Below are 71,419 nucleotides of genomic sequence, written 5' to 3'. Positions count from 1 at the left end.
GATTAACAAGCGTGTCGTGCTGGCACGGCACTAGTGCCTGAAACCAGGCCCAGGCACGACACTAAGGCTCCTTAACCGTGCCGTGCCGGCACGGTAGGCCCGGGCAGCCCGTAGTGCCAGGGCCGGCCCGAGCACTACACCAGAAATCACAAAATGCAGTTACCATAAGCTTATGCATTCACAAAATACATAGTTAAACATACTAAAATAGCTAATATTGAGCTGTTTGGTGCAACAGCTGCCTCGTTAAAAACCTATCTAGGTAAAAACTCACCCTTGTGAGAAAACCCTAGATAGGAAAAAAGAGTACAACCCACAACTCATTTAGTGTTCTTACATATCACAGACATTGTTTACAGTGTATAGTTTAGTTACTGGCACATCAACTGAAATAATATCAAACTAGCTAAATAAGATCAGTTTTCGACATGTGGTTGTGGATCAGTAGGTGTCTGAGATTGAGATGCATGAGAGGACCCTGGAGTGTCAACTAGAACTTGTTCATCATCAAGATATAGATCAGAGAATGAGTCTTCGAGTTCTTTGTTCTCAATAGTGTGTTGGGTCCTTGCATTCCCTTCCTCCCAGTCCTTAATGCAGGTCAGCATCTCGACCAACTCCGAGGTCAGTCGACGCTCCTCGATAATCCTGCCAGTCAGACTGAAAGCACTTTCTAATGAAATTGTAGAGACATGCAGAGTTAGTACATCCTTAGCCAACATAGAAAGAGATGGTAGATCAGCTTGTGATCATGCCACCTTGTCAATAGATTAAAGTCATAATCGTACTTCTGGACAGTATCACTATCTAAATATGTTGATAACTCAAAACCAGCCCAAGAGATGCACAATTGCTTGCTGCTTGCAGCAAAGCACTAGCTGAAGTGTGTCTAGATAGAGAAGCAGATGGAGTGGGGTTGGAAGAAGAACTTGTTCCACCAATTGGGGTTGAAAACAAATCATCATCATCATCACAGACCTATCAACATCAGCATTGTACTCCCACAATCTAGCACTACCATCAGGATTAAACTGGAGCAGGGACTGGGCAAAGGCATTTCTGCCATGCTTCAGTTTGCATGCATTTCTATGCCGATTAAGATGACCAGTGCCATGCTTCAGTTTGCCATGCATTTCTGCCATGCTTCTGTTTAGGGTTCGCACATAGATCACAAACATAGATCACAAGAACAGATCAAGCACTTACCAAAGCCGGATCACCAGATCGGTTCCTCACGGGTACAGTCACAGAGCAAGAAGACAGTATAGTAGATTAGGGTTCGGGGTTCGAGCACAGATCACAAGAATAAGCACCGGATTAAGAAGTCTCGAACTCGTCGGAGACGTCGACTAGAGGAAGAACGAACACTGAAAGCTTACCGTAACGACGCAACCAAATCCGTGACTGAACAACCAGGCAACCATCCAAGCAGCCACCAGGTGAGGCAGTGAGGGGAAGCTAGAGCTCAGAGGTGGAGGACTCTACCGGAGGACGGAGGCTCGAACCCGGAGGCGAGGCAGCGGTGGAGTCGAACGGCGGTGGAGACGAATCGGCGAATCGCCCGGTCGCCCCCAAATTGCAGACGGAGAGGAGAGCGAGAGATAACGGGCGACGGGAGCGACAGAGCGAGTGAGACTGACAAGGCGGGGCCCGAAGGGGGGAGGGGGCGATGTGTTTTAGGTTATTAGCGGAGCGGGTTAACCGTGCCTGGGGGCTAATCGGGCCGTGCCCGTGCCGGCCCAGCGTGCCCTGTGTTCGGCCTAGGCACGACACTACCCATCGGGCCATGCCAGCATGAGCCCGGCTCCAGCCGTGCCGTGCCATGCTCCGGGCCGGCCCGATTAGCCCGACACTATTGGCCATCTATAAGTGGACCTGAATCTTCCATGTCTATTCCAAGGTTTAAGTAATGGGTTTAACCCAAACACGTCTTTTGTTTTGTTCGGTTGGATCGGATGGTATGGTATTAAGAGAGATTAAATCTCTTTATATTTAATTTTGATTAGCAAAACAAATAATCTTGTTTGATTCTCTTTAATCGGTCTTAGTAGGTTGTCATCATATAGACGGGTGATACACCGGTACTCATTTGATTGGAACTATTCATGATCATCAATACATGATCGGTGACAAGGTCACAATGTACTCGCCCCTAATTGCCGCCCTGTCTGGCAATCAGTTTCCCCCATTCAGATCGAGGCATCTGTGGGGTTTCTGAGTTTCCACTTCGGCTGATCTGATTGTGGCAAAAACTCCTCCGTGGTACCTATCTTTGGGTGATGCAGCTAAGTTAAAACAGACGACGCCAGGTAGATGCATGGAGCTGTATGCCTGCCAGAGCACAAGGCGCCTCTGGGCTGGCATGCCAGATTTAACCACGGCAAAGCAGGAAGCCAGACACGAGTTTGTTGATTAACCGCCACACCGTTGCCTTCTTGAGGCCCTGGTTTAAAAACCGAGCCCCTCCGCCTCTCCTCTCTCTCCAAGCCCAGCTGCCGTCCTGAGCCTCCGTTTGCGGTGCGACAGCTCCTCCAGGACCGGCCCCCGCGCGCGTGCCGTACGTGCCAGGGACGACGCCGGGCGGCCGATGGAGTTCACGTCGTCCTACTTCCACGCCTTCGGCAACCCCGACCTCGCGGCGGTGGTCTCCGGCGACGGCGGCAGCGCGCAGGCCCACCGGCCGCGCCGCTCCACCGACGGCGCGAAGGCGGAGGACGGCAGGAGCCCCACCACCACAACGGCGAGGCGCGCGCCGTCCATGTTCTGCGTCCCCGACACGGAGGCGGAGGAGCCCAACGGCTTCCTGGACGAGTGCACCCTCTGCCGCAAGGCGCTCTGCGGCGACATCTTCATGTACAGGTCGGTGGCTTGTGACCTTGTGTTGCGTGCATGCCTATGCGTATATTATATTGATTGGTTGCGCCGATGGAGAGGATTAATTATTAACTAACACTGCGTGCGTGCGTACGCCACTTGCCGCCTCGGTCGGATGGAGCAGAGGGGACACGCCATTCTGCAGCGACGATTGCAGGAGGGAGCAGATCGACATGGACCGCATAAGGCACCGGAGGAAGAAGCAGCAGGCCCTCATAGCGCAGCAGCAGCAGCAGCAGCAGGCGGCGGCAGCGGCGGCGATGGCGCAGAGGGACCGACGTACCCAGCGGCAGCTTCAGCCACAGCACTAGACGGAGCTCACGGAAGCTTCATATACACCGGTTCCGGGCTCGTCCCAAGTCCCAACGTACCCAGCAGGGATGGCGGATGGATTCTTGCACGTTCCTAGTACTAGGCAAGGATTCTCCTCGCAAGGACCAAGTAGCCACGACCTTTCTTTGCGTTTGTATCGTCCGACGCGAAACAACGTAGTGAGCGGAGGTTTTCCGAGGCTATTGCAATGACTAAATGAGCAATGCAAGCCTTACTCGTTTTTTGTTTTGATTATTCCTGATTAAAACTGGGGCCGTCGGAGACGCTATGGGCCAGTTTGGCAACCCAGTTTCTCTAAGTGATTTTTATTTTTCAAAAAAATAATAGTTCATTTTTTCTTGAGAAAATGGAAACCGTTTGAAAAAATAAAGTTACCAAACAAGCTTTAAATGAGCTCTTTTCTATATCAAGTATGACTCTTAGGGCCAGTTTGGCAACCCAATTTCTCTAAGGCTCTGTTTGTTTCGTTAGAATTCAATTTCATTTTAATAATTATAATTTAGATAAAACTAATTAAGTTCATATATTTATATATTATCCTAAATCATACAAGAGAGATAGTTATATATTACATTTATGTTATAGCGAAGCAAGTAAAAGAGTGTGCTATAAGTTGTACATCGGAAAAATAGCATGTAAATCTATAGAACCAATTTTCATCTCACCCATGAATTTAAGATAGGCTTATATGATAACTTTGGAAAGTGGTGGAATGTCACATTCTAAAAAATAGCATATTCCATTAGTAAGATTCTAATTCATCAAAATGAAAGGAAACAAACGGGACCTACGTGTTTTTTATTTTTTCAAGAGAAATTAGTTCATTTTTTCTTGATAAAATGAAAATCCTTTGTAAAAATGGAATTATCAAACTAACTCTAAATGAGCTCTTTTCTATATCAAGTATATGCTTTTTGTGCTTTTATTTGAATGTTTGCATGTGACTTTTCCTCAAAACGCCCGCAAAAGATCTGCCACCGCATTATCAAAACAAAATATAGGATAGATGATCCATTTTACAAAAAGAAAATCAGTAAAAAGAACAAAATACAACTAGAGGGTAAAACCACCACTCATCACTATGAGACTAACAACTTAGGTATTATTCATTTGTCCAAAAATAAAAAGCTAATCCATTTGATCAAAACTTATACAAATTAGATACGCATCGTGATCAGGGTGGGAACCAAACGCGCCCTTAGGGAGTTTTATACTACAGTTATCAACACCGCCCCATCAACTTTTATATTGTTAACTATATCGATGGACTTTATCCTAAGAGTATCTTCAACAAGATGTCTCAAACTAGTCTCCACAAATTAAAATATTACACCGTTTAAAGTGTTTAGAGCATTAAAAATGATTTGAGCTCCAACAGTTAAGTTCTAAATCATGTATTTTAGGAAGTATATTATATTATTAGCAAAGAAAATGTTGAGAACGATGTAGAAAAAAGGATAAGAGCACTAATCTATGGTGTAGTATATTTGGGTTACTTTATGATGTGTTCTATATTTTCTGATAAAAATGTAAAATATGACACTGTTGGAGCTAGTTTTTATGAGTTTATCTTTATATTTTAAGATAGGGCACTAATTTAAGACACTATTAGAGATGATTTAATGAAACTCTACGAAACTCTCTCTATCACTTTCTTCATAATTAAATTCTTAAGTCATCAATGGGCTAGTTTGAAAACTCAAATCCTCTTCCAAATTAGAGAAAAATTGAGTCTGCAAACTAGCCCTAAGTTTCCTAACATGTCACAGTGTTAAATGAAAGGCCTACGAACCGACACATAAAGCTACACGATTAACAAAAACCAATGAGCCCGTTCATTATGGTTGTAGCTATAGTGAAAGGAGACAATGGTGTAAAAGACTAATAGCATGCACAATTGTCGTGCTAGAAAAGATAGAATCATCCTAGCCGTTGTCATCGTCTATCTTTCTCAAGGGTGTTCCAGAAACCCAAGACACCGCCGTCGTTTTTCTCACGTGTAGTTCTAGCGCACTAGTATCATGGTGTTTCATCCCCGTACGTATGTATATTGCGAAGACGTTGCTTCTATTGTTTTGATTAGCAATGAACATGAGGAGCACATATAAGTGTGTTACTGTTATGCAAATATGTATGAACAATTCCACTATATCGTCACACCCTTCTTCTAATGTGATACATGTCTAGTGATGACAATCTTTGATCCTCTACTCTTATATTATCTTGGTTGAACATACACTACCGGAATTCGACTCTTTGCCGAGTGTCAAATGATTTGCCGAGTGTTTTTTCGAGCACTCGGCAAAGAAGCTATTTGCCGAGTGCCAAACAAAAAAACCCTCGGTAAAAAAATACTCGGCAAAGAAACTCTTTGCCAAGTGGTTTATTTTTAACACTCGGCAAAGAGTCTTTGCCGAGTATTTTATTTTTGACACTCGGCTTTGCCGAGTGTTCTATTTTGGACATTAGGCAAATAAAATTTAAAAATCACATTTTAAAGCAGTAAATTAATTAAAATGAAAACGTTTTCAACTACAAATTTGTATAACTCATCAAGATGTACAATTTATTTTTTGATCATCTCTTCATATGACAAAATAAAAGTATTTTTGTTTATAATATCTATATCTCTCTCGTAGTTTATGAAACTACAAGAGAGATATACAAGATTTTTTTAGTAATGTTAGAACCATCATGTGAGATGAACAAATAACCAAACAACCAAAATAAAATATGTAGATCTTGAGAAGTTATAGAATTTTGTAGTTGACAACATTTTCATTTGAAGTCAATTTGTCAACGAAAAGTACGTCTGATTTTAAAAAATCTAAAATTTGAATTTTGAAAATGATGTCAAATGGGAAAACCACCAACAGAAAAGTTGTAGGTCTTGAAAAGTTATGAAACTTTGTAGTTAACAATGTTTTGGTTTGAAATCATCTTATCATGCGAAACTATGTTTGAATTTTAAGATTTGAAATCTTTATGCTACCTCGGATGGAAAAACCACCAAAATAAAAGTTGCAGGCTTTTAAATGCAATGAAACTTTGTAATTGACAATTTTTAAATTTGAAATCATCTCATCATTGAAAAATTCGTGTGAAGCTTTCAAATTTGAAATTCAAATTTTGTAAACGGACTTGGATATATAAACTATCAAAATAGAACTTGTAGATCTTGAAAAGTTATGCAACTTTATAGTTGGTCACATTTTCAAATGAATTCATAAGTACCTCAAATAATCAAATTACTCTTGTTTTGTTATAGTACATGAGGAATGAAACGTAATATAGACATAGTTGATGTAGTAGTATAGGGGTAGAGAAGGGTATGCGTGAGAGAGAGGTTGCGAGTTCAAATCTATTCACAAAACATGTAAATTTGATTCAAAATAATAGTGAAAATGATAGGGAGATGAGTATGGTAATGGGTAGTGGTTGGAGAGTTGTTCCCATAATTGAAAAAATGTTTTGCTGTTTTTTAGGTTTTTTGTGATTTTTAATTTGCCTAGTACTTTTCTTTGCCGAGTGTTTTTTGACACTCGGTAAAGCCTTTGTCGAGTGTCCAAAAAAGTACTCGACAAATAACCCTTTGCCGATAAAATATTTGCCAAGTATTCTTTGACGAGTGTAACACTCGGCAAAGGCTTTGCCGAGTGTAAAATGACCTTAACGCGAGTCTGGTAGTGATAGTAGATATGCTAGTGCACATTTCCCTATATTGGTACCAATGTCGTTCATGCATATGTGTAGTTTTAAATCTAGGTGGTTTGCATATAGGCCATATACCTATGTGATTAGATCTAGTTTTGTTTTGGTTATAGTGTGGATCGGAATAGATGAGTTACTTGTCAGTATAGTCACATATCTTATTTACACCTATCTTCTGGAATCACCATTGAGACATAAGATCAATTTGTTTTCCTTTCTAACCACTCGCACAACTTGCCTCTAAGGTTGTCTCCAGCAGCTTACCCATCTTATCTCCCATCATATCTCCTATTCAAACTTACTCAATGAATAGTGCAATCTATAGTGTAAAATGATGTTTTGCGTGACTATGCATTATCTGCTGGAGACATTCTAACAGCTAGTATCACAATCGAAGCTAACAACATGTGTACCTTTTAGGATGGGGAAGACAACAAATATAAGTTTGGTGTACTCTTATCGTTGTACCTCACGTGATTGTCAATATTATTGATGGTGAAAATAGAGACATGTCCAATGTCTCATAATCATCTTGATTTGATCAATTTGATTAAATTTTTCTAGATAATTCATTTCAAGAGATTTTAGGGCGCTGTCATGAGACTCAAGGGGGCAACTACCCCCTTGACCCTTCGCTTGTCGTTTGCATACACCACATAGATTATTTGGACAATATCTTCTCAGGTCATGCAGTAGTATTCGGTTCTCTGTCTAACTTGGTTTTTGCAAGAAATATTGTGAATGATATGGCCCAAATGTAACTACCACGAACATGAATTTAGTGATGGAGATCATCATGATAAAAGGCCATACTATATTATATTTAAAATGATTATCTATGATATTTTATTTTCTTAAGATACTATTATATTTGTCCATGTATTAAATATCCTAGAATAATCTCCCTTACAAAATAAGAGTTAACTTTGATGCCCTTCCAAATGTTGCACCTATAAAAATTATAACCATCATTTGGTACACCTACCAAAAATAGAGTAATGGCACACAACAAACAAGTGTCACAAATGATGTGATTACTGAACATTGTTAGTCTATGTTATTATATTTATTGTGGTAATGTCAAAGCTTACTAGAATTTAGTGAACATGAATCATGTGTACTATATGCCATTGCATGCAACTTAGGCTAAATTTGTGACCGTTAGACCACCTGACTATCATCGTCGAACCATCTCCTAGGGTTCAACAAGACACAATAGTGACTAATGTACAACTGCGCAGAACTAGCCATTTGAATACTTCATTAGGCATACGATCCAACATCCACTAGAACCTCTTTGGTCGCTACACAAAACTGATTAGACCCATCTACTTTGGTACGATGAGGCGACTGTTCATAGGGTGCAATGACCCTATACCCAAAACCTTAGCTAAAACAGTGCCACTGTATAGCCCAACACACCCCTACAACTCTAGGGTCACATCGCACAAACTGTTGGACCTAGCGCATTTGTACAATGGGGTATTATTCGCAGGGTTTGATGATCAAGTGCTCTCGAGCTATCTATGTGGAGGCATTTGACCGATCCACTATCATTTGATGACCTTAAGACATAGGGTCTAACGCCCCAAAAACCCTTCAAACTTGTCCAAATTCAAAACTTTTGAATTTGGGTTTTGATCCTTACTAGTTTTGAGCCTCTCCTTAGCCGCCTAGAGCTAAATACAATTAGTGTGCAGCATATTAAACTCATTACACTTATCTGTGTCAAGCTAATAGTTTGTACACTGAATCGACACTTAAAACTAGTAACAAAATCCATAAGTAGGGCACTTGAACTATACATTACATAAGCCATTCTTCGCCATTGTAACCTTACTCAAATTTGTCTATGCAAAACATATATTAGTTACTTGTCATTAATCATCAAAACTTCTGAGAGTCTAGATGCTTTCATGGAACAATTTGGCCCCTCGTTGTCATGTTGATCATTTTGGCGAGTAGGACGGGTGGATATATGTCGTTGGAGTTGGTACGTGAGGACCTACATTTACTTCCATAATTTGTATGTTACTTAGTTAATAATGATAGTGCATAGCGTAATCATTTTTTTTTTTGAAAACTAGCTGCAGTCCTTCCCCGGCTTAACCAAGCACAAATTGACCGCCTTTTTGATTCGACAGGTTTCTTTCAGCTAAAGTAGAGCGACTGATGCTAATTTTGCTACGTAGTTTAGGTGGTAAATGGCATTGCAATGTATGTATCTCGTGATCTCGTCCGATGAGCAGCCGAAACGAACACTGCCGCTCGTACTGTCGTTCACGTACAGGTCAACGAATCAAAAACCCATCATCCAAGCATGCAAAAGCGTTCGCACCAGAAAAGAGAATCCTCGGAGAAGTGTGCAAGAGAAGTGACACCCCAAGCAGTGGATGATCAAGGGACTCGTGGGGTCAAGGTCTTCTCAGCAGCGTTTCGAGAATTCAGGCCACCGTGCAAAAGCATTCAGTGGCTTCGATGCGAGTAGCTCAACTACCCGGGAAAATGCCCCTCTCCACTGACTCCAACTCTCCAAGCCTGAAGACTTTGCGGTCCTTGTCGCACCGAACGCCGGCGAATCTGTGCTGTGCTATGCTGTGCTGTGCATCTCTTCTCGCTCAAGCGTTGTGCGGTCGTGCCGCCAGATGTCGTCCCGAAAAATTCTCGAGCAAGTTGATGAATCTCCATTGATACGGCAGGCACGCCAAAAAAATTTTTTAAAAAAATGGGGTGGGGGCAGGGCTCCAACTCCAAGCTGAAAGCAGGAGAACGCATTCATGTACCTGTTGAGCGATCGAGCTCTTCAATTCTTCGGCAGGTTCTGGAGATTCGCAGGCCAAAGAGAATCCGAGGCTTCATTTTTTTTATGATTGCATCGAAAGGCTGCTGTGATCCCACGGACACGACCACACCACACCGAGCCCGTATGGCTCGTACATTGCTGTAATTGACGAGAAGATTCACCGCCCCCGTACAGGTACAGATCTCCCTGGCAAGTGGGGCTAACTGCTAGACCGTGACCGTTCTGCCGAGATTAGCTGGAGCGCAGCAAGTGGACGAATCGCGAGCGTGGGACCCGCGGATCCGCACCCCCAGCGCGCCGGCCTCCAGGCTCGCTCAACGCATGCTGACAGGTGGGCCCATGGTGACCTCCAGGAGGTTCCTTCGTCCTGGTCCTGGCTGCTGTTGCGTTGCGCCCGTCATTTATTAAACGGCTGGAGCTCCTTGCCTACCCACCAAGCATCATCGCGCGCGGCATTTGACGCGGACGCGCGAGAGAGGAAGCAAGCGCCGGTGGCAGCATAATCGCAGGAGGGGGGCGAAAGGGATCGGAGCACGGCGATTTGCGGCCGCAGCCTACTCACACACAGGCGAGAGAAGGAAGAGAAGCCCCCCGATCGTCTCCATCAGCTCGCCGGCAGTGCACTGCAGCGCGGGCCGCGCGCGTGTGGAGCCGGATCCGGATTGCTCGCTCGCAAGCCGGTGGCGGTGGTCGGGGCCTCGGGGGGAAGATCCGATCCATGGGAGCAGCGGGGCCGGCCGGCGTGCATTTCTTGGACGCGTGCTTCCTCTGCCGGAAGCCGCTCGCCGGGAACCGCGACATCTTCATGTACAGGTAGGTAACGGCACTACACCGCTATCCATTTTCTTCCTTCCCCTGTTATTTCCGGAACGGCGCCCTCACCAGCCACGCATGATGCGCGCGTGCGTGCCGTCGAACAGGGGCGACACGGCGTTCTGCAGCGACGAGTGCAGGAGCGCGCAGATGGCGGCGGACGAGGCGGCGGAGAAGAGGAGGAAGGCCAGGGCGGTGACACGTGGGGCCATGTTCGCAAGGGAAGCGGAAGGCCCACAGGAGAGCGGCAAGGTCCGGGCCGGGTCGTCCATCCTGGCCCTGTAACCGTCGGGACTCGGGAGTCTGTCTTTTTCTGTACCAGGCTACCTGACGAGACGCGCCAGCCACCGGACATCATTGTTAGTTAGTCTACAAGGAAACAGTAAACAATCGACTGATCGACGTGGAGGCGTTCTGTATTGCTTTAATAAATGCTGATCCGTCTCTATCTGTACGTATGGTTATTATCGCGTGTAAGAAAGCTTGGAGCCGGTATCGTATGATCATTTGGTGCAACCGGACAGAGCGGGGGTCAGGTGGCTAGCTGGATCAGACACCGCACACTGTGATGATCACATGAATACACGAGTGCTCATTTATTTATAGGTTGATTCGACGGCTCGGCCACCATCCTGTTAATTTAAATTCCATTAGGCTCGTCCGCTCGTGCAAACAAAGTACGTGGACCAATGCAATCTGGTCACAGGTGAACTGGTTACTATTAACAAAGGGGGCATCATCTATCTCTTCGCGTGAACCAACGTTTTCAAAGGCACAAACAGATACGTACGTGTGGGCACAGAGACGGTCACGTGCCTGGAGAAAACGGAGCAGGGCCCAGTGTTTTACGTTCTTGCTTCTTGCATCGCATCATCAGCTGGTGGTTTCGCCTCAGCGGACAGTTGATTAACCCTTAACCGGAGAAGAGGAGACGTGCGACCTGCCGTCTGCCGATGGAGCCATGCTGGTTGAGCCTGGTCGGTGTCGCTGTGCGCCTGTGCCGGTGCACTGGCTCCAGCTGCAAGGTGGCAGCGGCAGTGGCAGAAACGATAGCAAGCAGGTGCAATCAGTGGCCGACCGAGCTGGGCCACCCGTCAGTCCGTCACAATCAATTTCGTTTGCCGTTGTTGCCTGCTGGCTGGGTCGGGATGTGTACTGCTGTGCCCAACACGCATGCTCTCGGGTCGTGTACTACTGTAGCACACGCAGAGAGGGAGGAAAAAAAACGGGACGCGGTATACGACACTCCGAATTGTTGAATCCAGATCAGAAATCAGGAGGTTTTGATCCATCAAGTCAGTTTGTGCATATCTCCGCAGGTCGCCTGATATGTCGACCATCAAAGAAATTCGGAGTCAGCATGCGAAAACACGGCCGCGAAAAAAAACACACGATATAGGCGCACAGTCTAAAGAGGTACAATGGTTTTTTTGTGACCTAATTTCAGCTTCATGGTCAAAGCCGAGCAGATCCTGCACCATCATGTAAATGGGCTGGGTGGACCACATATATTAGCCCATTTATAACATGACATCAATTGGTGAGGATATAGGCCTTATTTGGATCTCATGTTGGGTTTATATGCTCTGATACTTTTTTTGGGCCGGGTAATGCTGGCTTTCACGAATTTCTCTTTTAGCATAAGCTTTGGACAACCTGATTTTGTTTTTTCTTAAACTTGTAAATGGCATATCCATCTTCGTGGATGACAAGGGAACAAATTAGCAATGCAAAAATAGCCACATGGAAAGTCATCTGAGCACTTTCTTCTAAGAATTAAACAGTACACCATTGTTTTTAGCTATTTTCTTTGTCATGTTGAGCAGAAGAAATGTCTTACTCAGTGATAAAATATCATCTTTTTTTTTGTTTGTTCTCAAATATGCAATAATTCCACGCGCAACAACTATAATACATATAGTGAGACATTAGTATTAGTAATAAAAAAATAAACCAATAAATAAACGAGAGCATATCAGAATAGCAAAAATAGCATGTCTTTTGATAGCAATTTGAGCAGATAGCAGTCTCTGGCTTTCCAATTGTTCACCTCGTTCGTTTTCCGTCGTCGACTTTTTTAGAGCTTGTTGGATTAGGAGTGGATTGAGATAATTGGAATCCCTCTCAATCCATCCCAAGTCCTTAGGGGGATTTTTGCCAGTGGCGTCTTGTTGAGTAGTTTTATGCTATGGATAGCAGCCCTAGCTTATACATGTCATAGTACATGGTTAAATTTCGTCAGCTTCGTGGGGTTGGGTAGGCTGCAGAAAAGCGGATTCGTGAAGGCAGATGACGATAAACTTGGTAGGGCTTTAATACCATATAAAAGTATATATAGAAACACTTATGCCTTGTTCGGTTACATATGATGAAATCCCACCGTGTATGGATTTAATTCGGATCTGAATTTGATGAATCCATACCTCACATCCAATCCTATAATATGATTAAATTCATCATCTAATCCATGTATCTCTCAAAGCTAGTTATTCTTTTGATCAATGGATTCTAATATAAACTTATGCAATATCTTTATGTATTTGTTTCATACCTAATGAGCTATGGATAGAATCTATGTCTTCCATAGTTTAAACAAATTTCCAAACCTTTAAATTATATTACACGATGGGTTTAACCGAATAAAAAATTTAAGTAGTCATGAATTATTTTGTGACATTGGTTTAATTCCAATTCATACTAATTCAGAGCTGGATTGGTGTAAAGGAACAAAGGCTTATAAGAGTCATTGACAAATCAGACTCGGGTCTGCGTGTGTTTTCTGTTGATCTTAAACAAAGGTGAGATCGTCTCCTAGATATTTAAGCCCCTTTGTTACACCAGTCGCTGCAGGCGGCAGCGTTGCTATTCAGATGGGTACGACGATGATAAAAATCGGCCGCTCATGCCACCCACTTAAGCTAACCTTATCTTATCGTAAAACCAGTGCCTTTAGCCTAGATGCCCTTTCACGCTTTGCCAGTCGGCAGTCCGAATCGTCTCGGATTTAAAGTTGGTCCCATTTTCAATCCATCATATACAGCTGGGACACCGACACCAACACATGCTACTTGCTAGCAATTCTAGCTACACTTCAAAATTCAAACACCTGCAGCAGCTAGCCCAGTTCAAACATGTTATATACGTATGACATAACCTTCCAGGCCAATTCTATCACCCGGTTAGATCTGGATATTTCTTTTCCATTTTTTCTTTAATATTACCCTTCATGTAGAGCCCGTGAAGCCCATCAGCGTGCTGATTGATTGATGCCTGTAGGCCTGTAGGAAACCACGTCCGAAGTTCCCGTTCCGAGCTCGTGCCATACTTCCATTCCAAAGCTGTTTTTCTTCTTCTGATAATACGCAAGCCTGCTACGTGGTAACGAAAGCCGTGCGGTCGAGATCAGCGTACTCCTAGCAGCCTAACGTGCGCGCACGCAGGCTGCTCCGTCCCATCGCGTAGATCTTTGTGGATATATACGATGATGTCGATGCTCGTGGTCCAAGCCCAGGAGAAAGCAAAATTAAAGGCGCCGTTGTTAACATGAGGTACCATCTGAATTGGAGAAAGCAAATTAAAGGCGTTGTTAACATGAGAGGTAGGGAGGTACCGTCTGAATTGGATTCCGAAGGTAATGGAATGGCTGCGCCTGCGCCGCTTGTGCGTCTCACACTCCCACACCCGCCTTTGGATGGTTCAGCCCCTTTTGTTATTTTAAAGACTTAAAGAGCGAGTCTTCGATACTGACGGTTCCGGGCAAGGGGGCGTTCATCTTTTTTTTTCTTAAACAAGAGCCTGAAGTGATCGTCATTTGCACCATGGTCCTTGTCCTTGCGATTTCGGACGCCACCCTTTTGTTATTGCTCTTGTCGAAACGGAGGGGTTTGAATAAACTAGAGTTAATAGGTAGCTACTAAAATTAATCCGAAGACTTTTAAACAATCTAGCTAATAGTTCAGATTTTATTTAATTTTAGCAAATTAGCTAATAATCAGCTAGCTATTCAATAACTAGCTAATTTTAATAGAAATTTGTTAGTTAACTAACTATTAACTCTACTACGTTCAAACACCACTGAATTATGTTTCTTGAAGGAGGAGAGACGTCGCCCGAAATTTCCCGTTCCAAGTATGAGGGAACGAGAAAAGGTGGTCATTATTTGGGCGATGATTAGCCCGAGCTCGTCTCTCTATTGGAGGCGGGAGGTTGAGACGTTAATAGCCTCGTGCTTGTACAGTACAGCCACCACGAAGACCGTCCCGGCCAGCGGACTGAAAGTTCGCCGTGGCTATGACGGCTTTGAGCAAAAGCAGGCAGGAAAGCCGAGGCCCACGGAACATGCGGTTTCAGGGCTGAAAAGAAAAGCGGCGTCCCCAAACCACCCAACCCAACCGCATCGTCTCGACAGATCACCCCACACACGAGCGAGCACTCCCGCCCCCGCGAGACCCACGCCGCGCACACGCACGTCGTCCCAGCAGTGCGCTTGCCGCTGCGGTCGTACCCGCCGCGGCCTACCCTGCCGTCTGGCCGTCAGTTGCATCGCACGCACAGGCAGCATTACCGGCACCGCCGGGGCTGCATCCATGTGCGGACCGCGAGTAGTGGGGGCGCGCTTTGTCTCGCCACTACCGATCGATCGCTCGCTCGATCCCAACACCCACCACGCAGGCAGGGCCGCGGCCCGCGGCCCGCGGCGTCGCGGGAGGAGGTCGGGTCGCCTAACCCGGAACAAGGCGGGTTCCATTTCCATTCCTTGCCGCCGTTTCGTTTCCCCAGCAAACTATTCCTCGGAGAGCTCGGGCAAGCGCCACGCGGCGGCGTTTACGGAGCAGACCACCATCGGTTCCGGTAGCTTGCCAATGCCACCAGCACACACAGCGCGCGCGATCGCTGTTTTCCGTCGTCACGGAAACGGCAACTGCCGCGCGCACGCGGCGTGCGCGCCTGCCTGCCGAGCCGCCGTCGCTTTGGGAGCGCATTCGCGCGGGGCGTGCGGTTTGGAGAGCCCCGGCCGCGCCGACCACGCGCGGCGGACGTACGAACGGATCTAAAGAACGGCCGCGAGGAAGTCTCGGCGCGGGCTCGCATGCCAACCGCCGCCGCCTCGCATGCCTGTCAGTGGAACAGCACATGCGGGCTGTGGGCGACTGACAGGTAGCCGGAGGAAACCGAAAGTATCTGTACCCCGCGGCGAAGTGCGCGCGAGGTGTGGTGCCGCGGGACGCCATGTGTCCCCTTGCTCGCAACCCTTTTTCAATTTTCTGCATACCATGGAAGTCCAACCGAGAAAGCCAGTACGCCATTGGGATTGGGATTAGCATGATAGGAGGTAGGAGTACGCTAGCAACGTTACAGAAAGTATGAAAGGGTTGCGGGGCAGAGAACCATGGCATTGGCAGGGCCTTATGTTCAGAACTTGTTCGGATAAAAATAGGTTATAAAGGATTGAAGATAATTAAATTCTTCGCTAGTTAAAATTAAATTAAAAAGGATTTTAATCTACTTCAATTCTTTCCGAACCTCTTACTAATGAACATGGCTATATATACAGTTGGACGATAAGGTAGTGTTTTTCGTAGTTGGATGAAAAATCGAAAGTTTAAGCCCATAGACACTATTGGGGGGAAACACTTTTTACAACAACTTTGAAAGGATTATAAGTCACTTCAGCCCGAAAGTTTTACACTGGTTATAGATGGTTGGCTGAAACAAGTACTGAAAGAGAGCATTGTGAGTGCCAAATTAAGCCCTGCAACGGTGAAGGGCTATTTAAAACCAAAAGGAATCCCAGCTTTTTTTAGCTTCAACCACTACAATCGATCCACTGACCTGCACCTGCTGTGAGCCCCGTGTGTACTCTTTCCTGCTGTTATTCCGAACACCACAAAGGTCACCGATAAACCGCATCTAGGTCCAGGCGCTCGACGCTCTATAAAAGGGCAACCAAACCAACCCCTTCAACACACTTCTCACGCCGCCTGCCCAGAGCCTCTGCATCAGCCAACAACAGCGCCACCACGGGACTCGCGCATCTTCAGGCAGCGCAAACACATGGCGAGGATACTCGTCGAAGCGCCCGCAGGCTCGGGCTCGCCGGAGGACTCCATCAACTCGGACATGATCCTCATCCTCGCCGGCCTGCTCTGCGCGCTGGTCTGCGTCCTCGGCCTGGGCCTCGTCGCCCGCTGCGCGTGCTCGTGGCGCTGGGCCACCGAGTCCGGCCGGGCGCAGCCGGGCGCCGCCAAAGCCGCGAACAGGGGCGTCAAGAAGGAGGTGCTGCGCTCGCTCCCGACCGTCACGTACGTCTCCGACAGCGGCAAGGCGGAGGGAGGGGCCGACGAGTGCGCCATCTGCCTCGCCGAGTTCGAGGGAGGCCAGGCCGTGCGCGTGCTGCCGCAGTGCGGCCACGCGTTCCACGCCGCCTGCGTCGACACGTGGCTGCGCGCGCACTCCTCCTGCCCGTCCTGCCGCCGGGTGCTGGCCGTCGACCTGCCCCCCGCCGAGCGGTGCCGCCGCTGCGGCGCGCGCCCCGGTGCCGGTGCCGGCATCAGCGCGCTCTGGAAGGCGCCCACGCGCTGCAGCGCCGAGGGGCCGACGTTCTTGGCGTAGTGCCGTGCGCACTCGATACAGGAATTGAACCGACGCGCAGTCTCAGTGATGAACTTGTGTTTTTTTTTAGCCTGGTAGGTTTCACCTTTTTTAGGTGTGTGTAGTGATTAGCTCAACGGTGTTCTGGACAAGCATCAAGATGTGTGTACCTGATTGGTGTATACAAATTGTCCCTGTAATTTATCTGTACATATGCAAATGCAATGATCGAAAGCTTGGAGTTGGTTGCAATATATCGGGAGAGTCTACAAGCATAATTCAGTGACGAAGTTGTGGGTTAACTTGTTACCGAAGAGTATTGTTATTCGAGTCTCCATTCGTAGCACTAAATTAACCGTTAATTGAGCTGCAGACAAGAGCACTCGTTTGAATTTCAGTTATTTTGGTCTACGTCGAAAGAAACGACAGTACAGAATCTGTATTTGAGGACAATAAACCCTGGCCATCAAGATAGTTAAACAATTTCTCTTGTAATTAACAATTTTTTTTTATTTGAAATCATTTCGGCTTCCAAAAATACATCTAAATTTATCAAATTTAAAATTCAAATTTTACAAACGATCTCGCATGAAAAAAGTGTTAAAATAAAAGTTGTAGAACTTCAAAAGTTATTCAACTTTGTAGTTAACAACTTTTTTATTTGAATTCATTTACTGTCTCAAACGCAGCTGCTTTTTATACACACTGATCCTACTTTGTGCGAGACTGCGAGAGCCAACAGCCGTGAATCGTGGACGATAGGGTTCATATTGTATTCATCGACGCGCGTCTCGGAAAATTCTAGAGCCTAGCTAGCTATCTGGTGGCATTTAAAAACGACATCTTCTTGAATGTTCCTGCGCGCTCCAATATCCCGTCGGAGGTCGGACGACGCTTCCTCGCGGACGGGTAAAGCGTGCCATCCCCATCCTGATAACGAAGTCGGCTGTGGAAAGGCAGCCGTGAATCGGAGCGGAAGCTTCACCGGTCGCACATGAGTTGCGTGCGTGCTTGGAGTTGGAATTGCCGCGCGCGCGCGCGCATTGGCTCGAGTCAAATCCTCAGCCACTCAGCTCAACTGAGGTTGTGTCAATGATTTTTGACCCGCGCACTGAGGTTGTGTCCAAATCACACCTCACTCCCTGCGCTCCGAATGGAGATGAGCATGTGGCATTATTGAGGGGCAACTGCATGTGCTAGAATCCTTCGCTGCGCCGCCGCGCTGGCAGCCGGCCGGCCCGGGACCCGTGGCCGGGCAAGTTGCCGGGAGTCAACGGGCCTGTTGCTGGAGCTACTGTTGCTCGCTCGCGGTGCCATTGCACGCCCGGGGTCCGGCGATGGCGATTGGTGACCAAACGAGACAGAGACTAGCTAGATCTACAAGTTTTTTGTTAATCACATGTCCATTTAGTGCCATCTTGTCGCCAAAATAATAGATGCAACTAGAAAAAAAAATGGCACGGTTTTGCCGCGCCCTCTGGTTGGAGCCTGCTAGTGGATGCATCACGATACATCAGTCTTCTTATTAGCTTGGTTTTTATATATCAGCGATATTTTACCTGATCAGAGACTCATAATTATAAGCCCCAAGGTAAGTTGATAAGTTTGTTAGATAAATATCATAGACAAGAGATGGTGATTTCAGATTGGGGCAAGTTAAATTCAGAGTTTCAGGTCCAAGGAACTGAATAGTCCTTTTTTTCCCCATTTTTACATAACTAGTAACTTGCTCGCGCCCGCGCGAGTCCGTTTATACAGTTAAAAGTTTGTTGTTGTAGACATATAGGAGCAGCTATATATATATGGATACATACATATAGAAGTAATCGTGTGCATGTATATATATGTGCGCGCACACACAAAAGCAACAAAATATTGGTCTTAATGACTGCAAAATAATGATGTGTTTCAAGAAAGTTTGTGACGAGTTTATGAAGCTATGCAGCTAAGAAGGATCAAATCAGATTAGTGATATTTTTCTTGAGGGGTCAGGAACAAAGGAAGACAACGATGTACATGCACATAAATATGTACGCAGAGGCATCATTCAAAGTTACAGATCAATGATCTTAAGGGCAACATAATTAAAGATTATAATTTTGCTATGCGTATTAGGTGATTTTGAGGTTAACTTATTATTATTGATAATATGCATAGCAAGTATACACATTAGAGCGAAAGGGCCTCTAGCCGAGTTGTGGTTAGGTGGTTTGAGTAGCACTTCTCGGGTCCTGGGTTTGACTCCTCGTGTGAGCGAATTTCAGGCTGTGGTTAAAAAAATCCCCTCGTCTGTACCATGCCAAAGCACAGGTCTAACGCCCGGTCCCGGTCGCGGTCGTTTCGGAGGTTTTCTCGACCTGTGTGAAAGGTCTTCTTCTTAATATAATACCCGGGGATTGTCTTACCCCACGCAGATCGAGTTTTTAAGTATACACATTAGAAATGTGATAGCTTGAAAAGTATAGAGGAATATATTGATTATATTATATATTTTTTTCATCGAAAGGGTGTGATCTGAAAAATTAGTTGTGTTGTTTTTTTTTTGTGTAGTGAGCCGACATGTGGAATCAGTAACTAAATAGTAAATAGGTTAACATCGAGATGAGTCGATGCATAGTTAATAAAAATGTGAAGGGACATATGTTAATTAGCTATATATCTAATGCACTGAAAGTAGCATGCAAAATCAGGAATGATATAGTTTGCTAACTACGTAATAATCTATATAAACAAAATTAAAGTTGTGTATATCTAAGACATGCATACGAACTCAAGCAAAAACACATTGAAACTATGAGGCAGCAAATGTAGTTTCGGTTTGTTAATATTCCAAATCATTGTGAACATTTAACTTAATAAGTTGAATAATCCTTGTTTACTATATTGAATCTATATGCATGTATCTATTTATTGGATACAATCTTAGAGCATGCTTTTACTTTATATATATGTACCCATATAACATGAATAAGAAATAATTAGGCATGTTTACCGTGGAGTATATATGATCACGTGGCAAAGAAAATAAGTCAATATGAACATAAATTTTTGAGAACGAATAAAAATTTGGAGGGGAGAGGGCGATTATGTTAATTCGCCAATGTGATGAGGTCGAATATCTTTCCAAAGTGCTTTAGCCTGAAGAGCTCTGATGAGGTTGTTCTTTCAAAGAGTAAATATAAGATATTTTGTTAACTAACAAGATACTCAGAAATAGCAGCACCTCCCAACTGGTCAAAAAATTGCAGAAACTGAAGACAGAGAGTGAGATGGCCGTGTCGAAAGCACCTACAACAATCCCTATTTGTGTTAGACTATTAAGAACAGTGATTCCATATCCAATCCCAAGAAAACATGTTGCAAAGAGAAACCAGAAATCGACCTTCAGTATTTCTTCACGAAACCTGAAATCTTATCCCCTTTTTGGTCTTCTTCCCTTCGGCTTTATAGCCCCTTCACCATTGATGTCTGTGGAATCATCTTCTTCAAGATTACCAAGGTTTGATTTAGAGGATGAAGGCAGAAGTACGTCATCTTCACTGGTATTGCCAGGGGAGCAAAAATGAGAAGAATGGCAAGCAGAGAATAGTTCATAATGTCACTGAGAGCGATGGCGTGATTCAATATTGTAGACCCAACCAGATAAACCCCAAGAAGAACTCTTGCCACTTGTGCAAACATAAAATGGACTTGTTGTGCATTCGTTTCCACCAGAGAGGGTTCAAGGCTGAATGAAGGCACACAGCAGGAATTTGTAGAATGAGAAAGAGAAGAGCAATCGCGTCCGGGTCGTCAGGCCAGCGGCAGATGTACGGTCGTCGGAGGATGAGGAGGGCACGACGGAGAGGTCAGCTGTGCGACGAAACAGCGCGAGATCCTCTGTCTCATCGGCGTCCGGATGGCTGGGAGCATGCACGGAGGGATGAGCACCATCACCATCCGAGAAGTGTCAAAACTCACGAAGCGCGCGGCATAGCTGAGGACGCGGCAGAGATTGTACCTTCGCCAGGGCAGCGGGGACCGTGGTCGTGGGGACGAAGCAGCAGTGGGTCCCTTCAGCTGGATGGATCCACCGACGCCGACGTTCTAGTAATGTACTTCGTTCAGCCCGTCCGACGGCACCCAGAACTCCAGAAGCTTCGTGAACTACCGAGGCTGGCAAATGGTGGAGCTTTCGCGTGGCCGTTGACTGCCAATCCAACGGTTGAAAAGGAAAGGAACGACGTGGACAACGTAGCGTGCCTCGTTTCTTACCGGCTTTGTAATATAGGAAAGGTCTTATTCCCAGTTGTTGCATATATATGGATGTAGAAAGAAGTAGCTAGTTACTATAACCTCCGTTGTCGAATACTTGTCGCCTGCTAGTTTATTTTTTAACTAAACCGCGATAGATAAAAAAGAACGGGGAGTACATATTATGGAGTAAGAACCAACAAAGATGATCTTATGGTTGTGGGTGAGGGTTAGAAGTGGTTTACCAGTTCAGTAATAAAAGAGTTAAAAGAAATAGATAAATGATATATTCACGAAGAATATTATAATAAAGAGGTTTTAACTTCACGAAGGACGTCATGCATCATGCATATTGTTACATATTTTTTTCAAGATATCAACAGTACTATAGATTTAAAAATGAAAATATACAATTTATTTGTAGGATACTTCTAACTACAGCTTTCATGCTTCAATTGTAAGAAGTGAGGCGTCGTATCTTGGACATGAAAATCTTTGATTGGCGACCATGCATGCAAAAGCTTTCTCCTGTATTTTAAATTCGGAGTTATATTTTAATTATCTATGTTTTTTAAAGATGTAAAGGCGTCGTATACTTCTAACTACAACTTATTGTTACATATTTTTAAATTTGGAGTTTTAAACATAACGAGCGCAATATCTTTTAGGTAACAGTATACCACGTACTCATACATATGTTATGAATTATGATGGTATTGTGTCTTGTTGCAACACATATACATTATACATTTGCCAAGCCTAAGTTATAACTTATAAGACTATCTTTAGCTTATCCATATGGTTACTCAAACACCATTTTACGCTACATAGACTATACTGTTTATAGAGTGTAGTTTGAATATAACGATAGGTAAGTCGTTGGTAATAGTTGGATAGAGGCACACACGTTGATGGGCTACACTCGGGCATGGACGCATGGTATACCATATAAGCAAAAATGGCAAACCATCTGTTCAAACTGCTCACCACTGAAAAATATGTAAAGATAATGGCTAGTTTGGAAACTTAAATCTACTTCGGAATTCTCGAAGATTGAGGAAAAAATTAAAATAATTTTCTTCTCAACCTCCTGTAATCCCGGAGGAGATTTAGATTTCCATTCTAGCCATAAATATAGGAGTGATATACGAAGAGGTGGCATTCTTTATATGGTAAAAAAATGAGTTGAGGGCTGATGGTTAGTGTGATTGTGTACGTGAAATGGGAAATGTCAATTGGGCCATTGCGCGTGTTGTAGGCTTGTGGGCTGCTTTGTGTTTAGAGGCAAAGAAGAGCCAGAAAATAACAGTTTCAGACTATAACTATATTAGATATATACCTCTAAAAACTACTCTATCCGTTCATAAATATATGACACCTTTGACTACTTGTTTTATTCAAAAAAATAATGAATTATTATTTTTTATTTGTTTTATCACTTAAGATAGTTTGTGATTGACTTCAAATTTTATATTTTTTAATAAATATTTTGAATAATACGAGTGGTCAAAGTTTTCGAAAAAAGTCAACAATGTCATGTATTTGTGAACGGAGGTGGTACTATTTTTCCCTAAAATGTTGGTTTTACTTGTGAATACCCGGGCACAGTAGTGGACCCACTCTGATGCTATATATGTTAACGGGACTATGATCCTCTCTCTTGGATCTCCTTGTTCTCTAGTCGTTGGTCTTCTAACCCTTGATAGTTTCTCTCCTTAGGGACGTAAGTGGAAGGTGATTGAATCCTAGATGTACTCCATAGAAGATCTATATCATGACTGTTGTCTATCTTTCATGACTTGGTGCCCTAGAGTCTCGTGTGAATGTTCATCGAAACCTTAGCCTCTTGGTGGTGCAATATTTGGTGGCCACTGATTCTGCACCAGTGCCGGACCTAGGATAAAATAGGAGTGAGGTCACACTTGCAATAACGCCCATCAAAATGTAAGAGCGGGGACAAATAAAATGAGTTGAACGGAGGATATAATGGTGAAAATTTAGTCTCTACTACTTACAACACAAAAATGAGTGGGGGCCCGTTACATGTAGGCCTGCTCTTGCTATGCACCTGTTCGTTTCGGTTGTTTCTTGTCTCTTTGGTAGATTGGTTGTTCCTCTCTTTACATGGTGTTGTGGTTGTGTTCTTGTTGTATGTGGTTGTCACCGTTAATTCCCCTCTTTTTGTATCCAATTGAAGTCATTAAGGACAGCTCATGTGTACTAGGTGTCACTACTACAAATCGAGTCATATGAGATGGTTAATTTTTAGTTATTAAGACGCTTATGAAGTGTCCAAATTTAATGGAGTCGCAAAAGATGTTCCATTTTTAAGATGGTTACAAACCGTCTTAAAAGATATTAAATAAGACAGTTTTTAATTTATAACCGTCTAAAAAGGCATTTATTTAAGTCATTTTGTCCAATAAACCGTCTTAAATTAGGTTTTTGTTTAAGACACTTCTTCGAAAGAACTACGAACATTATAAGTCACAAAGTATTTATCAAAGTGACTAGAATATCCTATAATAATAGACACTCACAACAGAAAAAAAACCATCTTATTTAGAAGGCTAGTATTGGACGTTTTAGAAACCGTCTTATTTAGGAGACTCATATTAGACGTTTTGATAACTGTTTTATTAAGATTTAAACGAAATGACTTACATGGCAATACATTCTTCAATTACCGCATTATAATAATTTAAAAGAGAAAAATACAAACACATATATTTAATAACACTATAATTAATACAATATAGATAAATATCATTCAATATCTCATAAATAAGCATTGTCAAATAACTCATACATAATTGTACTCTAAATTCAAACTAAAATACTAATGGGAAAACTTGTTCATCAACTGTTTATGCTAACATTGAGCCTAACTAAGTATATATGAATTCAAGTCTCCACACTTGTGCGGCCAAGGTTATGTTCATCCTCAGCCAAATCCTCAAGCTCCATGTCAAATATACCTTTGTTGTGTTTATCTTGAAGAATATCTTCCCATGTTATATTAACCTGCATAATTCCAATCAACCAATAAGAGAAAAAAAAGTTGCAATATAGATTACGTAGCCATACAAAAGGAAAGGAGCATACATCCAATTCTGTAAGTAGATACACAACTTTCTCCAACAATGACGACCCAATAATGTCCCAAACAACAGCATCAAGTCCCAACATACACTTGACAAATGATACCATCTTCTGCAAAGACAATCCCAGAAGGTAAGATTGACAGCTCATAAGCAGTGTGAGTGGTGCATGTGTAAAAACTGCACAGTAGGTTTGTAAACCATGGACATGGTATTATTAAACAAACAGTACCTAACTTACATTATTAAACAAACAGTACCTAACTCATAAGAAGACAGGTTTGTAAGATAAGTGGATTGAAGAAAACATGTTGAGTACTAAGAAATGCATAAAGGCATCAAATAGATATAATAGCACATAACTTACATTATGTTGAAACTGGACAACATTAGTTTGCATCCTATTTTTTAGCTACCCCTCGCTCAACCCAATAAAGAATTAGAGAAAAGAACGAAGTCAAGGACAACAACAGAGCCATGGGGAGAGGTTATAGTTTTTCTGAACCATGCGCGTGCCAATTGTCTATAAAGAATTCAAGTTGGGACTATCTGTAAACAGACACAACAGCTATTGAAAAAATAAAATAGCCTATAAGAATAACACTGCACTACTGTACCATATATATATGATGCACATGTGAATAAGTGATGTCTCTGTGTGTATTTAACCAGCTGTACGTAGCTAGCACATGCACCCAAGTTTTGCTGTCAAGAATTGCTGGCTGTCAGACAAACAGTGACCCTAGCTAACCAAGCTATAGCAACATAGAACAGGGAGCTAGGCATCTAATCACCACTTCATGAAAAATAAAGGAAGAATCATGGAACAAGGTGTGGTGGTATGCATGGGCCATTAACCAACCTGTGGATCGATCTCCCTCTCCGATCCATGTGGCAGCAACAGTTAGTTTATGCATGATCACAACCACACCTACTACTTCACCAGTATTAGCTCCATATATATATATATATATTTAAATATATGTGAAATTGACCAATTAGCACTGTTATCATCAGTAAAATGGCTGTAACAGAAATAAAGAGAGAGAGAGAGAGGAAAGGTTGAACAAATGCCAGGCCGGCAAGGGCAACAACTGAAAGGAGAAGCTAACAGCCGGGCACCATGTAATACTTTTTGACTGGAAAACATAGATTGTTGGCACTTGAAATTCAGAGTACACACCTTCGTCAGAGGATCTTACTTTTGACAGGAACTTGAAATTCAGAGTACACTTTCGTTTCCACTCCCAGAAATATCCAGCGCATTAGCGGCGGTCAGCACTAAGCAAGCATGCATGTACAGTTAGATGTTGGTGGCACCGAAAGGGAAAGGTGAACGAAGTGGACCGGACTGGTAGCGCAGAAGCCGACCAATTTCCTTGCTTTCTTGCGGAAAGCGGCCACGCCAAGGCGTCGCCAACCTCCGATCGAACACGCAGACGACGAACCAAGCAGCCGACTAATTTTGATCAAGAACGGATTCTTCCTCTGTTGGTTTCACTCCCCACCATGTATATACTATTACTCTAGTGATTCTCCAATCCTAAGCATGGCAAATCGAATGACCCGCCTCCCTCCGCTAGCTCTGGCGGCACACAGTCTGCTCCGCCAGGTTGCCGAGCCTGCAAAAGACACCGCGGATTAAGGTAACTTCATATATTTTTATTTTGGTACAGTATTGTAGATAAAAATGCTATTCACTGATACGTAATAGAAGTCTTGTATCATTACTCTGCATACATTTGCTAGTTATTTCTTTATCTGAAATAATTCACTAAAGAACAGCTGCCGGATGTCGGTAGCATCAAACCAATTTCGTTTCGATAGGCCTTAAGCAAAATTAACTCTTTGACCCACTCATTGCTACGCCCTAATAAATTATATCTTTGCACAAGTTCACTCACCTATTATTTCTATCTTGTTCTATCTGAACAAGAGAAACAACACTACAGAATTTCATTGACAAACACAAACAACGAGAAAGGTTTGCATGCCTCATCAATCGAATCAGCCAGGAGATATCCATATCATTGCAAAAATGGGGTTAGTGTCAACAACTAATGTTTACCCAACTAGGCATATTATACATGTTAATAACTATTGCCAGGATAGAAGTTTGAAAGGTATTATCCAGCCATTTACCTCCAGATCAGTTGCGCCATCACTAATCGTAACAATTGTCTTGTAGCCATGGTCGTGAACACAAACAAAGGTTAGCACACTAGTAAGAATTAAAAAGTTGCAAGCAAAAGATATACAGTTTAACTAAACCTGTTTTATTTGCTGCACTGCTTTTGCTTTACCCCCACTGCGTGAAGTGGGCTCTGTGGGATCAAATCCGGCGTACTCCCCCAATGTGCCAAATAACAATTGGTTTGCAGTGATGTTTTCAGGAGGAATACCAAGCTCACAAACAGGCTGTAAGAAGTGCAAAATAACACAAATAGGCTGTAAGAAGTACTCCCTAAACTCACAAATAACACAGTTATTAAACGGACCAAAATATTAAGGAAATCCAAAATGATCAGAATTCCATTCCTTCTAGGGCTGTAAGAAGTGCACTCTTGATGAGTTCCAGGAACTCTTCGGAACCGAAAGGCATTAAGAGATGGAAATCATCAAGTCCCGAACTAATTAATAGCACATCACACAAGATCAATGAGCTATCTTGACATCCAAAAGAAAATTTTGTTGTGCGTATGATTATCATTGAATGGACTAGACTTACATGCGAGATCCACTACGGCCACATAAACAGGCTGCTCCTGCACACTGTCTCCTCCACTTTCTGACTCATCCACTTCACTTATTCAACCTACAGGTCAAAATTCATCCCACATCACGTTGCGAGAAGGTAGCTGTGTGTCATAGTACCTGGGATCTCGAGGTCGACGAAAGAGGAGTTGAACTCGGGTCACACATTGGGACACTGGAATTGTCGCTCAGCCTCGTCGTTACGTAGTTCTCTGATGCTACCATGCAATGCTCGAACAGTAATATACACACCAGGATCATCCTCTTCTACTCATCCCCGCTCTTGGTCAATTGTGTTGTTAACAGAGGCTGAAAGTTGACCTAATACAAAGTAGTAAACTAAGTTATGAAAGCAGAAATATAATTGAGGTAATTATCATCCTCTTCAACCCACTCATTCACATGTTTACTACCTTTTCTAGGTGACCAATTCATGGAAGGAGTCAACACTCAACAGAATTGTTAAACTAACAGGAGGGGCAACTAAAGCAGTCAAAGATCGGCTGTTGAGTGTGGACAGTACTATAACAGAGTAGGTAGACCTGACGGTGAAATATTGTGGCCAATTTTGGGCATTTAGGGCCTTCCTTTACTATTTTCCTACAGTTGGTGCATATATTTAGTTATCAGATATGTCGTTGATACCTTCTTGCGGCCTTTCAGAGTCTTCTGTATCCTAGAACTGATAGTTGATGTCTGAAAATCGAGCTTCTTAAAATAGATGCCCATCATATTAGTTCATCCTTGGCCTCAATGCTTGATGTTTCTTGTTATCCTCTACCAGAATTTCTTTTATACTTACACAAAACATATTAGGTACCTTTGATAGTTCTACACCCAATATGCCTTGGTACATTTCATACTGATGATTTGACTTGCCAATTTTATGGATTTGACTCACTTATCTCTAGGCTTAAACTTTCTCTATTCTGGCATTTTCTTTAGTTTGTAGGGGTTCAAGTTTACCATGGATTTATTCTAACCTATGACCACTGTAGCAGCCTTGACAGTATTAAGCTTTTGCATATGAGGGGTTTCTGAAAACACACAGACATATATCAGTTAGGTACAGAATCAACCTGAAGATGAATAACTAACACTACAAATAACATCTCATCGTAAATGATTAAATAAACACTGATCCATACTTCATCGCGTCTTAGCTATAGTACTTTCACATATGCCACTCAAGAATTTAGTATTGGAAAAACTATTATGCTTCATAAACTATTTTTGCTTTGGTTGGAAATATGAACTTTAAATTATAACATAATGCACTCAAGACGCCAATCTTGTAGTCATACAATATTTTACCGCTACCCGATTTATTATGACCCCTTGCAACATACTAATACAATGAATACAGAATAACATATTCTATTAGACGTCATGCAAAACCCAATGAAACAAATTACTTGTAAGCATGAGTAAGAGCATTAGTCAAGTCAGGTTGTAACAACATTGCAAGTCGAACCCACCAACATTCATACAGGTGACACAGGTGTGATCACCAGGCAATGTAGGATGTTGATGGGTCATCTAAATGGAAATTTCTCCAATCCATGGACACCTGAGTCTTGAAATTGCACAACCCCATTTTCTATTCCTGCAAGGTGAAATTGTCGCGAGTATTCAGATCACAGGAAAGCTACAATTATGGACATGTAGTCACTGCCTCCAAATTCACAAGAACTTTACCTTCATTAACCAAACTTTAACCGGTAAAAATACTCATTCCATTAGCGGAGGGGAGAAGCTGATCGTGAAGCGGGGCTACGAAGCGACGGGGAGGTGGGAGATCGAATCGGTGGGAAGATAGGAGGCTCTCAGACGGGGACAATGACGAAGGAGTCAAACATGGGGATGGGAGCGGGAGCGGGAGCGGGGTTAGGGTTGCGGGAGGCGATGACCTCGTCCGTCGCGCGTAATACCTCGTCGAGGAAGCCCGCGTCTTCCAACTCGCCGTCCAGGCCACCGTCCATCCCTGCATTGCCCCTCCCTACTCGTCTTACCGACGCTGAAAGCGACAGCAGTGGCGGTGCCCGTAGTGCGAGGGGTGCTGTGGTGGTTTGAGGAAGCTTGGGTCCTCCTGCTCATCCTCGAGGCCGCCGTCCATCCCTGTGCTGCTCCTCCGTACTCGTCTCACCAGTGCTAGCGGCGGCGGCGGCGCGCGTAGTGCGAGGGGTGTTGTGGTGGTTTTGCTGGTGTGGTGAGGAAGAGAAAGAGTTTTGGAGCGGGTAGAATGGGTGATGTTTTAAGAAAAGAGACCGAAAGGGATCAGAAGGAATTCAATTAGATACTGGGTTTTCTTTTTTAAGTCCAAATCTTTAAAGTCATCGAATTTTTAGAGTTTGACAATGTAAATGTAAAGGTACTGATATATTTAATATAGAATGGGTATACTTTTCTAAACTTTGGTACTTAAATGATAGAAATTAAAGCAAAATGTTTGTTGTGTGACAAATATGGGTCCATTTTACCATCTATATTAAGTTGTAGAGAAAGGTTTTATATTTTATATCATATATAATCATTAAACTAAGCCGAATTCACTATTTACTATGTTTTTCATAATACATCTTATTAGGAATATCATACCAAGACGATGTCATATTTAAGACATTCATTAAAGTCTAGATGACTCTTATAATATCTTCATTTTGAGATGGTATCACATACAAAAGTGTCTAATATACTAACCAAAATCTAAGACAATTCTTACAATCTTAATGACTCAAAAGGTATATTTATTTGAGACAATTTTCAATAACAATCCGTCTTAAATCAATATGAGACATTTCTTACGATGTAACTGTCTCAAAACACTTCTTTATTAAAGACGGATCTCCAACAAACCGTCTTATCTTACTCATCACCATATGATAAAAGACGCTTCTATAAAATACACTGATATCCGTCCTAAAATGTGCGTCTTAAATAAGCATATCTCTAGTAGTGTGTTTTGCATCCTTCACTATCAACTTGTGAGAATGTATATAGTAAGTCTATTTAGGTGGAGCCCCTTAGCTCCTCGCTCATTGTTTACATAAACTTAAGCTCGTCTATCGATCTTCCTCTTGTCTTTCAGTGAATTTAAATTTCTCTTTTTTGTTTTGGTCTATTAGAGCATGTACAATCTAATTGAATAAGAAGCGTCTTAAGGGATCTTTAGGGAGTTAAGTGAAAACAATTAAGAAAAAACTTGTCTCTACATGACTCTTTATACAAACCGTGTCTTAGATGCGGTTAAGATCTATAGGCTCATGATTGTATCATGCAGTCTTTTAATTGTCTATTATATTTGAAAAACCTATTCAAATGCTTACGGTTTGAAGAACTAATAACTACGGATATCAAATAGCACGAACCGTACCGAACCAGATCACATCTCAAAAATATTTTGGAACGGATGGGAAGAGTGACAAGTTAAAAGTTCGACCCGAGTGCACAAGGGCCATGGCCCATGGGCCACTATCTGTTCGTTGGCTGGTTCCATCGACTTAGTACACCAATCAGCACTTCCATGCATGACGATGTTTCGAAAAGCAGACCTGACCTCGTTTTTATTTCTCTCGAAATGAAAAAGGCTGACCTGAGCCTAAGCTCTCCACCCACCAGCTTGACGAGCTAGCTAAGCCACATCATGTGACAAGTGGTGACTCGATTTATTTGCTCACGAGAAGGTTTAATCAGACGCAGTTTAGCGAGACGCCGGCCGGTTCGGGCATGCAGATGCAGGTAGAGGAAAGAGACATGGAACCATCGATATGGATCACACATGACAGGACATGACACACCTACGGCCGTAGCACAAGTCCAGGAAAGGAGGAGATGATCATCCGTGGTCGAAGCTCGCATCGGCAGACAGTGTCCAAGCGCAACTGCGCAAGCGGTCGTCGACGACCATCGCCTAGCTAGCTTATCGGCGACCAGCTTTGAGCAGTGAGCGATGGCGATCTCAAGAAAGGGAAGACAGCGCACGTAACGCGTGTGTATGGTGGACAGCAGCAGTACGAAACACACGGTCTCGAAGCTTTTTGTTTGTTTATATACTATTCCCTCCATTTCTTTTTAATTATCGCTGTATAGTTTAATTTTGTACTATCCAACGATAACTAAAATAAAACGAAATTCGTCCGTTGTTTTGTTTTTGTTCCGCTGTCGCTATCTGTTTCCATGCATTTTCAGTACTTTGGTCCTTTCTGGCCTAATATCGTATACGGCCCTGATTTCCGACCACTCGTGATTTCCAGATCCGGAGATATCGATTAACCTAATAAATAGGAGTATGGATTTGAGCTTACGAATAATCATCAGGCCGGAAATCGAAATGGTGATGATGGCTTCTTTCTGGGTGCCGTATGACTCGGATCCGCAGGTCACATTCACCTCGAGACCCACGGCCACCGTTTCCCCCTGGTACGTAGCCATCATTAAAGTCGCTAGCTAGTGTACCATGGCTACGGGCGGCGACCGCTCTCTGTGAGCCATTGACCTTTACCGGCACTAGCGATCTGCTCCCACCTTCCCTTGCCCCGGCCTTATCACATCAGCCGCCGCGCTTTTCGATCGCCGGAAACGGAGATCGCTAGCGCTAGCGGTAGCGGTAGTGGTAGCGGCTGCCGCCGCGGCCCGCGTGCGTGTGCATGCCCGACAGACGTTGCAAGCGCTCGGAGAACAGGCCACGCACACGCGCTCACTGGACTGGAGCCTGCTGGACTGACTGGACCACTCCTGCGCGCGTCGTTTACGTGGACGATTTAAAGCGCCTCGTTACGGCTCATCACGTCACATGTCGCTGGCTGGGCGAGAGGGGGTCGTCATCGTCCATCGGCATCGCTACTACGCTTGGCTCGCTTTTTCTTTCGCTCGTGGCCGCTTTATCGCCGAAAGGCACGAGGAGAGGATCGGAGCAGGGCGGGACGAGCTGCGGCAGCAGCCAAGGAGGAGAGAGACCACGGGCCATGGCTATCTATCGTTAACCCTGCTTATCACGCACGATCGCCGCAGATCTTGCCTCGCGCGACGATGCGCGCACGCACTGCTTGTCTGCTTGCGTACTACGGGCTGTTTGTTTGATGTCTAACTTGTCACATTTTACCTAACTTTTGTGTTTAAGATTAGTTCTTCGATTCGAACTGACAAAGTGTGACACATTTAACCACAAACCAAGCAGCCCCTACGTCGAGCTGAAACCCGGCGTTTGCAAAGCAATCCTCAGCCCTCACCCCTCTGACTCTGAGGCGCTGAGGTTTCCATGTCCATGGCTGCTGGGTGCTGGCTCCCTCTGGAAAGTTTTGTTGCGTGCTTTGGTTTAGGGCCGTTCGTTTTGGCCGCTGTACGTTTTGACTTTTGGCGGTCGGGGGTCGGGTGTTGGGTGGTCGACGCAGGCACACGCTGCAGCCGTCGTCCGTCCACGACCGTTCACCTCTCTCGCGGAGTTCTCGCTGCTGTGACTGTGATCTCACTCCGTGCGCTCTTTTTCCGCACCTTTTTCTTACAAATTAATGGCGTATACAGGGCGATCTCGTCTTTTAACCGATCCAAAGACAATGGTTTTCGGATTCCTCGCTGATTCACCAGCCCGCGCCTACAAGTACGCACCTCCGTATAGGAAAGTTTTCTTGTCTAATAGACGTAACACATTATTGGCACTTCAAGCTCCTCGTTGTTTCTTGCGAGAACAAAAGCTCCACCATCCAAACTACAAGGTTCAATACCAAAATCGTCACTTTGTTTCCCAACAACTCTTATTTGTAGTTGTTTATGATGACATACGTACCATCGCGCCATCTATAGTAGGTACAACTTCGTTCATCATCGGATTCAATGGGATCGCCTCCGTACACTCTCTGAACTCATTGGCTTAGGGTTTGCATATTTCAAGGTTTACAATGACCTACTTTATGGCGAACACCGATGCTTTGGCCTCTAGGTACATGTCGAAGGACATCTTAGATGCCATCGTCGTACCTTCTATGATATAGTCATCACTTCACCATTGTCGGCACCAACCCCAGGGCCAAAAAGGTTGTCATGTTGAGAGGACCTAAATGACGAGAGAGAGGCGAATAACATATAAAATTTCCTTTCAAGATTACAAATACTAGAACAAAGTTTTATTACCAAAAAGGTGGCACTAATGCAAGTACTTGTTCTAACTGTATTTAATAACAACAAAACCCCTTAAACCATTCTAGTTGCTACGTTTCTAAGTTGTTTTTACTTAACCACACAAAGGAGCAACTACATAACTACACTAAGCCCTCGTTTGGTAGGGCTTTTGCATCAACAACTTTAGCTCTGTCTCATCTGAAAAAATAGTTCATTTCTTATTTTCAAGAGGAGCCCCTAGAGAAGCACCTCATTTGATTGAAAACACTGTTTCTCCTATTTTTATGGGAGAGAGAATGACGGGAGATAGCCGGAGAAGCCTTTTTTGGTTTCCGGCTTCACTCGGTTTGTGGGGTGGCTCCTTCCTATTTTTACGGAGGAGCCAACGGAGGAGCCCAGTAGACTCTTTGAAGAAGCTGTTGAAGGAGCCATTGAAAGAGCTATACCAAAGAGGTAACTCGAGAGCTTATAATAACTAGTTACTCTAGAGTTATTAAGCAACTAATCACACTACCCAAGTAAAGCTATAAATATAAATACAAGTATGATAGTGAGGAAACCAATTGAGATAAGAGAGATTAACACAATGATTTGTTTTTAAAAATAGCTTTAGGATATGCACAATATATTGTGTATATGATCGTACAAAATATTATTTTATAATATAGATAGCATTGTTTGTATAATAAAGTTTGAAATAAGAGCCGAGATAAGAAATATGATATTAGCTGCGTGGATAAACTTACCACATCAACAGTTAAAGGCCCAAAGCAATCCGACGACCTCTGACGATTCCAGACTTCCAGTCGCGGTCACAGGTGCGCGCTTTTGCCTTTTCCGTGCACTTTTTTTTCGCGCTTTTCTCTAGACTGCCACTCTCGTAAATAACCTCAACCTCAGGGGCGTTCTAGCTAAACGGCTCTATAAATTGATCTGCTGAGCCGCTTCCCTGCAAAATTCACGCTGAGCCGCCGCCTGTTCCACGGTTCCACCTCTCCAAACCAAAAACTCCTAGGTTTTCTAAACGTGAATTCCAATCACTGCACACGCGGTTGTTTCGGTAAGCTTCTGAGAGTGATCCCTTCGCCCTTCCATTCTGCAATTCTCGTGGTTCGATGAGAAGCAATTTGAATAAAATAATTGTAGCCCTTGCAGGATGTTGTGTTTAATTTTATAAGCAAGGACGGGGAGATCGGTCTTCAAAGTCTATTTTCGTCATGTTGCAGGTGTGATTTGCCAGGAAGACGGGGCGAATTCGTGGTGCTACCTAAAAGAGACCCCATCTGGTGCGGTTCTGGGGTTCGAGGAGCGGCGAGGCAGGTGGGAAATGAGGGATGTGGTCGTGGTTGACGAAGATTGCGTCCGCGTGCTTGGGCCCGGTCCGGAGGTGCGCGCGTACGAGGAAGGATGAGGACGACAGCGATAATGGCCGCGGCGTCGCCGACGACCTGCTGTGGTCGCGGGACCTCGGGCGCCACGCGGCGGGTCAGTTCTCGTTTGCCGTCGTGCAGGCCAACGAGGCGTTGGAGGACCACAGCCAAGTGGAGACAGGCTCTGCCGCAACTTTCGTAGGCGTCTACGACGGTCATGGCGGCGCTGAGGCTGCCCGCTTCATATCTGACCACCTCTTCGCACACCTCATTCGTGAGTAGCAGCATAATTCAATTCACTTGCAATAATGATGATGATGATTTTTTGGTAGGTTTCTCTCTTTTTAGTGTGGTGATTAATGAAATTGTAATTTTTACTGCTAATAGCCATCTTTGTTTGTTAGCCCTGCACACTTATTTTTGTGCTTCCGTTTTTAAGTGGGCACTTATCAGGCCTGAAATATGTTTTTTTAATTGAGCACTTACAAGGGCTATTACACATGTTACTTTTGTTTCTGGAACAACAATCTGTATGTTTGGAAAATCAGAAATTTGACTACTTTCCACTCATTAAGCATGTTGTTGTTTCATGAGCAGAACAATGGACAACGCAATACTCTTTCCAGTGACTGAGTGGATTCTGATCATTGGACAAGCTATCAGTATTTGCGGTCCTTTGCAATAGCAGATTAGGTAGATTCTTGTTCTGTTCAGTTGCTCAACATTATGTTGTGTAATTCTGGCAGATTGACTTCACTTATTGAGGTGCTTCTGAGCACCTGTGTCTGCTGTGACCTTTCTTATCCTTGCAAATGGCAAGCATACTCTGGCTAATCCAGTTTTCTTCACTGTGCATTAATAATAATATGCTCTGCTCTCCTATCTTGCAGGACTTGCTCAGGAAAATGGAACAATATCTGAGGATGTTGTTCGGAGTGCGTTTTCTGCCACCGAGGAAGGCTTCTTGACACTCGTGCGGAGAACACGTTTTATAAAGCCTTTGATTGCTGCGGTTGGATCCTGCTGTCTAGTTGGTGTCATATGGAGAGGGACACTATATGTGGCTAATCTAGGCGATTCCAGGGCTGTTATTGGCGTTCTAGGTAGATCAAACAAGATCGTGGCTGAGCCACTCACAAGAGATCATAATGCAAGTAGGGAGGAGGTCAGGCAGGAGCTTATATCCCGTCATCCAGATGATTCTCAAATTGTCGTTCTCAAGCATGGTGTTTGGCGCATCAAGGGCATAATTCAGGTTGGTGAACAACAGTTACTGTTTCATGATATCTTTCTTAGCCTAAAAGATGTAGGAAACAGTAAATATAATAACTTGCAGTTTTATGTCTGTTAGTGACATATAAGTAAAGGGCTATTGTGTTTCTATCTCTGGATGGGAGTGCAATTATGATTTCTGAAAATGAAACAAGTTTGGGTTTGTTCAGTCGAAGGCATTTGACGGTGTGAATTACAGGGGCAAAATCACAATTACAAGTGATTTGTAATTGTGATTTTGCCCCTACTTTTGAATTTAGCTATTATGTAATTATGATTTTGCGCCTGTATTTTACACCGTCAAGTGCCTCTAACATGACAGGCCTAAACTTGTTTTTTTTTAAAAAATGGTGCCTAAAATCAAAAGGTTGAATTTGGAGGTAAAATCACAATTGCACTTTCATCCAGACCCAGGGACAGAATAGCCCCTACAGCTAATATTTTAGCTTCTTAAAAAGAGAATATCTCGCCAGACTTAACGATGCATTTTTTTACCATGTTTCCTGATTGATGCTAATAGGTTTCAAGAACAATTGGAGATGCTTACTTGAAGAGGCGGGAATTTGCTCTTGATCCATCTATCACTCGTTTCCGCCTTTCGGAGCCTCTCCGCCAGCCTATTCTCACAGCAGAGCCATCTATCTATACAAGGGTGCTTAACCCACAAGATAAATTTATTATTTTTGCATCTGATGGTCTTTGGGAGCACTTGACAAATCAACAGGCCGTTGAAATTGTCCACAGCAATCCACGATCAGTATGTCTCCATCACTTTACTGCCAAATGGTGTGTTCTCTTTTTTAGAAAGACTTGAATCTAACGCCCCTAATGCTGATAGGGAATTGCAAAGAGGCTGGTAAGGGCAGCGTTGAAACAAGCTGCACGGAAGAGGGAAATGAGGTATGATGACCTCAGGAAAGTTGAGAAGGGAATTCGCCGCTTCTTCCACGATGACATTACAGTAGTTGTTGTTTACATAGATCACGGATTACTGCAAGAGAGGGATACTTCCGTGCCAGAGCTCTCAGTCCGTGGCTTTGTTGACTCCGTTGGCCCCTCAAGTTTCTCAGGGATAACCGCCATATCATGACTCACTACTAATCGATCAGCACAATTTTGGTGTACGGCATTCAAGTAGCATGTGACTATCTGAGTGTTATGCTTTACCAGGCGTTTGCTTTTAGTATTGCCTTTATATTGAGTACTACTACAATACTTCATGTCGCTTTGTTTTCAAAAATACTTTGTCAATTTTGCAAGTCTGATTTGCTCGAAATAAGAGGCTCATGCTGTTGTGCGGTGCTTAATAATATGAGTATTGATGGTGCAGGAAATGCTTTGCTTTGTGCATTAGTGAATGGCTGGAATTTGTTTGCTTGAACATGTTGGATGGGGGATTCTTGGTTTTTGCGGCAACAATAGCTCGATTAGGAGTTTAAATTGCGCAGTGAGTAGCTGAGAATTATTCTGATACGGCGATTCTGTTGTAGTGGAGCGGTCGAGCGGCCCTTCCCGGACGTTCAGTTGTCGCTGATGTGTGCAGGGTAACAATACAAATAACTGGCTTTAATCTAAAACGGATAACCTCGTGCAGGCCGTTTGGCAGCACCCGGTGCCTACACATAAGGATGACAGTGGGTAAAATACTTGATAGACACACAAAGTCATATCTATACCTACCAGAGAAAATGCTATATACTCATACCCACTATCCATCATGGATAGAAAAAATACGCCATATCCATATCCACTATGAATAGCGGGTACTTATCGTATATACATATCCACTAACATTACAATAAACGTAATCATTTGTATCACAAAAGAGTACCAAATAGAAAATTCTGAAACTCCATACCTTATCAATATTGAAAGCTGCTAAAATAATATATTACCTTTGTGCTAGCATGACAAATTTATCGAACCCAACATTTTGTCTCAAGGTTACCACCATTCAACATTAAATGACAACATCATACAAGTCCATGCATGAGAGAGAACACGAACCTTAATCTGGACCAACATGTCATATGTTAGCGGATTTCCCATCGAGTAGCGGGTATAGGGAAGAGAGAACATACCCACGCCCACCATACCCGATGGGTATAACAAACGACCCAACAAAATACCTATGGGTATCAAAAATTGCTATATCCATGCCCTATAGGGTTTTTACACATAAGATATCGGATTTCGGGTACCCATTACTATCCCTACCTGCACGCGTCTGCGACTCTCGAGCTAGTAGGGCCTAGGGATGTGGGCTACAACGAGATTAATTGGGTCGCTCGGGCCTCGGCAGGCAGTTAGTTTAGCCTAGTCTGACTTGAGGTATCGCTTTACCTGTTTCATATTTGTTTCCATATTTTTCTTTAGATTTGAATCAAATACGGATATTATCAAGTTGTGTTGAATAATATTTGAATAGACATCAACATCTTAAATATCTAACTTTAAGAATATAGATACAAGATACAAATAAAAATTAGATACGAATCGGATACTGAGTATCCGGATTCGGATACGGATAGGATCTCAGCCCTCTTAGACGGACCGAATTCGAATACAAACCGGTAATATTCGTACCATTTACACCCCTAGCGGTGTTACCCGATGCCACTCGCACGCACTCAAGTGCTAGACAGTATAAGCTCCTTTGGCATGGCTCTTTGGGCGACTCTAACTTAGACTCATGGCGAAACCCTATGAAACGGTCAAAAAAATATCTTCTCGTCTAGAGCCCTCTAAGAGTTAGAGCCGTTTTTTATATGAGCTAGAGCATAAAAAACTTGGTTTCTACCGTCTCTTATATTTTTCTCATACATCATTCGAAACATAGGAAAAGTTGTTTTCTAAACGAATTGCAAAACAGTTCTAGTTCCTCCAAAGAAACTAAAGAGCCATAAAAGCCAGAGTCCGAGAGAAGCCAGAGTCCTACCAAATGAGACCTGTATCCTCCTAGGTTCCGGTTCTTAGTAAAGTTCTGGTGGTGTATGTATGATCTAGAGATACGTAAAGAAAATATTATGCTTATCGAAACAATTTTATAAGCATAATAGCCTTACTTTCCGTTAGATGTCTTACTACGATATTGACTATGCAATGCTTACATAATCGCAGTCCAATACTGTTGGGGGCCTTCGGCTTCCGAAGGTCCTCAAAAACATGATTTGACAATGTTTTCCAAGTGAAATATGTGAACAGGTATCTTCGGAATCGGGTTATGGGTATACAAGAGTATGGTCAGGACGAAGCTTGAGTGGACGGAAGGCGATTATGACGAAGGATAAGATGATCACGAAGCTATGCGCAGAAAAGCTTCGGCATGACAGCAGAAAAGAGGAACCGACTTAAAGATGAAAAGCCAAATTAGACCTCGAAGGATTACTATAGAGTTTTTGATAAATGTAAAGGGCATTAATGTAATTCTACACGGGCTGCGCCCCGTGCCTATAAATAGATGAACAGTACTCCCGTACTGTTCACGCTGACTTGGCATTCGCTTTTCGCATCACGCCTGTACCTTTACTTTCTGTCAATCCGAAGGTACATTTATAATTTGTTATTATGGATATGATAATACAAATAAAAATAAGTTGATGGTAATATCTGTGTTATTATTCGTATTTCATATACACATTCTTCTTTATTATCTATCGAGCTTACGAAGGTCTCTTTCTTCATAACCTTCGTCCGGAATTCATTATGTCCAAAGGGACATAATGTCTTGAAGGACGAAGGACTTTAACATTTAACACTTTTTATGTTGCCTTGTTCTCAACTCTTAGCATTTGAGAACAAGTCTCCAACATTGGCGCCCACCTCCGGTGAACTCACTTCCATTTTTTGAGTTTTGAACACCTTCGGCAAGCATCACCTTCGTCATGCCGCCGAAGAAAGCTCCAGCAACAGGGGCTGCTACTCTGCAGCCGCTGGACCCCAATCAGGATGTCCTTTCTCTTAGGGAGACCCGAAGCCAAAAGAGGAAGGCCACCAGTCCAACGCCTCTGGAGGACGATTTGGATCAAGAAATCCAAAACTTGGAGATGCTCCATCAACAGGTCCAACGAAAGAAGGAAAAGATGGCTCGTCTAGCTGACCTGCAAAGGCAGATAGACGAAGCCTCTGAAGAAGTTCGTCATCTTGCTCAAGATGACCAGAACCGAAGACCTCCGCACAGAGAGCTTCATCAGGAGGGCTTCTACAACGAGGACGACTGGTATGAAGATTTCCATCATGGAAATTTTGTTTTTGATGATACTTCTCCTCTGTCAACAGAACTGCAGGCTACACCTTGGCTCTAGTCTTACAAGCCACCCCAGCTCCCCATGTACGACGGTCATTCAGAACCGAAGCAATTCTTAATGAGTTATGAAGCAACCATATCTTTGTATGGTGGTAATACTGCAGTCATGGCAAAGTCTTTCGTCATGGCTGTCAAGAGTGTTGCACAAACCTGGTATTCCTCTCTTCGGCCAGGAACAATCACCTCATGGCAAAAGCTGAAGGACATGCTGATAACCAGCTTCCAAGGGTTTCAAACGAAGCCGGTCACTGCTCAAGCTTTATTTCAGTGCACCCAGGACCATGAAGAATACCTTCAGGCGTATGTCCGAAGGTTCCTGCGTCTGAGGGCACAAGCACCAACAGTGCCCAATGAAATTGTCATTGAGGCCATGATCAAGGGACTTCGGCTAGGACCTTCAGCTCAATACTTTGCCAGGAAGCCTCCTCAAACTTTGGAGAAGCTGCTCCAGAAGATGGACGAGTATATTCGAGCTGACAATGACTTTCGCCAAAGATGGGAGGAAGCATTCAGGTTCTCTGAAATGACCAGGGGCTTCGGAGGAAGATTTCATCCGAGGCACGTCAGGTCAATTCACAACTCTACTCAAAGTGATGATAGAGGGAGTCAACAGCAAAGGCCACAGTACTCCTCGCAAGCTTCGGGGCAGCAGCAAAGCTCTTTCCGGCCGCCAGCGCCAATGGGCAGAGGCGCCAGGGGCTTCGGAGGAAGATTTGGGGATCAGCCAAGAAAAATTTACCGCCTATTCTGTGGTGAAGACAAGGGCCATACCACCAGGATGTGTCGTGTTACCATCCAGAAGCAAAAGGAGATAGCAGAAGCTGCAGCGCAACAGAGTCAGCCGAAGCAAGTCATGCATACTGCTTCGTACCATTCGCCTTACATTCCAGAATATGTAGGCAATCACCCTGCAGCTTCTGTTGCTTCGGCAAGCCAACCCCAAGCATCTTGGCAACAGCCTCCACCGCCACCACCAACGCAACGAGGTCAGCAGCCAGAAGGGAGTCAGCACACTCACCTCCAGCGGGATTTCAGAGAGGAGTCCGAAGCTCGCACAGTCAATAGCACTGTGCCAGAGTCGAAGCATATTTACTGACAAATATCCTACCTCGACAACAGCTTTTCGCATTTTCGCATTTAGTATTACTTTCTTTTTAATAAGGAACAATTATGGGAAGTTTAAGTGCTTTTTATCATTTTTCAATCTCTTGTAATAGTTTCACTTTTTACCATAATGAAAATATATCTTCTCCATAGGCTTAAGTCGCTGAAGCATAAGAATTCATGGTGGCAAGGAGGACCTTCGAATTATCAAAAATTTGTTCTAAGGAACGCAGTGCAATTTCTTCGAAGCAGCAAAAAGTCGTTCCTAAGGGAGCGCAATGTAAGTTTTCTGCTCAAAAGTCGTTCCGAAGGGAATGCAGAGCTTACAGCGAAAAATAAGCGCTGATTCCGTTGAAAGTAAAAGGCGAAGAAGCTCCTAAGGGAGGCTTACAGCGAAAAATAAGCACTGATTCCGCTGAAGTAAAAGGCGAAGAAGCTCCTAAGGGAGGCTTACAGCGAAAAATAAACGCTGATTCCGCTGAAGTAAAAGGCGAAGAAGCTCCTAAGGGAGGCTTACAGTGAAAAATAAATGTCAACCTTCGGCAAGTATCATTTTGCATTACATCACATCATTACATCATTTGCATAGCATAACATCATACATCATAGTGCATCAATAACGCAAGAAGGGGGTTCTCGATATTGATATTCAAAGATTGTTTTGAAGAAATAGTGACAAGGCACAAAAAATAGCAATTGAAGAGTTATACTTTCGTCAAACTCTGAAATGGAGAGATCTATTGATTAATGATTTTACGAGGATTGGTTACTGATTTCATGAGAACACGGATATTATCTACGAAGCATGAAAAGAAGGGAAGGTGTTTTTTCGCCGAAGGCTCAAAAACGGTATGTATATGATGTTTCATGCATCGTAAAGAATAGAACTATAAACAGCTAACATATTACATCCAAAGTTACAAAATATTACACACAACGAATGTTACATTCTAGATGTTTTTTACAATAGCAGCTAGTCTTCCCTTAGAACTATCTCTGCAGCTTCGTTTAGTAGTTGATCAACAACTTTATCCATGATAGCTTCGACCATTTTCCTAATTTCGTCGTCCCCCTTCGCGTGGGGGTCCGCGGATGGCTCGTCAGGTTCTGAGGGAGGAAAAGATATGGCTATATTACTATTACAAACTGTGAACAAGTTCGAAATCAAAAAATTACAACAAAGAGTCAAAAACCACTAATCAATACCTATTTGCCCTTCGGGCTCTACGCTTTTCTCAGCGGCCTCTACTGCTTTTCTAGCATCATAAATGCCTTTTTCGCTTTTTCGAATAATTTCCTAGGCCATTTCCCGGCCACCATTGTCCCAGATGTCAGTGAAAAATTTTCCACCGACCAGGCTTGCTTCGGCCGAGGGGTCTTTTATATCTTCGGAGGATAAGGCGGTTTCGGATTGTCCCAAAAAATTCACATGCTCACAGCCTTTCCTCTCCAAAATAGTAGCAATCCCCCTGGCACCCGAAAAAGCACATATGTCTCCACGACTATTCAAAATTTCCTCAAAGGCCTCAGCTTCGTGACTAATCCATTCAATTGGGCCTTCGGGGTCATCCCTTGTGAAGTTTTCCTCGCTCGAGAATGCGCCAACGCTGGCGAAGCTGGTTTTTATTTTCTTAGCGCATTCTATAGATTTGTTATAGCACCTTTTCTTGGATGCACGAAGCTCTTCAACGTTTCTTTCTAAATGATTTGCCCACTGATCACTAAGTTCTCGTTTCGTCTCTTCAAGTATGCGTTCTTCTTTAGCTCTGGCTAGCTGTTTCCGAAGATCCTCAATTTCACGCTTCTGAGCCTCAGCTTGAGCTTTAGAAGTAGCTTCGTCTTCCTTTATTTTATCCACCAATGTAAGCAGAATTTTATCTTTTTTCAAAGCTTCGTTCCTCAGCTTAATAACCTCTATTCGTAGGTTGTTGAAAGCAATATTATAGCTCTCGTCTTCGGCATTCTTTTGCGCTCTCAAAGCATTGCTGAGTATTAAACCCTATATGAAAAGAATTAGTACAAGAATAAAAGAATAATTCAAAATTTATAAACTTCCAAATATACAATTTTCATACCTTCAGACTATTATATGCGAGGCTATCTGCAAGATCGTCCTTCGTCATAGCGCAGAGGCCAGCTTCAAGCTTCAGAAACCCTATACTTCTAGCCATCTCCCGGCAGACAGATAATTCTTTGTTGTCTGGAAGGCAGTATAAGAAGTCATCTTCGTTTGTGCCATTGAACACTAAGGCCCCTTTTGGATACTTCAGTTCTCGGGCATAGTGATTAGCTTCGAAAATCTCTTCTTCAGATAATCTTTTTCCCGAAGCATGTCGTACAATATAATCAAGTACTTCGGAAGATGCTTCGGGGGCGGCAGTGCTAGTTTCTTCAGCCAAAATTTGTTCTGTTGTTTCTGTTTCTTCGGCTTCCAAGGATTTCACCTTGGCGGGCTCTGAAGGCCCGGCTTCAGTTTCAACCTGGTGCTTAGAGGCTTCAGCACCAAGGGTTTCAATTTGCACTTCGGAAGTTCCAACAATTCTCTTCGGAGTAGTGCTTGAAGATTTTATTGTTTCCAAAACATCCATAACATTAACCATCCTTTTTCTTTTGGGGGTCACTGCTGGACCCTTTTGGTTTTTTGCTGCCTCAATTTTTGCTGAAGGACTTAAAATTTCATGTGTCCTTGTTTCTGTAGCCTCCGGTTCTTCTATTTTCTTCATTTCCGGTATTATAATTGGCTCTTCAACATTCGGTAGGAGAGTAGGATCCTTGGCTTCGGTGACCGAAGAGGTTTCACCGACATATTCAGGCACTGTGGCCGGTTCAATATAGCGCGACCGGTGTGTGAGAACCTTGACCCTTTTACTCTTCGGTGCCGGCTCGCTAGGAGCGGCCGAAGCAACTTCTTTCGCAGAAGGTGTATTCTTTCTTTTTTGACCCCGCGTTGGATAACGGTAGTCGGGGTAGACAAACCCAATTGCATCAAATACTCGGTTGAGTCTCTTCTTCTTTCGGCCTCCGAAGGCTGCTGATAGTGCAGTGTCTTCGGCTTTTGAGTATAATCCAAGTAATTCATCGCTTATGGCCTCAATACTTTTCAACCAGTCATCATCTGGCTCAACGAACTTATCTCCGTATTTGAATGTGTATTTTAGCCTGACTAGTCCACCTTCGTCAGGTTCCTTGACGGTCTCCTTCGGCATTTCCCACTTTTCTACAAGTGGCCATATTCTGAAGGCAATATGTTCTTGGACCAAATCCCTTGTCCCAATAAAAGAGCAAACCATGCCGAAGGCTCTCTGGCATTCATCGACTGCTTCATTCATTTCCACCTTCGGCCTCCGAAGGCCGAAGCGTTGCCAGATAGGGCGCATAATGATATCTTTAATATTTTCCTGTGTTTTCAAGTCATTCTTCACATAAAACCATTCCGTCATCCAGTCACCGGGCCACCTCTTTCGAAAGGTTGGCACGAGACAGCTTGACCCAGACCGGGCGCCGAAGCTGTAGCAGCCAAAATTGTTGTGATACTGCTCTTTACCCCAGGGTTTTGTCTCATATAATAGCTCATGTATGTTGCAGAAACTTTTTGCATTTGGTTCTAAACCTTGGCTCCTCACGGCCCAGACAAAGATGCCCATCCTTATGATTGCTTCGGGGGTAAGTTGATGAAGGTAGATTTCAAATATCTTCAGTATTTCCACGACAAAACTGCTCAAGGGAAATCACAGTCCAGCCTTTAAGAAGCTTTGGAATATCACGACTTCATTTTCCTCGGGAGTCGGACAAGTCTTCTCTCCTTCGTCAGCCCTCACAACAGACAAGTCCCGAAAATATCTGTCCCTCATATTGACAAGATGGCTTTCTTTAATATTGGATTTACCAAAAACCGCATGGCTTGGTCGCCACGGTCGATCTTCGGAGTCCTCACCCCCACTTTCTACATCATAACTATCACTGTCACCAGTGTCTTCAGATAAGCCCTCCAAGGTCTCCCTAGCAATCTTATCTGTATTGGTCTTTGCTATTGACTGAAGAAAGCCGAGATGCATCTCCTCAAAAGGCTTAGCTTCGATTCAGCAATAGTGAAAGGGAAATGTGCCCTTGGGCCATTTCTAAGTATTTTGGTGATTGAGTGCCAACACAAAGTGCTTAAATGTGAATCTATGCCCATGGATGGACAAGTTGCAAATCACAAGTAAAGGTATGTTTCTAAGACTTAGTACATTGATTTTGTGTACTAATATATTTGTCTAAGTGTTAGAAACAGAGAGAAGAAGAAAAGGAGAAGTTGGCTGTGTACAGCCAACAGGCTGTTTCGGTCTGGGGCACCGGACTGTCCGGTGGTGCACCGGACAGTGTCCGGTGCGCCAGGCTGCCTCGGCCTGAAGACGCCGCTCTCGGGAAATTGCCGACGGCGTACGGCTATAATTCACCGGACTGTCCGGTGTGCACCGGACTGTCCGGTGAGCCAACGGTCGGCCGAGCCGACGGTCGGCCGCGGAATCTGCGCGCGACACGTGGTCTGGCCAACGGTCGGAAAGAGGCACCGGGCTGTCCGGTGTGCACCGGACATGTCCGGTGCGCCAGATCTGCAACGGGCGGCAACGGTCGTCTGCGCTGTTTAAGGAAAGAAATCGGGCACCGGACAGTGTCCGGTGTGCACCGGACTGTCCGGTGCGCCCGACGACAGAAGGCAACGATGGCCTTCCAGATTTGTTCTCAACGGCTCCTAGCTGCCTTGGGGCTATAAAAGGGACCCCTAGGCGCATGGAGGAAGAGAAGAAGCATTCCTTGAGCACTCTTGATCACTCACACATCAATCTTGCACACTTGTTCGACATTCTAGTGATTTGAAGCTCCGTTCTAGTGTGCCAGTCTCTTGAGCTCAAGTCTGGGTCTTGTGTGTGCGTATTCGCTGTGATCTTTGTGTTGTGTGTGAGTTGCTAATCCCTCCCTTGCTCCGTGATTCTCTGTGAACATCTTTTGTAAGGGCGAGAGGCTCCAAGTTGTGGAGATTCCTCGCAAACGGGATTGAGAAAAGAAAAGCAAGAACACTGTGGTATTCAAGTTGATCATTGGATCACTTGAGAGGAGTTGAGTGCAACTCTCGTCCGTTGGGACGCCACAACGTGGAGTAGGCAAGTTTTGTACTTGACCGAACCACGGGATAACCACCGTGTCATCTCTGTGATTGATTTCTTGTGGTTATTGTGTTTTGACTCCTCTCTAGCCACTTGGCCATAATTGTGCTAACACTTAACAAGTTTTTGTGGCTTAAGTATTGAAGTTTTACAGGATCACCTATTCACCCCCCCCTCTAGGTGCTCTCAAATAGCTTTCTTATCTTCAGACATCTTCGCAAACGCTGAGAAAGTGCTCTCAAAACCGAAGCTTAAAAGTTTAAAAAGCCAAGCAAGTGTTGTTGCGCACAGGCTAAAAGTCGGGTGAGCAAGAGCAGATGGCAAGAAAGCGTGCCAAATAAACTCGTGGTGAGCTCTTATTTATACACCTAGTGCGTTCAAAACTGGAGGGTCCCGCTTGTCAAAGACTGTTGCTATTATAGCAAAGGGAAGGTGTTTTTTCGGACCTTCGGCTTAAAGCCTTCGTCCATGTCGCAATATGAATTTATCATTCCAGCAAATTAATATTGCGAGGGGCTACTGTTGGGGGCCTTCGGCTTCCGAAGGTCCTCAAAAACATGATTTGATAATGTTTTCCAAGTGAAATATGTGAACATGTATCTTCGGAATCGGGTTATGGGTATACAAGAGTATGGTCAGGACGAAGCTTGAGTGGGACGAAAGGCGATTATGATGAAGGATAAGATGATCACGAAGCTATGCGCAGAAAAGCTTCGGCATGACAGCAGAAAAGAGGAACCGACTTAAAGATGAAAAGCCAAATTAGACCTCGAAGGATTACTATAGAGTTTTTGATAAATGTAAAGGGCATTAATGTAATTCTACACGGGCTGCACCCCGTGCCTATAAATAGATGAACAGTACTCACGCTGACTTAGCATTCACTTTTCGCATCACGCCTGTACCTTTACTTTCCGTCAATCCGAAGGTACATTTATAGTTTGTTATTATGGATATGATAATACAAATAAAAATAAGTTGATGGTAATATCTGTGTTATTATTCGTATTTCATATATATTCTTCTTTATTATCTATCGAGCTTACGAAGGTCTCTTTCTTCATAACCTTCGTCCGGAATTCATTATGTCCGAAGGGACATAATGTCTTGAAGGACGAAGGACTTTAACATTTAACACTTTTTATGTTGTCTTGTTCTTAACTCTTAGCATTTGAGAACAAGTCTCCAACAAATACCGAGTTCCAGATCCTCCGAAACGCCCACACGTTGCTTTTGGGTTTTGCCATGGAGTGGAACATATCACGCTCTAATAGCATGCCTTAGATATACAGAGTTGAACGCCATAAAGTGGCAAAATATACTACACCTCGTACTAGTGTTCTATCTTTGTTTTCTACATCATTCTCATCATTTTCTTTCTTAATAATGTAATTTACTTCCTAAAATACATGATTTAGGAGTTTAACCGTTGGAACACAATTTTTTAGCGCCCTAAACACTTTAATGTAGTATTTTATTTTTTGGGAAACTATTTTGAGCCACCTCGTTGGAGAAGCTTAATAAATCAATAAGAGCAACTCCAATAATTTTGCAAAAAACTTCCTAAATCATAAATTTAAAAAGCTGCTACATAGACACATCTCCAAGTGTAAATCCACCGTGTAAATTTATAGAGTTCCTACCTAGCCCAATTTACTTCCTATGTTTAGGAACCTAGAGCTACTCCCAAAATATTGTCGCACGCCATTTTTACGGGAAAAAAACGGTGCATGCACTGTTTCTCGCCTTTCCCCATCACCTTCCACCTCTCTTCCCTCTCCCAACCTCCCAATAGCACATCATGAATTCATCCCACAGCCTTCGGTCCCTGCCATAACAAAGGCATACCATGAGAGAGGAAGTAATCTATAGGAAACCGTTGGAGGAGAACATTTTTTTCTCCTTTCTATACTATTTATAGACTTGTTAAATCTAGGATGTATATAGTACAAATATATATAACTGCGGGAGCTAAAGACACCTGTGATATTGTGGCAAGGGCCTAAAAAGGAAAACATCCTGGCTAGCAAAATGACACGACGCTCCTCAATTTAGTGGTGTCTTTAGCTCGAGGAGACCTGCTCCCTTTCCCAGCCACATGTGCCCAGCGAGGCTACGCTGCGCGCCCGCCCGACGCGCACCTGGCCACCCGTGAGCAGTGGTGCCTTGGCAAGTGCGGCTGCGGAGGGAGTCTTCTGGAGTTGGTGTGTACTAGGGAAGGGGAGTCGTCATCAGTTCACGGTTCACTCCACGCCATGGCCCGCGCCTCACGAGCACAACTCCACAAGCTCGTCCACTGTGGGGATGCAAAGATCTCTCACGGCTATGCCTGGACGAAATGCTCGTGGCTCGCTGGCTCGCTCGGTTCATGGTCAGCTCGGCTCGACTCGGATCAGCTCGTTTGAATTTTTTCACGAGCTGAGCTTGAGAGCACCTAGAGGAGGGTGAATAGGTGATCCTGTAAAAACTTAAAACTTATAGCCACAAAACTTGGTTAAGTGTTAGCACAATTGTCGGCGTTTCGGACCCGGAGGGTCCCTGGACAGACGAGTAAATTTGTCGCTGCGTGCCCCTGCCCAGATAGGTTGGTGCAAGATGGAACACAAGGGGAAAGCGCGGCTCGTGTTATCTCGCACCAGGGGGTGTGCTCGTAGTAGGGGTTACAAGCGTTCGCGCGCGCGAGAGAGAGTGAGCATGTTCGTTAGCTCGTTCCTCCTCGCGACCCCCCGCATGAAGGCCCTGGACCTTCCTTTTATAGATGCAAGGAGAGGGTCCAGGTGTACAATGGGGGTGTAGCTATGCGCTAACGTGTCTGGCAGAGAGGTGCCTGAGCCCTGTGTACATGCCAACGTGGCTGTCGGAGAGGTGCTAGAGCCCTGTGTACGCGGTAACGTGGCCGTCGGAGAAGTGCCTGAGCCCTGTAGAAGCACAGCTGTCGGTGCTGCTAGGATCTTGCTGACGTCTCCTTGCTTCCGTAGGGGGCTGAGAACCACCGTCGTCATGGACGCACGCGGGGAGCCATCGTTACTTGTTACCGGGGCGAGCCAGATGGGACACCGGTCTTGTTCCCCCGTAGCCTGAGCTAGCTAGGGATAGGGTAATGATGTATCCCTCGTGGCGCGGTTGGTCCGAGCCCAAGGTCGGGCGAGGTGGAGACTTCTCCTGAGGCCGAGGCCGGGGTCGGGCGAGGACACGATTCCTCCCGAGGCTGAGGTTGAGGCCGAGCCCTGGGGTCGGGCGAGGCGGAGACCACCTTCCGAGGCCGAGGTTGAGGCCGAGCCCTAGGGTCGGGCGAGGCGGATACCTCCTTCCGAGGCCGAGGCCTAAGGTCGGGCAAGGCGGAGCTCCCTGTTGCGCCCGAGGCTGAACTTGGCTGTTGTCAGCCTCACCCTGGTGGGTGGCACAGCAGTCGGAGCGGGGCGAGCGACGCTGTTTTCCTGTCAGGTCGGTCAGCGAAAGGGTGAAGTGACTGCAGTCACTTCTACCTTGCCGACTGAGGCACGTGTGTCAGGATAAGGTGTCAGGCGATCCTCGCATTGAATGCGCCTGCGATACGGTCGGTTGGTGAGGCGATTTGGCCAAGGTTTCTTCACAACGAAGCCTGCCCGAGCTGGGCTTCGGGCGAGTCGAGGGTGCGCCCGTCGCTTGAGGAGGCCCTCGGACGAGGCGTGAATCCGTCCGGGACTACTGTTCCTGCCCGAGGCCGGGCTCGGGCGAGGCGAGATCGCGTCCCTTGGTAGACGAGGCCTTGACCTGAACCGCGCCCATCAGTATTTGCGGTTTGTGCTGATGGTGGTTACCAGCCGTGTTTAGGAGTGTTGGGGGTACCCCTAATTAAGGTACCAACAACAATAGAATCAAGTGGCTAAGAACCGAGCTCTTGTGAAACACAATAGTCACAAAGAAAACAAGCACAAGAGACACGGTGATTTATCCCGTGGTTCGGCCAAGTATAACACATGCCTACTCCACGTTGTGGCGTCCCAATGGACGAGGGTTGCACTCAACCCCTCTCAAGTGATCCAATGATCGACTTGAATACCACAGTGTTTTTCTTTCTTTTACTCTTTTCCGTTTGCGAGGAATCTCCACAACTTGGAGCCTCTCGCCCTTACAATTGTTGATCACAAAGAAGCACGGAAGTAAGGATGGGAAGAGCAACACACACAAGACTCAAAGCACGAGCACAATCACGCACACAAGCCACAACTTGAGCTCACAACACAACTCAAAGAGTTCTCTACTCAAATGGAGCTCAAGTCACTATCTCAAAGAATCAAATGTGCGAGAATGAAGTCTTGGTGCTTAGGAATGATCAATGAATGCTTGGATGACTCCTCCATGCGCCTAGGGGTCCCTTTTATAGCCCCAAGGCAGCTAGGAGCCATTGGAGGCATTCCAGGAAGGCAATCCTTGCCTTCTGTCGGGTGGCGCACCGGGCAGTCCGGTGCACCACCAGACATCCACTATTCATTGTCTGGTGCGGATCTCCTTCCTAAAATGGCACAGCCGACCGTTGCAGAATTGTAGCCGTTGGCGCACCGGACACTGTCTGGTGCCCCCAGCCGACCGTTGGCTGGGGCCACGCGTCACGCGCGGATTGCGCGACCGACCGTTGCGCTGGCGGCAGTTGGCTCACCGGATAGTCCGGTGCACCACCGGACAGTCCGATGAATTATAGCCGTACGCCGGCGACGAATTCCCGAGAGTGGCCAGTTCGCCAGAGCCATCCTGGCGCACCGGACACTTTCTGGTGCACCACCGGACAGTCCGGAGCACCCAGACTGAGCAGCAGTTGGTTGTACATAGCCAACTTCTTTTTACTCCTGATTCTAGCACTTAGACAAATATATTAGTACATAAAAACCAATGTACTAAGTCTAGAACCATACCTTCTTGTCGATTCACACTTCATCCATCATTTGATATATAATTATTCACTCAATATGTGTTGGGCACTTAATCACCAAAATATACTAGAAATGGCCCAAGGGCACATTTCCCTTTCAATCTCCCCCTTTTTGGTGATTTATGCCAACACATCAAAAAGCAACAAATAGAAGTGCAACATCAATGCAATTGAGAACAAAAATAGTCTTTGACAAGATTTGACATATTTGGATCGTTCTTCGCCACCACTTGGTTTATTTTTGCAAATCAAATTCATTTTCTTATCTCTAAGTTAAACACACATGTTTAGAGACAAAAAGAGATAACCCAAGAGTAAAAATGATTAAGAGCCAAAAACTCCCCCTTTTCCCCATAATCGAACATTTTCCCACAAGAGACCAAATTTTGATAGTAAGAGTTATTTTGACAAATCAAATGTTCTACTCTACTCTTTTTCAAAAATTTCACAAGTGGTAGCTGATCCATTTGCTTTGGCCTTATTTTCTCCCCCTTTGGCATTAAGCACCAAAACAGGATCAATCTTGGCCCTTTAACCTCATTGCCTCACCAAGATTGTCAATTAAGAGCAAAAGGCAATAAGTGCATAGAGATGAACTTGGAGTTAAGTACCCTCTCATCGGAGTGCAGTGGAAGTCTTTCATGGTCCAAGTCCACCTTTCCCTTTCAATCCACTTTTGAGACTAAAACAAATAAACTCAAACACAAGGTTACTCTCAAAGTGTCAAGTTGTAGCAGGCCTCCCCCTAAATAAGTGCATCACTTGCAAATGGACTTGTGAGGTCCGGGAGTCATGGGTACAACTTGAGCACTACAAATGAACAAAATCGATTAAAATGCATAAATTTCATGATCAAAGGCATAAAACACATGTATGCTATAGATCAATCCAAGTTCCGTGAATCTAAGACATTTAGCTCACTACACAGCCTGCAAAAGGTCTTCTCATCTAAAGGCTTGGTAAAGATATCGGCTAGCTAGTTCTCGGTGCTAACATAAAACACTTCGATATCTCCCTTTTGCTGGTGGTCTCTCAAAAAGTGATGTCGGATGTCTATGTGCTAGTGCAGCTGCGTTCAATAGGATTATCCGCCATGCGGATTGCACTCTCATTATCACATAGGAGTGGGACTTTGCTCAGATTGTAGCCAAAGTCCCGGAGGGTTTGCATCATCCAAAGTAGTTGCGCGCAACACTGTCCTGCGGCAACGTACTCGGCCTCAGCGGTGGATAGGGCAACGGAGGTTTGTTTCTTTGAACTCCAAGACACCAGGGACCTTCCTAGGAATTGACACGTCCCTGATGTACTCTTCCTATCAACCTTGCATCCAACATAATCGGAGTCTGAGTATCCAATCAAGTCAAAGGTAGACCCCTTTGGATACCAGATCCCGAAGCAAGGCGTAGCAACTAAATATCTAAGTATTCGCTTAACGGCCACTAGGTGGCATTCCCTTGGATCGGATTGAAATCTAGCACACATGCATACGCTAAGCATAATATCCGGTCTACTAGCACATAAATAAAGCAAGGATCCTATCATAGACCGGTATGCCTTTTGATCAACGGACTTACCTCCTTTGTTGAGGTCGACATGTCCGTCGGTTCCCATTGGAGTCTTTGCGGGCTTGGCGTCATTCATCCCGAACTGCTTGAGCAAGTCTTGCGTGTACTTCATTTGAGAGATGAAGGTGCCATCCTTGAGTTGCTTCACTTGAAACCCAAGGAAGTAGTTCAACTCGCCCATCATAGACATCTCGAATTTCTGTGTCATCACCCTGCTAAACTCTTCACAAGACTTTTGGTTAGTAGAACCAAATATTATGTCATCGACATAAATTTGGCATACAAATAGATCACCATCACAAGTCTTAGTGAAAAGAGTTGGATCGGCTTTCCCAACCTTGAAAGCATTAACAATTAGAAAATCTCTAAGGTATTCATACCATGCTCTTGGGGCTTGCTTAAGTCCATAGAGCGCCTTAGAGAGCTTACACACATGGTCGGGGTACCGTTCATCCTTAAAGTCAGGGGGTTGCTCCACATACACCTCCTCCTTGATTGGCCCGTTGAGGAAGGCGCTCTTTACATCCATTTGGAACAACCTGAAGGAATGGTGAGCGGCATAGGCTAACAAAATGCGAATAGACTCTAGCCTAGCCACAGAAGCAAAAGTCTCCTCAAAGTCCAAACCTATGACTTGGGCATAACATTTTGCCACAAGTCGAGCCTTGTTCCTTGTCACCACTCCATGCTCGTCTTGATTGTTGCGGAACACCCACTTGGTTCCCACAACGTTTTGCTTTGGACGTGGCACCAGGGTCCAAACTTCATTTCACTTGAAGTTATTGAGATCTTCCTGCATGGCTAACACCCAGTCCGGATCTAGCAAGGCCTCTTCTACCCTGAAAGGCTCAATAGAAGAGACAAACGAGTAATGCTCACAAAAATTAACTAATCTAGAGCGAGTAGTTACTCCCTTGCTTATATCACCCAAAATCTGATCGACGGGATGATTCCTTTGAATCGTCGCTCGGACTAGAGTTGGAGGGGCTTGTGGTGCTTCTTCCTCCATAACTTGATCATCTTGTGCTCCCCCTTGATCACACGCCTCTTCTTGATGAACCTGTTCATCGTCTTGAGTTGGGGGATGCACCATTGTTGAGGAAGAAGGTTGATCTTGCTCTTTTTGTTCCTATGGTCGCACATCTCCAATTGTCATGGTGCGTATTGCGACCGTTGGAACATCATCTTCATCTACATCATCAAGATCAACTTGCTCTCTTGGAGAGCCATTAGTCTCATCAAATACAACATCGCTGGAGACTTCAATCAAACCCGATGATTTGTTGAAGACCCTATACGCCTTTGTATTTGAGTCATATCCTAACAAAAACCCTTCTACAGCCTTGGGAGCAAATTTTGAATTCCTACCTTTCTTCACTAGAATATAACATTTACTCCCAAATACACGAAAGTATGATACGTTGGGTTTGTTACCGGTTAGAAGTTCGTATAATGTCTTCTTGAGGAGGCGATGAAGGTAGACCCGGTTTATGGCGTGGCAGGCTGTGTTCACAGCTTCCGACCAAAACCGCTCGAGAGTCTTGAACTCACCAAGCATCGTCCTCGCCATGTCTATAAGTGTCCTGTTCTTCCTCTCTACCACATCGTTTTGCCGTGGTGTGTAGGGAGCGGAGAACTCGTGCTTGATTCCTTCCTCCTCAAGGTACTCCTCCACTTGCAGATTCTTGAACTCGGACCCGTTGTCGCTCCTTATCTTTTTCACCTTGAGCTCAAATTTGTTTTGAGCTCTCCTTAGGAAGCGCTTTAGGGTCCCTTGGGTTTCTGTTTTATGCTGCAAAAAGAATACCCAAGTGAAGCGGGAAAAATCATCAACAATAACAAGACCATACTTACTTCCCCCGATGCTGAGGTAGGCGACAGGTCCGAAGAGGTCCATGTGAAGTAGCTCCAAAGGTCTTGATGTGGTCATCACATTTTTGCTATGATGAGAACTTCCCACCTGTTTACCTGCTTGACAAGCTACACAAGGTCTATCTTTTTCGAAAGTTACATTGGTTAGACCTAACACATGTTCTCCCTTTAGAAGTTTATGAAGGTTCTTCATCCCAACATGTGCTAGACGGCGATGCCACAACCAGCCCATGCTAGTCTTAGCGATTAAGCATGCATCTAGACCGGCCTCCTCCTTCGAAAAATCAACTAAATAGAGTTTGTCGTCTAGTACACCATTAAAAGCTAATGAACCATTACTCCTTCTAAAGACAGACACATCTACATTGGTAAATAAGCAATTGTAACCCATATTACATAGTTGACTAACGGACAACAAGTTATACCCGAGCGATTCAACTAAGAACACATTCGATATGGAATGCTCGGATGAAATAGCTATTTTTCCTAGTCCTTTAACCTTGCCTTGATTCCCGTCTCCAAAGATGATCGAATCTTGGGAATCTTTGTTCTTGACGTAGGAGGTGAACATCTTCTTCTCCCCCGTCATGTGGTTTGTGCATCCGCTGTCGATAATCCAGCTTGAGCCCCTGGATGCATAAACCTGCTAGGCAAATTAGGCTTGGGTTTTAGGTACCCAACTCTTGTTGGGTCCTACAAGGTTAGTAACAATAGTCTTAGGGACCCAAATGCAAGTTTTATCTCCCTTGCATTTTGCCCCCAATTTCCTAGCAACCACTTTCTTATTTTTACATGAAAGTACAAAATCAGTATTGCAGGCATGAAAAACAGTAGCAGATTTATTTTCCATTTTCTTAGGCACATGATGAACAACATTGTTTCTAGGCATATTTCTACTATGCACAAAGGAAGAACTTGAAACAATCATGGCATGTGAATCATAAGCATTATAACTCCTATTATGATGAGCATTCCTAGAAAATTTTCTATCATAAATAAATGCATGATTCTTTTGACTACTACTAGCCATAGGAGCCTTTCCTTTTTCCTTGTTGAAAATGGGAGCCCTTTGACTTGTTAAGTTCTTGGCTTCCCTCTTAAAGCCAAGCCCATCCTTAATTGAGGGGTGTCTACCAACAGTGTAGGCATCCCTAGCAAATTTTAATTTATCAAAATCACTTTTGCAAGTCTTAAGTTGAGCATTAAGACTTGTTACTTCATCATTTAATTTAGAAATAGAAATTAAATGTTCATCACAAGCATCAACATTAAAATCCTTGCATCTATTGCAAATTATAACATGCTCTACACAAGTACTAGATTTATTAACTACCTCTAGCTTAGCATTTAAATCATCATTCAAAATCTTCAAGCTAGAAATAGATTCATTGCAAATAGATAATTCAGAAGATAGTAATTCATTCCTTTTAATCTCTAAGGCAAGAGACTTTTGAACACTAACAAATTTGTCATGTTCCTCATACAAGATGTCCTCTTGCCTCTCTAGTAGTCTATCTTTTTCATTCAATGCATCAATCAACTCATTAATCTTTTCTACTTTAGCTCTATCTAATCCTTTGAACAAGCTAGTGTAATCTACTGTGGGGGATAGATATCCCCCGGGTCCACTAAAGAAGTAAAAGACCTCACGAAAGGCCCAAGGGCCCAATAAATCGTAAGGTCGTTCTTTCGTGGGCCTGGGGAAAGACAATCAACAAAGCAGAGAAGACGTAAGACCGGATTGGAGCAAACCCGGACGGCCCACAACGTCGAACGAGTAAATCGCAACAGAGACCCGACTTTCCCGCGCTGAAGCCCCCATGCAATGGAGCCATGCGAGGATAAGTCGGCGAGGGTTACGTAGGGATAAACTCAAGAGGTTCACTACCTTTCAGCTACTTGCTGTTATCATATCCACGTGTACTGCCCCACGGTCGAGTATATAAGGCCTAGGGGGCACCCCTTCAGATCGATCGACCCTATTTTACTTAGCCACCCACGTAAACTCTGTGCGCCTTCAATCCAGAGAGCCTTCTTGTAACCACACTCGTATACTCACCAGGACGTAGGGTGTTACGCATCTCCAAGCGGCCCGAACCTGCAAATCTTGTCCACTGTCCCTCGTGCGATCGGCACGAACCATTTTGCTACAGTCGTTGACACCGTCCTACTCCTAAAAACACCTTGAGGGGCAACCCCGGGTGTGCGGTCGGACCCAAAACACCGACAGCTGGCGCGCCAGGTAGGGGGTGTGTCGACGATCCAAGCTAGCTCAATGGCCGTCACCTTCCACAGCAAGATCACCGTGCGTCCCGGATCTGTATTCTGCTTCGGGACAATCTCATCTGTAGCGGATGAAGAGGGAATTCTACACCGCATCGCAGATCCGCCGGAAAAGAAGTCTCCTCCAACGAACTCCGAAAATTCTGGAAAGACGCAACCTCCGGCTCTTCGGAAAAAGATCGTCTCCGGAAAGGCTGGAGCTGGAAGCTCGCTGACCCGGGAGACTCCGCTGTCTACTTCCCCGACGAAAGAATGGACACGGATCACGAGGAAGAAGGAGACCAGGGAAAGGCAAGTCGTTCTTTCCGTTCCTCCGGCCTCAAAGGAGAACGGAAAGAAAGTCGCCGCGACAGCAGCACCATTCTACCCCGACGTCCTCTTCATCGGGAGAGTGGAGTCACCCACCGTCTCTGACGACGAACCGACCGCGCCTGGAGAAGAACCACCTCAACGAGAATCCCGCCGACGGAGGAACTGACGCAGGAACGTTCGACGACATCACGCGGTCGGAGAACGGGATCCAGAGCAGCCTGTCTCGCGAGACGAGGTCTCGGAGATAGGAGAAACTCCGAAAGAACGCGTCTTCAGAGAATGAAGGAACTCCCGACGACGTGATCGCCGACGGACTCAGGAGCAAGCCGAGCAAGATGCAAGGCAACGCCGGGAGAATCCGCTCTTCGGGCGCAACCTGAACCCCGACTTCGCCCGAGCTATGAACACGCCCAGCGAAGTCGGAGGCGTACTAGCTCGGATAGCTGACGGACTTCCTCGGACTCCCGACGTCGAGGGATACCGACGCCTGTTCACTCAGGCGGCCAACCATCTTCTACCGCTCGCTCACCCGCCGAACGATCTGCGACACACCATCAACAGTCGCCGAGACGCGCGAAGCTCTATCAATGCTTCGCGCGAACGGCGGCATGAAAACGAAATTCGCCGTCGGGAGGAGTATGACCGAGATCATGGCTTCCCGACTCAAAGCCAGGCCACCAGGACCGAGTCGGCAACAGCTTCAACTGGCGGTACCACCCGGGGACGGTCGAGGAACCACAACCACCACTCCCCTCCCCGGGACAGACGTCGTCCCCGACGACAGGAGGACACGTGCGGAGTATCCGCTCTTACTCCGCGCCTTAGGGCCATCCAATGGCCTCCCAACTTCAAGGTATCCAATGTCGACAAATATGAACCTAAGCAGGATCCAGGGGGGTGGCTAGCCGTCTACACCACCGCTGCTCGGGCTGCCGGGGCATCTGAGGATGTCATGACCGCGTATCTGCCCATTGTCCTTGGGCAAGATGCGCTGCGGTGGCTACGACATCTACCCCGACACTGCATCGACGACTGGGGAGACTTCAGTCAACGTTTCACCGCCAACTTCCAGTCCCTCTCCGACAAGCCAGCGCAACCATGGGACCTCAAATCCATCAAACGCCGGGGGGATGAGACTCTCCGGTCATACCTCAAAAGGTTCCAGACCATGAGAAACCGCATCCCCGAGGTCACGGAGGCGGCCATGATCGAGGACTTCTACAGAGGATCCAATGACTCGGCTTTCGTCCGAGCCATACTACAAAAGGCGCCGACTACCTCCGAGGAGCTGTTCCGGGAAGCCGACCTCTACATCACCGCCGACGAGCGGGCCCAGGATCTCATCGGAGGAGCAAAGCCTGCACCGCCAGCACCACGACGTGACGCGAATCAACCACCCGACAAACGCTGGGAGAAGAGGCCTCGTGAAGAAGTACACGCCGCCGGACCACCCGCCTCTCGCGCCCGAGGAGGACCTCGTGGAGGCGAGCGCACGCTGGACGACATCCTCGATGCCCAGTGCCCGTACCACAAGGACATGCGCCACACTCTTCGTAACTGCCGGGACTTCAAGCACTCCGTCGGGCACGGCCGACCCTTCCAACCTCTACCGCCTCCTCCGCCGAGGGGAGGACCAGATGAACCACGACAGCCCCATCAGCAGGAGGAGGGGGGAGGAGGAGCTTTCCCACGCGTTGACAGGGAGGTCAACGTCATCTTCGGCGGACATGGGTCGCAGGAGAACAAAAGACAACAAAAGCTCAACGACCGCCTGATACTGGTGGCGACCACCGGTCCTCCCGCCCCATACCGGTGGTCGGAGCACCCAATCACTTTCACTCGGGAGGATCAATGGCTCAACTTCGACCATCCAGGCAAATACCCGCTCCTCGTCGATCCGGTGATCCGAGAGAGCCGGGTAAAGAAGGTGCTAGTGGACGGGGGGAGCAGCATCAACGTCACTTTCCCCCGGACACTCCAAGGCTTGGGAGTTCACCTCAAAGAGCTCCACGAGTCGGACACTCCTTTCTTCGGCATCGTGCCGACGGAAGGGGAATACCCGCTGGGCCACATCTACATGCCGGTCACCTTCGGAACTCTGGAGAACTACAGAACCGAGTTCTTGAGGTTCGAGGTGGCGAACTTCGACTGCGGGTACAACGCCATCATCGGGAGGCCGGGACTGGCCAAATTCATGGCCATTCCGCACTATACATACATGATACTGAAGATGCCAGGACCGCAAGGAATCATAACTGTGCGTGCCGACTTCCAAGGCGCCGCAGAATGTTTCCGAGTGGCCATCCAAGCAGCCCTCACCACCAAGCCGTCAACGGTTCCTTCTACACTGGCGAACTCTAAGCCTGAGGAGGACCTCGCAGTACCGGCAAACGAAGCTCAGGCCGTGACCTCTATGCGGCCGACTGAAGAAACCAAGCGAATCAACCTGGGGTTCGCTGATGAGCGCAAGACAGCCATCATCAGCTCCAGTTTGAACGACAAATAGGAAAGCGCGCTCGTCCAGTTCCTGCAAGATAACCGAGACGTATTCGCATGGCAACCTGCGGATATACCGGGAGTCCCAAGAGAACTGGCCGAGCACAAATTGAAGGTCTATCCCCAGGCGAGGCTGATCCGGCAAAAGCTACGTCGTTTCACGCCCGACAAGAGAGAGGCCATTCGTGTCGAGTTAGCTCGCTTGGTCGCGGCTGGATTTATTAGAGAAGTATTACACCCCGAGTGGTTAGCCAACCCTGTTCTTGTACTCAAAAAGAATAAAGTGGATTGGCGCATGTGCGTCGACTATACTGATCTCAACAAACACTGTCCGAAGGATCCCTTCGGGCTCCCGAGGATAGATCAGGTGGTGGATTCCACCGCTGGATGTTCTGTGTTGTCTTTCTTAGATTGCTATTCCGGGTATCATCAGATTAGTTTGGCAAAAGAAGACGAGGAAAAAACGGTGTTCATCACTCCGTTTGGTGCTTTCTGTTATACCTCCATGCCGTTCGGCCTCAAAAACGCTGGAGCGACTTATCAGAGAGCCATTCAAACATGCTTAGCCGATCACTGGGGCAAGCGGGTGGAGGCTTACGTAGATGATGTGGTGATCAAAACAGAGAATTCGGAAAACTTCATCGAAGATTTACAGCTGGTTTTCAACAGCCTGAGAAGATATAGATGGAAGCTCAATCCTGAAAAGTGTGTTTTCGGGGTACCAGCAGGAAAGTTGCTCGGGTTTATCGTCAGCCACCGGGGAATTGAGGCTAATCCAGATAAGATCGAAGCTATCATGAAGATGGAAGCTCCTCGGTCACAAAAGAAGGTTCAGCGACTCACTGGATGTATGGCAGCTCTGAGCAGATTTATATCCAGGCTGGGAGAAAAAGGTTTGCCATTTTACAAGCTACTCAAGAAGGTGGATAAGTTTCAATGGACTTCAGAAGCACAAGAATCTCTAGACGCACTGAAGAAATTCTTGACAACACCACCAGTACTGAAACCACCCCGGCGAGCTACGCCGACTCAACCGGTTGAAGATTTGTTGCTGTATATCTCTTGCACGACTCACGTGGTAAGCACCGCGTTGGTAGTCGAGCGAGTAGAAGAAGGACATGCCTATCCAGTACAACATCCTGTTTACTTCATCAGTGAAGTTCTAGGCCCCTCGAAGAAAAAGTATCCTCAGGTTCAGAAGCTATTATATGCAGTACTTCTAACTGCCCGCAAGCTGCGTCACTACTTCGACGACCACAAAGTCATAGTAGTCACTGGTTTTCCAATAGGGAACATTCTTCACAACAAGGAAGCCATTGGCCGAATAGCCAAGTGGGCTTGCGAGCTGGGATCCCATGATATCGAGTTCCGACCTCGCACCGCCATCAAAACTCAAGCACTGGTTGATTTCGTATCAGAATGGACAGAACAGCAAGTACCAGACAATCCAGAAACTGCAGAAGTATGGCGAATGTATTTTGATGGCTCGCTGAAGCTGCAAGGAGCAGGAGCAGGGATTCTCTTCACCGCACCTGGAGGCGAGCACCTCAAGTACGCTCTCCAGTTGCTATTCCCGGCCTCTAACAATGCAGCCGAGTACGAAGCTTTGATACACGGATTGAACATCGCCATGTCACTGGGCGTCAAGAGATTGATGGTATACAGAGATTCTCTGATAGTCATCAGCCAGATAAACAAGGAATGGGATTGTTCAAGTGATTCAATGGGAAAATACTGCGCTGCCGTACGAAAGCTGGAAGATAAATTCGAGGGTCTGGAATTTCATCATATAGAAAGAGATCGGAACACGGCGGCCGATGTACTGTCCAAGCTCGGATCCGGTCGAACTCAGGTCCCACCCGGAGTCTTCGTGCAAGAAATTCTGCAGCCGAGTATCTCAATGGATCAAACAGAAGAGTGCAACATCATAAATCAACTCGAGTCAGATTCTGACGACTGGAGAAGACTGATTATTAAGTATATAAAGAATGAAGAAGAACCAGACGACAAGAACTCGGCAGAACGCATTGCCAGGCAGTCGGCTCACTATACACTCATTGGGGAGGAACTGTACAGAAGGGGCGCGTCAGGCATCCTCATGAAGTGCGTTCTCCCGTCCACCGGGAAACAACTTCTGGAGGAAGTCCATGCAGGGCAATGTGGGATACATGCAGCATCCAGAACACTAGTCGGGAAGGTTTTCAGGTCAGGATTCTATTGGCCGACGGCGAAGAACGATGCAGCCGAATTAGTTCAGAGATGCGAAGCTTGCCAATACTTGTCAAAGCAACAGCACATGCCAGCACAGCAGCTACAGACCATACCAGTAACCTGGCCTTTCGCATGCTGGGGACTGGATATGATTGGACCTTTCAAGAAAGCTCAAGGGGGATATACTCATGTATTGGTGGCGATTGACAAATTCACTAAATGGATAGAGTTCAAGCCCATTGCTTCTTTAACCTCTGCTAAAGCCGTGGAATTCATATAAGGCATAATATTCAGATTCGGGATACCAAACAGTATCATCACTGACTTGGGATCCAACTTCACCAGTTCAGAATTCTTTGACTTCTGCGAGCAAAAGAGCATTCAGATCAAGTACGCATCTGTAGCACATCCAAGAGCCAACGGGCAGGTTGAGCGAGCCAACGGAATGATATTGGAGGCACTCAGGAAAAGGGTCTTCGATAAGAATGAAAAATTCGCAGGAAAATGGATAAGAGAACTGCCTTATGTCGTTTGGAGCTTAAGAACCTAACCTAGCCGAGCCCTGCATGGAAACACTCCTTTCTTCATGGTCTATGGATCGGAGGCAGTGCTACCTGCTGATCTCAAGTTTGGGGCGCCAAGATTGATCTTCGAAAGCATAGCAGAAGCCGAGGCCACCAGACTGGAGGACGTTGATGTACTTGAGGAAGAGCGACTGAATGCAGTATCCAATCAGCACGGTACCAGCAGACTCTAAGGCGCTATCACGACAAGGCTGTGCGGCAACGGTTCTTTTCGATAGGAGATCTCGTCCTCCGCCGAATTCTAACGGGAGAGGGACGGCACAAGTTATCACCCTTATGGGAAGGACCTTTCATAGTGGCAGAAATCACTCGGCCCGGATCATATCGTCTCACTCAGATGGATGACACAGAAGTTGGGAACTCCTGGAACATAGAGCACCTCAGGAAGTTTTATCCCTAGGCTGTATTTCAAAACTGCTGGGGCGACAATGTATTCTGTAAAGTGGAAATGTGTCATCAATAAAGAGAGATTACAAAGATACTCAGCTTATTTACGATTGACTCGCATACTTACTTAACTCGGGGTGACCACTATGTCCTACAAACGGAGCAATCGACTTAAGTCGGCAACGACTTAAGGCGGTGCAACATGCTCACGCTTACTTAACTCGGGGTGACCACTATGCCCTATAAACGGAGCAATCGACTTAAGTCGGCAACGACTTAAGGCGGTGCAACATGCTCACGCTTACTTAACTCGGGGTGACCACTATGCCCTACAAACGGAGCAATCGACTTAAGTCGGCAACGACTTAAGGCGGTGCAACATGCTCACGCTTACTTAACTCGGGGTGACCACTATGCCCTACAAATGGAGCAATCGACTTAAGTCGACAACGACTTAAGGCGGTGCAACATGCTCACGCTTACTTAACTCGGGGTGACCACTATGCCCTACAAACGGAGCAATCAACTTAAGTCGGCAACGACTTAAGGCGGTGCAACATGCTCACGCTTACTTAACTCGGGGTGACCACTATGCCCTACAAACGGAGCAATCGACTTAAGTCGGCAGCGACTTAAGGCGGTGCAACATGCTCACGCTTACTTAACCCAGGGTGACCACTATGCCCTACTAACGGAGCTATCGGCTAAAGTCAGTGGTGGCTTAAGCCGGCGCAGCATACTCGCGCTTACGCAATTCAGGGGATGACTTCCATATCCCGCAAACAAACTTCATAATCAACATACGGCGTCACCACAAACTTACGAACCAATAAATTCTGATACAATAAGAGAGTAATTATGTCACTTGAATGATAAGCTGATATTTTCTAACGAATACTTGATCATGCTAACCGCGCGCTCAGAGCACGCAAAATGTTTCTCTATTTTCCAATGTCTTTCTCAGGAATGACCGACGAAGAAGGGCGATTCGAAGAATCGGGGGCAGCATTCACATCGGCTTTTATGTCTTCAGGAACAACCACGCCGGGTCTCCTCATCAAGATTCGTCCCGCCCGAATAGCCTTGTCCATGGCTTTATCGCGCTGGGCTTTGAGAGTAACAGCAGTTTCTTCGGCAACTTTAGCAGCCAGCTGAGCAGTTTCTAACTCCTGAGCAATGGATTTCTTAGAAGCTCGGAGTCCCTTGATGGTGGCATCCTTTGCTGATATCAATTGCTTAAGGCGGGTCACTTCGTCCGCAGATTCTTGCAGCCTACAACGCTGATTGTCTAGTTCTTCCATTGTAAAGCGGTGACTCCTCTCCAAGATGGTCAGCGAGTTGCTAGAATCACGATACAATCTGTCCAGATTGTCGCGAGAAGCAGCAAGGATACGTTTTTCTTCCTGCAAGCAAAATTCAACTCCTTCAGAATCCAAGCAAGTAATAAGAGCATAGCAAGGCGAGGCACGGTTTTGTAAGTTACCTTTTCAGAGTCAAGCCGAGCATGAAGAGAAGAACTCAGAGCGTTGGCGTCATCCAAAGCAGCAGAGACCTGATTTAGTTCAGTCTGGCTCTGATAATACTTCTCCTCGAAGTCAGCGCACCGATGAGCCATTTCAGCTTGATCTCGGGAATGTTTTTCCTCAAGAACTGCAATCTGCCGAGTCATTCCTATCAAGAGGTAATCAAACAAAATGAGGTCAGAAGGTAAAACAGTCCACGAACAGAGGCAAAGAAGAAGAAGAAAAAGGGCACTAACCAGCGTTAGTTGCCTCCAACTCGGATACACGACGATGAAGCGACACTGGATTCCAATGCTCAAGAGACGAAGCAACTTCTGGGATGAAAGCACCCTGCGATCTCAGCTGGCTGGCCATCCCATCCACCAAAGCCTGATAAGAAGAACAAATGAACATAATGACAAAAGCTCATGCAACGCAAAGATCAAGCTAAAAGTACAGCTCAGTACCTGGAGGTTGGAAAAGAACGAAGGGATCCCCAAATCAGGAGAAATTAGCTGATAACCAGATGCCAGACCACCACCCGAAGCAGCTTGCAACAGACCAGTAGGAATGAGCTCAGTGCCTTCAACAGAGCCAAACGCCAGACCAGCGGGGACGCTGCCCTCTAAAGCGACTCCCTGATCCAGAGTTTGGGCCACCACCATGCCGCCAGAGTGTGGAGGTGAACCCGCGTGAACGTCCATGGAAGTGCAGGAAGGAGACCTTGCCCGGGCACCCTCGGGGGCTGGGTCACAGTTGGCACTGCCCACTTGAGCCGGATCATCCCCGGCAACACCCTCGGGGGCTGGGCAGTGGCTTATACTCTTCACCCGAGTTAAGTCTTCCCCGACGACATCCTCGGGGGCTGGGCATGTGTCAGCACTATTCTTGGGGTCCAGGCTCTCTGCAGTAACCACCTCTAAGGTTGACGGGCCTTCAGCTACTTCCATGGGACCAGAACAATCCAAGTCAGCATCCCGACCCTCGAGATCGTGCTCTAAGGTCGACGAGGCACGGGATGACCTCAACCCAGCATCAGGCACGGCAGCGCAAGTCTCTGTTGCATCATCATCCACAGGCTCTGATAACAAGTCCTCTGGGACCATATCCTCTAGAGTTTGATCAAAGTTGGCCAGGGATAGCTCTTACAGACCGATGAGGGCAGACAAAGCAGGAGAAGGAACTCCACTACTTCCACCGCTGGCGATGAACTGCCGACTATTTTTCCGAGTTAAAGGAGCTTCATTTTCTTCCTCCTCATCTTCCACAGTAACAACGCAAGCAGCACCCCCATTGGGATCAGCAACAGACGGAGCACACCCATTGGGTTCAACAGTAGTTTGGGCACACCCATTGGGGTCAGTGTCAGTAAGGCCAGTTGCAGGCACTTTTTCAGCAGCAGGAGCTAAGGTACCGGCGTCCTCATCAAAACTGGATACTCGCCGGAGGCGTCTTCTCTTCTTCTTTTGCTCATCAGCAGAAGGCTCGGGCTGACTGGTTCGGCTAGGGCGCCTCGGGCGAGTACTGACAGGTTTCGAGACATCCAAAGTTGTATCAACCTCTGGAAGGGGCACCACTGCCAACGTACCATCAGGAGCAGCATCGGACGAATCCTCAGCTAACAGATCAAGCATGTCATTTATGTCTGCATCACTAGGGTTCAGAGGCACTTCAAAATAAACCTGCCGTTCATCATCAGGAATCTCCCCGAGCGAAGCAACCAAAGTACTGACTTCTTCAGCAGAAGGTCGCACTCTAAGGCCCAAATTGCTATCAGTCACAGGCGGATTTGACACAAAAAGGGTGAAAGCTTTGGGAGGAGGTAGGTTCCAGGCCGAGTATGCCACTGGAGCACCAACATTTGAAACCTTACCTCTGAGAATCATCTCAAGTCGTCTTACCAAATCTACAGAAGGAATTCTCCTATTGGTAACCCGAGTCGAGTCGGCTAGCCCTCTATACAGATATGCCGAATAAGCCCTATCTTTCAGTGGCTGAATGTTCTTGAAAACAAAATCAGTGACCACAACTTCGGCAGTCAGACCTCTCTCTTTCAGCAATCCGACCTCAGTTAGCAACACACCTGCCTCGGCCACTTCCTGATCTGTGGGAGATTCAGTCCAACTCGGAGTGCGAACGTCTGGCTGTCTTCCCGACCGGGAGGGGAGAGAATTTCCATAATTATCAACTATAAACCACTCTAGACGCCACCCCTTAATGCTATCTTTGAGGGGAATCTCAAGATACTCAGTCTTCCGCCCACGGCGCATCTCCAAACTGGCACCTCCGACCAACTGATGTTGTCCCCCGGCCATCCCAGGGCGACAATGATACAAATACTTCCATAAACCGAAATGCGGCAGCACGCCGAGATAGGCTTCGCATAGGTGAACAAAAATGGAGATTTGCAGAATGGAATTAGGGTTCAAATGGGTCAAGTTGATGTGATAGAAATCAAGGAGGCCGCGAAAAAAGGGAGAGATGGGAAGGCCGAGGCCGCGGAGAAGAAAAGGAGAGTAAACTACAGACTCGTGGGTATCCTCTGTTGGGACAGTAAATTCGCCAAGAACAGAGTTCCCGCGGAGGAAGAACCCCGATGGAGACGAGGCGGAGAAGCTCAGCTTCGGAAATAACGGACATATGGTTACCTGCGAAGGGTAACTGACTGTTGGGGTCGATTGCAGGGATCACCGCAGCAGACGAGTTCGTAGTTTTCCTCTTGGGCGCCATCTTGCTTTTCACCAGCGAACAGAGTAGGAGGCGAGTGGCAGAGAAGATTCAGATGCGGGAATGCAAGAACTAGGGCACGAAAAGCAAAGGCGGCTAAAAGCGCAACTCTTATGGGATATTCTCGAGCCAGATACCGCTTCAAAAAGTGCCCAGTCATCACCCGGCGGTTATTTCCGAAGCCCCAGCATGCCACGTGGACATCTGGCAGTTATTTCCAAAAAAACCGACGTGCCACTTCATCACTCGGTTATTATCCTCAAAATAACTCGTGCGGCCGGCTATCACTCGGCGTTGCCTCTAAAACGCTGACCTCGTGTTCAATCGCTCGACATTACTTCTAAAATGCCGAGGCCGACCTTCAATCACTCGGCGTTGCCTCTAAAACGCTGACCTCGTGTTCAATCGCTCGACATTACTTCTAAAATGACGACGCCGACCTTCAATCACTCGGCGTTGCCTCTAAAACGCTGACCTCGTGTTCAATCGCTCGGCATTACTTCTAAAATGCCGACGTCGACCTTCAATCACTCGGCGTTGCCTCTAAAACGCTGACCTCGTGTTCAATCGCTCGGCATTACTTCTAAAATGCCGGCGTCGACCTTCAATCACTTGGCGTTGCCTCTAAAACGCTGACCTCGTGTTCAATCGCTCGACAATACTTCTAAAATGCCGACGCCGACCTTCAATCACTCGGCGTTGCCTCTAAAACGTTGACCTCGTGTTCAATTGCTCGGCATTACTTCTAAAATGCCGACGTCGACCTTCAATCACTCGGCGTTGCCTCTAAAGCGCTGACCTCGTATTCAATCGCTCGGCATTACTTCTAAAATGCCGACGTCGACCTTCAATCACTCGGCGTTGCCTCTAAAACGCTGACCTCGTATTCAATCGCTCGGCATTACTTCTAAAATGCCGACGTCGACCTTCAATCACTCGGCGTTGCCTCTAAAACGCTGATCTCGTGTTCGATTGCTTGGTATTACTTCTAAAATGCTGACGTCGACCTTCAATCGTTCGGCGCTGTTTCTAAAAACACCGATACCGACTGCAAGACTACTCGGCGGCTACTTCTGAAAGCGTCAATATGATGCGCAAGTTATTCATCTACTGTCTCAAAAGAATCAGTTCTATAATAAGGGAAAGCCAGTCATCGAGAAGGGGCCAACATCATTTTTTCATTAAAGGGAAGATAATAAGCTTACAAACCAACTCTTTGCGAGTTGGTGCTTCCCTACTATTACTACATTACATTACTACTACTACTATACTACTGTACATTACTACTACATTATTCTAACTACTCTATACTAATATCTAAAGACCAGTGGCGCTTAGCCACTGGCCTTGCTGCTGCTGCCACCGCCGCCGCCCCTGGTGCTGCCCTTGTTGCTGCCGCCTCTGGTGCTGCCCGTGCTGCTGCCGCCTCTGATGCTGCCCTTGCTCCCGTCGCCGCCGCCGCTGCCCCCGCCGCTGCCGCTGCCGTCGCCATCACCGTCGCCACCGTCGTCGTCGTCGTCGTCGTCATCCTCGCCCTCGCCGCCGTCCGAGTCCTCCTCCTCCGAGGAAAACTCCGACTCATCCGAGCCCTCGAGCCCGGAGCGCTCGACGGCCCGGATGTACGTCCAGACTTCCGCGGCAATCCCCTGGGAGTCGTCTGAATCATCAGACGACGCCGGGGGAGAGACGGGAGCCAGAGACCCCTCGGACTCGGAGGAGAACTCCTCCTCCGAGTATTCCGAGTCGCCGAAGTCCTCCGACGGAGGAGTCGGCTCGCGCTTGCGCTTGTTACTCTTGCCCATGGCGGAAGCAGACAGAAGGGAGGAGAAGAATGCAGTAAAGAACAGCGAAGAGATGTGAAAAAACCAGAGGAGCAAGAGCGTTATTTATAGAAGGGAAAGGCAACCGCTCACTTCCAACCGCGGTCACTGAACAGTCGCGAAGCATTCAATAAGCACTCCCACCCATCTGAAGACACGTCAGACGGCTGACGCCATTTCATGCAACACTACACCCATTGGGACTCCAGTCAACAGCGCAAAGGATATGATTACACTAGCCGTCCCATCACATTACTACTCAGAAGCAGCCGGCTAAAACACTCAGCGTACCAAGCCGTCCCTTGCCCACACCCATTGGGGGGGGGACGCCCAGGAATTATCAGTATATTTTTCAAAACGGTCACATCCGTGCAGGGCATGCAGTAAATACTTCAAGACAAAAATGAGATATCAGTAAGGATCAGAGGAAAGCCAAATATAGCCAGCAAAATACAAGATATGGCCGACAGAAGCGACGCAAAGACTAGACAGAGAACGTCCATCAAACGTCCAATCAAGTCGCAGAAGCAAATAAATGGCATTACCTAGCAAGATATGGATGGATTGCAAACTCGGCTGCTAAAGACAAAATATATGCTGACCTCTGCAGCAAAATATTGATGACATAATGCTGACCTCCAAAGCATAATGCAAATAGCTTCATGCCAATTTTTACAAGCAAAAGGAAGACCTTCGAATGGATTATCCTTAAAAAATCCATTTGAAGGTCGGGGGCTACACCCATTGGGTGCACCTCCGGTGCACCCCATGGATTATCATTCCAAACCGAGATAGTGCCGACTTCTAAGGCGTGGGACAAGATTAAAAAGACCAATCCTCAACCGAGATGCAGGAGCGCAAATGGAGATAATTTCTGGGGAAGACCTTCGAGTAGATTATCTTCTAAAATCTACTCAAAGGTCGGGGGCTACACCCATTGGGTGCACCTCCGGTGCACCCAATGAAGTCCAGAATCCTACAAATCAAAATGCCGACCTCTAAGGCACAAGCACAAAAACTAAACTTTGGTCGAACGAGCGATCGGAGCAAGAGAAGACAGCAGGAAGTCATTTTTTGGACCTTGGATCTTTGGGTTGATTACCTCTAAATCAACCCAAAGATCGGGGGCTTGTGGGGGATAGATATCCCCCGGGTCCACTAAAGAAGTAAAAGACCTCACGAAAGGCCCAAGGGCCCAATAAATCGTAAGGTCGTTCTTTCATGGGCCTGGGGAAAGACAATCAACAAAGCAGAGAAGACGTAAGACCGGATTGGAGCAAACCCGGACGGCCCACAACGTCGAACGAGTAAATCGCAACAGAGACCCGACTTTCCCGCGCTGAAGCCCCCATGCAATGGAGCCATGCGAGGATAAGTCGGCGAGGGTTACGTAGGGATAAACTCAAGAGGTTCACTACCTTTCAGCTACTTGCTGTTATCATATCCACGTGTACTGCCCCACGGTCGAGTATATAAGGCCTAGGGGGCACCCCTTCAGATCGATCGACCCTATTTTACTTAGCCACCCACGTAAACTCTCTGCACCTTCAATCCAGAGAGCCTTCTTGTAACCACACTCGTATACTCACCAGGACGTAGGGTGTTACGCATCTCCAAGCGGCCCGAACCTGCAAATCTTGTCCACTGTCCCTCGTGCGATCGGTACGAACCATTTTGCTACAGTCGTTGACACCGTCCTACTCCTAAAAACACCTTGAGGGGCAACCCCGGGTGTGCGGTCGGACCCAAAACACCGACATCTACTTCATCATCACTAGAGTCCTCATCACTAGAAGTAGAGTACTTAGGAGTTTCTTGAGTGTTTACCTTCTTCTCCTTTGCCATTAGGCAAGTATGGCGCTCGTTGGGGAAGAGCGACGATTTGTTGAAGGTCGAAGCGGCGAGTCCTTCATCGTCGGAGTCGGACGAAGAACAATCCGAGTCCCACTCTTTGCCATGGTGTGCCTCGCCCTTCGCCTTCTTGTAAACCTTCTTGTTCTCTCTCTTCCCATGTCTTTCGTCTCCCTGGTCATTTTCATTATCGGGACATTGAGCAATAAAATGACCTGTCTTACCGCACTTGAAGCAGGAACACTTTCCCTTTGCCTTGTTCTTGTTTGAGTACTCCTTGTGTCCCTTCAATGCGGCCCGATGACTTCGAGCAAGTAATCACAACAGTGACCCGACCTTCTCGCGTTGGAACCCCGTACAACGGAACCAAGCGG

At 45.7% G+C, this 71,419-nt stretch overlaps 4 protein-coding genes and 1 long non-coding RNA gene across 16 annotated transcripts; 4 read left to right on the top strand and 1 right to left on the bottom strand.

Annotated features, from left to right (window-relative positions):
• The first annotated feature begins 2,490 nt into the window (after nt 1-2,490).
• On the top strand, nt 2,491-3,494 carry LOC103627565 (uncharacterized). Its single transcript, NM_001327867.1, has 2 exons — nt 2,491-2,859; nt 2,999-3,494. The coding sequence occupies exons 1-2, from the start codon at nt 2,588-2,590 to the stop codon at nt 3,183-3,185; spliced, it is 459 nt and encodes a 152-aa protein (NP_001314796.1). The 5' UTR covers nt 2,491-2,587; the 3' UTR covers nt 3,186-3,494.
• A 6,559-nt stretch (nt 3,495-10,053) lies between these two features.
• On the top strand, nt 10,054-11,139 carry LOC100278632 (FCS-Like Zinc finger 1). Its single transcript, XM_034059305.2, has 2 exons — nt 10,054-10,534; nt 10,642-11,139. Exons 1-2 carry the CDS (start codon nt 10,440-10,442, stop codon nt 10,817-10,819), a joined length of 273 nt encoding a protein of 90 aa, XP_033915196.1. The 5' UTR covers nt 10,054-10,439; the 3' UTR covers nt 10,820-11,139.
• A 5,376-nt stretch (nt 11,140-16,515) lies between these two features.
• Nucleotides 16,516-17,375, top strand: LOC100283712 (RING-H2 finger protein ATL1R). The gene has a single exon (NM_001174778.1). It carries the CDS (start codon nt 16,589-16,591, stop codon nt 17,144-17,146), a length of 558 nt encoding a protein of 185 aa, NP_001168249.1. The 5' UTR covers nt 16,516-16,588; the 3' UTR covers nt 17,147-17,375.
• Nucleotides 17,376-24,085: 6,710 nt separating this feature from the next.
• LOC103627564 (uncharacterized) lies at nt 24,086-29,464 on the bottom strand. 11 transcript variants are annotated; one of them, XR_004849676.1, is made up of 10 exons: nt 28,912-29,444; nt 28,692-28,819; nt 27,334-27,534; nt 27,188-27,274; nt 26,731-26,877; nt 26,602-26,640; nt 25,643-26,081; nt 25,322-25,390; nt 24,464-24,571; nt 24,086-24,382 (listed from the first exon to the last, which is right to left on the bottom strand). It is a non-coding gene; the product is annotated as an uncharacterized lncRNA (long non-coding RNA). The 11 variants fall into 11 exon arrangements; XR_004849677.1 differs by having other exon boundaries at nt 27,380-27,534; XR_553713.3 differs by having other exon boundaries at nt 25,643-25,740; nt 25,831-26,081; nt 27,188-28,819; nt 28,912-29,464.
• A 4,816-nt stretch (nt 29,465-34,280) lies between these two features.
• Nucleotides 34,281-37,298, top strand: LOC100273914 (Catalytic/ protein phosphatase type 2C). 2 transcript variants are annotated; one of them, NM_001148306.3, is made up of 5 exons: nt 34,281-34,387; nt 34,554-34,971; nt 35,588-35,952; nt 36,490-36,726; nt 36,808-37,268. In NM_001148306.3, exons 2-5 carry the CDS (start codon nt 34,662-34,664, stop codon nt 37,057-37,059), a joined length of 1,164 nt encoding a protein of 387 aa, NP_001141778.3. In that variant the 5' UTR covers nt 34,281-34,387; nt 34,554-34,661; the 3' UTR covers nt 37,060-37,268. The 2 variants fall into 2 exon arrangements, with proteins under 2 accessions (NP_001141778.3, XP_008681501.1); XM_008683279.4 differs by having other exon boundaries at nt 34,282-34,387; nt 34,483-34,971; nt 36,808-37,298.
• The last annotated feature ends 34,121 nt before the right edge of the window (nt 37,299-71,419 follow it).

This window comes from Zea mays, chromosome 5 (genome assembly GCF_902167145.1).
Source record: "Zea mays cultivar B73 chromosome 5, Zm-B73-REFERENCE-NAM-5.0, whole genome shotgun sequence".
In the NCBI taxonomy this organism is placed as follows: Eukaryota; Viridiplantae; Streptophyta; class Magnoliopsida; order Poales; family Poaceae; genus Zea; species Zea mays.
The sequence above is the reverse complement of the archived record's forward strand: the minus strand, read 5'-3'. Positions and strand labels throughout refer to the sequence as shown.

Coding starts and splice junctions, on each gene's coding strand:
- LOC103627565 (NM_001327867.1), top strand. CDS start 2,588: ATGGAGTTCACGTCGTCCTACTTCCACGCCTTCGGCAACCCCGACCTC. Junction 2,860..2,998: donor GGCGACATCTTCATGTACAG/GTCGGTGGCTTG, acceptor CGGATGGAGCAG/AGGGGACACGCCATTCTGCA.
- LOC100278632 (XM_034059305.2), top strand. CDS start 10,440: ATGGGAGCAGCGGGGCCGGCCGGCGTGCATTTCTTGGACGCGTGCTTC. Junction 10,535..10,641: donor CGCGACATCTTCATGTACAG/GTAGGTAACGGC, acceptor GCCGTCGAACAG/GGGCGACACGGCGTTCTGCA.
- LOC100283712 (NM_001174778.1), top strand. CDS start 16,589: ATGGCGAGGATACTCGTCGAAGCGCCCGCAGGCTCGGGCTCGCCGGAG.
- LOC100273914 (XM_008683279.4), top strand. CDS start 34,662: ATGTGGTCGTGGTTGACGAAGATTGCGTCCGCGTGCTTGGGCCCGGTC. Junction 34,972..35,587: donor CCTCTTCGCACACCTCATTC/GTGAGTAGCAGC, acceptor CCTATCTTGCAG/GACTTGCTCAGGAAAATGGA. Junction 36,727..36,807: donor TCCACAGCAATCCACGATCA/GTATGTCTCCAT, acceptor TAATGCTGATAG/GGAATTGCAAAGAGGCTGGT.